A 72089-nucleotide genomic window follows, 5' to 3' on the forward strand; every position below is an offset into this window, starting at 1 on the left:
AGTTTCTAAGGCAGATGCTGTTTTGACAATAGTCAGAACTAGAGATGAGCACAACCGGGAAAAAAACGAACTGTGCGATTCGTGGTTCATCGCATTTCGCAAACCACAAACCATGAACTTTCATGAACCTGTCCCGGTCACGAACCGGTTCGTTTGGTTCGTGAAAACATCTCATTCAGATCAGCAAATTGTCACTTCTGGACCAGGAGAAGACCTCTTCTGGGTCAGCAGAAGGTCTGCAGGAAGTCCATCCCCTGTTGCCTAAGAAACGGATTGATCGGCGCCCGGCTGTCTGCAGTGATGAACATCACATTCAGATCAGCAAATTATCATTTCCAGGCCAGCAGAAGGCCACTTCTGGGTCAGCAGAAGGTCTGCAAGAAGTCCATCCCCTGTTGCCTAGGAAACTGATTGATAGGCGCCCGGCTTTCTGCAGTGAAAAACCAAAAAATGAACCAAACAAACCAGCCTAAATTTCGTGGCAGTTTATCAGAAGTGGGCTCCAATGAACTGCTGGTTCATGAACCATGAAGAAACCCGGTTCATCATGAATGTTGGTTTGTATTTTGGTTCGTGCCCATCCCTACTCAGAACCCAGTCTGAGTCCCTAATTAGTGGAGTAGGACTGTTAAATGTCCAAATGCCACTTGTTAACTGCAACAGCAGTTTGAATTTAAAATTTAAATGTGCAAATGCTACTCTTTAACTGCAACAGCACTATGAATTTAAAAGGGGCAAAGTTTTCATTTTATTTTATTTGCTCCATTTATACTTTGCCTTTCTCCCCAGTGGGAAGTCTCCTCTCCTCTGTTTTATCCTCACAACACACTTTTGAAGTAGATTAGGCAGAGTGGGTGTAGTTGGTCCAAGGTCACCGAGAAGGCTACTGTAGCAGAGCAAAGTTTTGAACCAGATATTCTAACACCCCACCACTCTGACTTTCTGGCTTGCAATTGTGTACTCTGGTTTTGTTGCATGATCTCCAAGAAAGGTAGTGTGGTGTGGTGGTTAGCTTGTTGGCATAGGGCCTGGGAGACCCAGGTTTGAATCTCCACTATGCTATGGAATCTCACTGGGCAACCTTGGGCCAGATATTCTTTCTCAGCCTAAAATTCATTCAGGTTCCAAGAATCCTGGAACCAACCCTGCTGGTGGCAACCTCCAGTATTCTTTACAAATACATTTAGCCACAGTTATCTAAATACTCCCCCTGAAAGCCTAAAACAATGAAGAGAATAATTCAACAGTTTTTACCTTTGACTTCTAAAAAGGGAATGATCCTATATAATTACACGAGTGTGACCTGTTTCAAATCTGAACAGATTCAGACCATCCCCAACAGCTCTGCCTCAGGTGCATTTGAAAGCATTATGGTCTATTTCATGGACAAAGAAATTAGCATTGTGAAAATATAAATGGAAGTAGCTGACTGAAATGGGGGGGGGGGGTCAATGGCACAGCTAACAATGAATCACAGCTGTCCCCATTCTAATGGATTTATAGACAAATTTTGCAAAAGTTTAGAGAAAGGTAAATTTACCACTCAATGCCATGGCATTTAGATGATTAGACAGATAGGTAGATAAATAGAAGGATAGATTTCACTCCCACATGAAGCATATAGATTGCCAAATGTACTTTAATTTCTTCCAATGGCTCCCAACTGAGTGGGTAACTGCTACACTAATGAAAAAGTGTCTCTCCTTTAAATCAAACCTTAAATTAAAACCTTTCTCATTTGCCTGGTGAAGCCAGGGCTTTGGGACATCTACAAAAGCTCAGCAACACAGACTCAGCCTGTATCCTTCAGTCTTATTAACTCACAAAAAGATGATGATTGAAAACTTCAGCCCAGGCTCCATTGCAGATTCTGCCATTAGAATCTCAGCAGCAGCAGTAGAAAATATGAGTTGGTCAAGATAATCTATATTGTCAATGCCAACTAGTCAAATCAAAGCCATCCTGCACAAGTGAAAAAAAATAGAAAAGTTTTAAAACCCTGAGATTCCTTTTTGTTTTTTAAAATGCATTTATTCTAACCATTTATAAACATTTCAGCCCTGTTCTATCTTCCAGAGTTATGATCAGATTAGAATAGTAAGGAGAATAAAACAGCAAACTAATCAAAATATAACCATATATCTAACTATAAACCAGAATATTTAACATCAAATCCCTCTCAAAGGATGTCTGAACAATAACATTTTATAATAAATGCAACTTGTGATGCCAACCTCCAGCTGGGGCCTGGAAATCTCCTGGAATTATAACTGATCTCCAGACTACAGAGAGTTCCCCTAGAGAAAACGGCTGCTTTGGAGGGTGGACTCTATAGCATTATATCCTGTTTAGGTCCCTTCCCTTCACTAACCCTGCCCTGTCCAAGGATCCACTCCTAAATCTCCAAGAATTTCCTGAATTATAGTTGGCAACCTATTATTGGATTGTAGCAAATGCTCATTCAAATGCTCAGTAGTCCCCGTAGAGTCACCTGTGTGCAGGCCACTGATGGCCTCCCAGTTCAACCTAGATTGCATGGAACATTGGTAGCTTCAGTCTTGGGCAACTTTCAAAGAAGGCGCCTTCAGTGGAACCTCCCACCCCAAGTGGACCTGCTGTCTGGCTGCACACACCTGCTGTCTTTCTTCTGGCCCAACCCACATTAGCCTGGTGCACATGACATCCTTCCTCCAAGGACCTAGGGTGGCTCACATGGTTTTCCTCTATTTCATTTTATTTCCACAATAATCTTGTGAAGGGGATCAGGGTAAGAATGGCTGTTTCCACATGTCCAGGCATAGCACCATACTTACAGAATGAAATCCTGGTGCGATTTCTGATGTCATCATGCCACGATTCCGTTCTTGTGACACGATGTCAGAAATCACACCAGGAAGATGCTCTCATTCTGTAAGTTTAGCACTATGCCAGGACGTGTAGAAATGGCCCATGACTTGCCCAACATTATCCATTAAGCTTCATACCTGACTGGGGCTTTGAACGACATTCTCCCTGGGTCTCCTATGACCATCTAACACTACACCACACTAGATCGTAAGTCCCCCTAAATGTCTAATCTTATTATTTCTCCACAACTAGACCTTTTTTAAACTAACCTCAGCTCTCAGTGTCTCTCAGTGCCCGCCCCACTCTATCCTACCGCTTGCTTGGGTTTCAGCCTTACTTACTACTTACTCAAGTTTGCCAAGAACCAATAGTGTTTAGAATTTAAAAAAAAACTGTTTTCCATCTGCCCAGATAACTAATCCTCTCTCTTGACTAGGAGTGTTCTTTGATATGGGTTACCACTAGTAAAATGAGGGTTTTATTATTATTATTTTGGCCCCTTTTGCAAGCTAGAAATACATGCTTTTTGAGAGTGAAAACAGATACCCAAAGATCCTGGGTATAATAACATTTTAATAACTAAATATAAATCCTAAAAAGCACAGATACTTGGGAACAATCAACAAACATATAGATTTTAGACAGAGCACTACAAGAGAACATGAAAAATACTTTGCTGTTTACAAGAGCCACTACATTCTCCTTGGGAATGAGTTGAAGATGGAGCATCTTGGCACAGACTAATGGGGTCTGTTAGTTACATCAGAGTCTTGACACAGACCTGCTGTTTGGGATAACATTTTTATGGGCTTTCTGTAGCTTGGGAGTTCCTTTCTGGAGCCAATAAGAATTTAGGGTTCAGGTTCAAAATTTAGGGTTCAGGTTTAAAATTCCTTCCAATTACTGCAAAAGTCTGGATTAAAGATGTTTAGCCCACCAAAGTTTAAATTAGTAATTATCCATCAAGGTACTTTGTCAATGGCACTTTGATAGCTTAGCCAAATGGCTAAATTGATACTGAGACTCAGTTTTGTTTCCCAACTGAAACAATAATCGTATATCTTTTTCTTCTTTCCTGGAATGTAATTTGAGATCGAATTGCCACATTCCAAGAGATAACCCTGTATTATTCTAAAAACACACCCATCCCTTCCTAACAGCTCACCTCTTTAGACAACAGGATCCAAGCAACAGCTGGATCCTAACTATTTATTCATTTATTTACATTATTTATAGTCTACCTTTTTCACTGTTACTCAAGATGGATTACACAGAGTAAATCAATAAAAATACAATAGGATATGTATGATAGAAACTGGGAATAAACCAGAAACCTGAAAACACAACTGAAGAAAAACATAAGTATTAGCATGATGCATTAAACAATGCAAAAATTAGTTGGTAAGAGCCTATTTACATCAATAGGCACCATGAGCTATATATAGTAGTATAGGCTACAGTCCCTAAACCTTTACCCAAGCAGCTTTCTAAACCATTTTATAGCCCTATCACCTTTGTAAAACCCCTCTAGAATAATTCAACTTTGCATCGTTTGCAGAAAACCAGGAGAGTGGAAGCCTTTCTGACCTCATCAGGCAGGCCATTCCATAAGGTGGGGTACACAATGAACAAAGCACATGTATGGGCAGTTGTTGATTTTGCCCATTTGCAGGTTGGCACCTTCAGAAAACCCTGCTCACATGACCAAAACTGTCATGCCAGAGCATAGGGAAGAGGCAGTCCCACAGGTCTGAGAGACCAAGGCCATGAATTGTCAGGGATTAGGTCCTGATGCCCAGAGTCTGCCTTCTTCAGTCACTACTCCAATTCTTTGCATAGCCTCAGCTCCGAAGGGAAGGGGGTTCTCAGCATCCAACTCCTTCTTTTATCATCCTTTGTTCTACAGTGCCAGGAGTAGGCGGGACGAGTCTCCACTCTCCTCCTTGGCTAGGATCTGTATCTTTTTAAAGACTGCTTGGAATGATGCACAGAACTTGTAGGGCCTCTCAGCCTCTCAAGGGAGTTGATCCACTCATGAAACGGTGGGATCTTTAACCACAGTGCCAAAAGGGCAGAGAGACTTCCTCTGCCACCTGGAACAGCTGCTAGTTGGAGACCAGTAAATCCGTATCCCCAGATAGTAATTCCAAAGGGAGAATCCAGTGTGAATGCATTCAGAGGAGTTATACTATCGCCTCTTACAGGACTTAAACAGTGTTGGGATTGATAATTCACTACAAATGTTAACTAACTTAGAAAAACTTGAGTCTGTTTACCCCTTAACAGTGTTAACTGGCATAGCAAAATTTACAATTCATCTCTATTTTTCTTCATTAGATTTGACTTTTACAAATTTGCATTTTACCGTGTACCTCCTGCATTTCACGGCCTCTTGATCCAGTTTTATTTCCTAAACCATTGACATAAAATAACTACATAGTGAGGATCCACTCATAGCACTGGGAGAAGTGGAATCTAGTCCGTGTAAGCTGATGCTGGAATAAAATGTATAAATCTTTAGGATGCCACAAGACTCCTGTTTATTATTCCCTAACTAGACATTATAATGTCTCACATGTACATTTGTCAGACTAATAGGGAATAAGGGAGGCATAAGACAGAACAAAATACTGCATCTCAAAATGTCCCTGTAACACCCCTTCTAGAAGTTGTTTCTCCCTTGCTGGACTGCCTGGAGAGCTTTGCCATTTACCAGGCAGATCTGATGGGTAGGAGAAGAGTTTAGCATCCTTCCCACCTACTGATTCTTCCCTGGAAATGTCCCAACATCAGTGTTAGAATAAGAAAGAGGATGTTGGCCCTCAAACCCAGAAATGAAGACACAAACAAAATGTCTAGGTTAAACTTATTTATTAAAATGTGAACTGTGCAAATAATTAATCTTACAACCCCCCCCCCCAATTATGTGAGACTGTCTCATTGAATTTGCAAGCACTGGGCAACCCACCTTGTTCCAAGTTCAACATGGCCACAGAGTTCTTCACTTACACTAAACATGTATCGAGAAATGTTGATCATCAACCCCCACTCACCCACAACAAATAATACAAAGTTTCAAGGGCTGATGAGTACTTAGAGATTAACTCTTTCTAGTCCTCTGGGATCCTGCCAGCATCAGAGGTTTGGGTGCCTCCCACCATCCTTGGATACCTTGTACTTGCCAATCAAATGTAAACAAAAAGCACCTAACTGATACAAATATTTCCAACTCCTGTTAGGATCCAACCAACTCCTCAGGATCAAGTTAATTTGTATAACCCAACCCTACAACAACAAATTTGAATGAGGCAAAAATATCCACTTTCCAGGCCCATCTGATCGAGACCCAAAAATTCCTGCTTAGCCCCAAATCAACTGTCTAATCCCATATTGTTGTCCCAGGGAGGGAAGGGTGGGGAGCTCCAAGGGGGGGGGGTATAAGAGCGAGCTGCTTTAAATAGCCTCCCATTCTCAATCGTATAATTGGCTGCACTGCACAAGAGGGCCCTTATTCCTCCACCCCAAGATCTCATACTTCCAATTCTCTGAAGCAGATGGGTGCAAAACCACCTCTGCCAGCAGTTGGGCAGAAATGTACTGCCTTGGGTCCTTAGTCTTTCTTAACGATGCACACACACACATATATATCCTTATATATCCTTATATAAGTATACTTATATGTCCTTATACTTATGAAACTCTCCTTATCCAGATTTCTTTCCTGAGACTTGATTTCTGAATTACCTGGTAAAGTACATGGGAGAAAGCAGTAGAAATATTTCACCTCAGCTTTTGTACATTTCCAAATAATGTACAGAGTTTTGCCTTTGTAATTTGTTGTATCTTTCAGTTGCTTCATCTTCTTAGTGCCTTTCCCCCAGTTTGCATTACTGATGTACTAATAGCTGCCAGCTTGATACAGTTGTGTGTACATGTGAGCTTCTGTAAGCACATCACACAATGAAATTTGATGCATTTGTATATCTATTCATATGAAGATTGCTTTTTTGAAGAGTATGTTCAAGTCCACATATCCATAAATATCTCACAGAGGGCAAAAATATGAGAAAGATGTGAAGAAAGTAAAAACTGTAGGAAACTGTGCACAATCTAGTTTTAAACTGAATTTTAAACATATTCCTAGGCTGCTTTCACATGCTCCAATTTTGGGGGGGGGGGGTCCCTGTCCCAAAGCTGCACTTTTCCAATCCACTTCAAGAACTCACCTTCCATATGCATCATCCTCATGCGCGTTTTGTGGGCATTTGTCGCGGGGGGGAAAAGGTCCCAAAACAGAAAACACGTTCTTTATTTATGTCTCGTCATCATGAATGATGTTGGCACATTCCCGCCCACCTTTCCTTTTTTTTTTTTTGAGCGCATGAAGGATTGTGCTATACCATTGTCCTGTCTTTCAGCTTCTGTAGAAACTGTGCATGCATAGTACACCATTCTCTACTGTAGATTTCCTGCTCAAAGTTGTAAATGCAAAAATGTTTCATAAACATGCGAACTGTAGAGTAGGGTGACCGCACAATTCCATAGCCTACTATATAAAAGGCAAACTGTTTTCCTGACCATTCACTCCTTATCCCCATGCAGCTGTATTACACACGGATAAGAAGCGAGTTGGGGGGCAAAACAGTTGGCCTCCCTGCTGCCTCCTTGGGGCTTCCAGAGACACAGAAAGGTGCAGTGCAGCAGCGAGCACCTCCCAAGTTCCCACAGTAGCTGGGGGCGGGGCTCCCCACTACCTGTAGGGCCTTGGGAGCCCACGCACAAGCTGAGCAATGACTGAGGGGCTGGAGGAACAGGGAACCCCTGATTTCTTCCCTGATCCCTCCCTCATGACTGATGCTGCCAGAGGAGGTGTTGGGGGGGGGGAGTGCTGCTAGGGCCCATTGTGATTGACAGTCCAATTGCTAAGTGATCCAATGTAGCAAGCACTGTACTATGATACCCTTTGTATACGTAAATATCGTAATAGTGCAGGGGCTGTTTAAAAAAGTAAAAAGGGGGGCATTATACAATTGTGCATGAGAGGGGTAATGGCAAGAGGAGGGGTTGGAGATTTGTGGGAGGGCTCTTCTGAAGTGAAAAAAGCCTCCACGTGCATTGTTATGGTAGATAATTGTGCAGAAAAACTGGCATAAAAAATAAAGACAGAACAAAACAAGTTTCATAAAAAATGCTTAAAAACCCCGCTCATGCATGGGAAACAATGATGTATATAATGAGTGTGATAAGATAACCCTCCAAAGTTCTGTTAGCAGGCCATCCCATTAAGGACATGTGGAAACAGCCCTAGTTAAACCAGAATTAAGAATGAGTGAAATGCAGAACAGAGAGAAATTCCAGAACAGGAGAGGAACAGAACCAGGGAAAGCAGCTCTCTCCTGTCTAGAAGCCCTGCTTAAAATGAAAACTTCCACCTGATTTTTGTTTGTTTGTGTGTTTGTTACCTACACAAGCTGTTACCTACGGGACTGTATGAAGCACCTCTGAGCAATGTATTCCCTAGTGTTAAGGCTACAAGATTTGGCATCGGTTACTATGAACTGGCCATGATTATTCTTCACTTCAGAGTACAGCTTTCAATGCTGTGTTGCCTTTGGTATATGGAAAAACTCCCTTTGGATTATTATTTGACCATTGTGCAAACATAAAGGACCTCGGCTCTTGGCTAATTGGTTCACCATAAACTTTACAATCATTTTCTGTCTGGATTGTGTGAGTAGGTTAGTATGGAAGGTGCCCTGGTCAGATTTAATAATCATCTACTTATTAACTGTAGCATGAGTTCTCGCTCCCTCGATTCGAGCGGTTAAAGCTGTTCTGCCACTTGGAGTCCTGAAGACAGCAGTAGTTTAATCACACGGCTCACTGTCTTGCACTGGACAGTCCAAGAACTTGGTCTCATGCAGCTGAAGAGTTCCACCCAGCAGAATTCCCACCAGGGATTTTTAAAGCCAATGTTTCCCATAGAGAAGGAAAAACCATCTTATTATTGGGTTAATTCGGTTGAGGAAATGGTGGGTAGGGAAAAGTGAAACGTGCTGTCCCTTCTGTCACTTCTCCAGTGCAAAGTAGCTCTACACGTGATTGTTTTGTTTTGTTTATACTCCATCTTTCTCCCCAATGGGAACCCAAAGTGGCTTTCATCATTCTCCTCTCCTGTGAGGTAGGTTAGGGTTAGTGTCACTGGCCCAGTCTCCCAGTCAGCTTCCATGGCCAAATGGGGATTTGAACCTGGGTCTCACAGATCCCAATCCAACATTCTAACCACTATACAACACTGTTTTCAATGACAATGGCATCACTGCACATATGACGTCACAGAAAGGAGTAGGAATCAGTCTTGCACTGATTCTTCCAATGCAGCAGATACATCCAAGATGCAGTTCTTTACAGTGCAATTCTAAACAGAGTTACACCCTTCTAAATCCATTGAAATAAATAATTATGAGTAGGATCATGTTATTTTCCAAGGTACATTTCAGCTTGTCTAACAGCACCACAGCGTGCTCCACAATACAGCCCATTCAGTGTAAAGCTGATATAGTGTGGCCTCAGCCCATTCACTTATTATGAACACTATTTGTGACTTCTTTAAACCTGTTATATCCTGTACTACTTTACAATTTCGGTTTTGTTTGTTGAATGTATGAAGCTGCCTTATAATGGATAGAGCACTGTGTACTCTGGGGGTGATACTGCACTTCAGAGATGCCAGCAGAGAAGATTCCTTTCCAGCATATGCAATCTAAGACACAAAGGACTGAACCAGGCACTTTCTGCATACAAAACAGATTCTTTACCCCTAATCCACAGCCCTTCCCTTGTTAAAAGTTCTCTTTTCAACGTTTGTTTCTATGCTTACAGTTAGCCCCCTTGGCATCAATGCACAGCAAAGGAATTTATAAATGAGACTATGATTAAAGTTTACGAGTCATTATTTGGTGCTGGTTTTGGTTGATTATGAACTACATTTGATCCAAGTGAAATTCTCCTTTTTTTTCCTCTGCTCCTTCCAGTTTATATCAGTAGTAGCTTGGACTAACTTCAAATGTAGCTGATTTCCATGACAACAACTATACATCATATTGAGGGATGTTGCGGAGTGTTTTTCCCTCCACCTTTCTCTTAAAAGTTTCAGCAGGGACTGTTCTTAACTTTGTATTTACACTAAAACACATGCTGTGTATGTTTAAGCTCATTTGTACTTTTTGTCACTCTATAATTTACTTTATTTCACAGAATGTTACCTATTTTCATATGTGGGGGAGATAGTAGGGGAACAAACTTTCTGTTCTTTAGAGCCAGACAATTTCTCCCGTTGGCAACATGTACACGTGTAGCTTCCTTATGATGTGAGCTACTGTAGCCATAGTATCTTGAAGGTGAGGGCAATGACAGCATGGGGGAAAGCAACATGTAATTCATGCTGCCGATGTGCATACCACAGCTTTTGGAGACCATATACGTACAAAACTGCTTTATACCAAGTCAAAACATCAGTCCACGTAGCCCAGTATTGTCTGTTCTAACTGGAAGCGGCCCTTCAGGGCATTAGGCAGAGAAGGGTCTTTTGGAACCTCTCCTACCTAAGGGCCCTTACAAAGAGATACTTGGGACTGAATTTAAGACATTCTGAATGCAAAGCAGGTTGAGCCATGCTCCCTCACCATATACACTTCAAGGAACTACTATTTGCCTCCATACTATTTGCCTCTATAAACATGTATAAAAGGGCCTTTGTGACATTTGTAGCTGTAATGTTAAGGTTGTTTTATACATGCCATTTTTTTAATGCAGGTCTAGCTGTCATAGGAAAAAGAATTATACTTACCGTGTAGAAAATCACTCATGCAACTATGTGTATGGGGAATCCACAGCTGGCAGTAGATTCTTAATACATCCATTTAGTAAAAAAGAGACATGTGTACATGTGACAACGACATCCTAGGCTTTTGTAAAGCAAGAACGTTAAGTGTGAGACAGCTTTTGGTAGTTTGAGATGTAAGACTGTATAACTTTTAACTCACAAAGATAAGCACAGCTCACCAGCTTGCTGTGGGTCCAATGTCTTTGTGTCTTCGGTAGCTCACTAGAACTGCAAAAAATAGGAGCTGTCAAGCAACTTGAGGGCCACAACGCATGGCCTGTGAGCTGAGTTCAGCTTGGTGGGTTACAAAGTACAGCATAAGCCAAACTATACATTGCACAGTGGTTGTTAGAATGAAAAGGCTAATAGATCATTAAATTTTTAATATTGCATTGTTAAAGAATACAGGCGCAAAAATCCCACTAAACACAAAGTCAAAATCCTCAAATCCTTAACTGTTTACAACAGTAAACGTGGATTTTTTCTTTGTAAAAATGCCACCTGGCCTAAATAAATGGTTAGAACAAGCAGACTGCATTGTGAGAATTCCATGCACAGTTGGCTTGAAACCTCACTGTTAAACAAATGATTCCCCTAATAATATTAGACATGGGAAACAGTAGAAGTGATATTGTTTTATTCTTTCTACTTCATTTCTCCAGGATGAAAAGGATGAATACTGTACAGCCAAGCCACAAGGTAATTAGTATTCTGACAAAAGACGTTTTCAGAGTCTTGATGCAAGGTGTAATGACATTTGGGCAATATAACCTGTCACATGATGTTTTACATCATGTCATGATGATGTCACAAAACATACTGTGGCTTTTCAAATAATGTGCAACATCACCTTACACCACAGGGTCACAATTAATTTAAATGAGCGCTGTTCATTTTGAATTAGTGTAACTGTTTGGAGACACACACAAATAAACACAACGAGGTTACTATGGATGTCTTTAGTCATAGCCATTGCTCTGCTATCCAAAAGCATTTACTGCAAATTAAGCCTGACACTTGAAAACTGACAACAGGTTAAGCGGAAGTTGCAGGTTATCATCTTAACTTCTGTCAACCTAGAAAAAAGCTATGAGGTACATTTTCTTGATGTGTCATCAAAGCCCAGTAGCTCTCTCTATATGTATCTTAGGACATACAGAAATGTACCAATTTACTCCCTCAGAGATAAAGGATCTGTCTTCTCCCATTAACCTCCCCCCTATCTTCTATAGATACTATAAGTAGCAGAAATGTCAGTTATGGGCTTGGATCCACTAGAATATTTCTATAATTGAAGAGAATGAGAGTTTCCTAAACTCTTCAGTTATTAAATCTTTATGTTGAGAGACTTTTGTTCCAGTGTTTTCTCAAATACTTTAGTACACTTTCTTTGAGTATTGTCTTACTATTTTTGGTTTCCAGTAGGCTAGTACCTTCTTAGAGGAGGCAGAATGTCAGGGTTGAAGTATATGTATGTAACCAAAGAGACTCCTTTTAAGGTCGTTTATGGTTTTCACTTCAAACCCTTCCCATTTGAAGCACTCCCCCCTCCTACTTCTACAGCCAAAGACGTTTCGGATTGGTGGGGGGAAGCTGCTCAACAATGGACTCTAATTAAACAGCATCTAGACAAAGCCAAACAGGATTCCAGTACCCAAGCCCCTTCCTTTGAAACACCAGTACTTGTCTTGAGTTTTTAACTGACCCTTAAGGTCTCCACAGTCAGTTTCTAACCACACCAGACCAGGAATCTCTTCACTCTTCAGTGCTAACTCCTTGTTTGACTGGATAGGGAAATTCTCCTCTCACCAGAACTATTGCCTTTCTATGGCCCAAATGGGAATCTGTGCCTACTTTGGAAACTGCCTTGCTAACTTTTCCCCAGCTCTTCTGTCTGTGTTAAACGGCTCTCAGTAAGGGCTGAATCTCCAAACTGTCAGTAATAATAATAACAACAACAACATTCAATTTATATACCGCCCTTCAGGACAACTTAATGCCCACTCAGAGCGGTTTACAAAGTATGTTATTATTATCCCCACAACAAAAACACCCTGTGAGGTGGGTAGGGCTGAGAAAGCTCCAGAGAGCTGTGATTAGCCCAAGGTCACCCAGCTGGTTTCAAGTGGAGGAGTGGGGAATCAAACCCAGCTCTCCAGATTAGATTCTCACTCTCTTAACCACTACACCAAACTGGCTCTCCATGTCTCTAAACTAGGGTTTAGAATCTAAGGTTTAGACTCTCCTCTCCCCAGCATCCAATTCAGAGGTCTTTCTCTGTTCAGCTCATGCTACCCAATCAGATTCCATGGAATTAACCCTTCACAGCCCTCCAGCTGTTTGTATAGTACTTCTAAGCTTTTAAATAGTGCAGTCTGTCACACCTGACTTATTAAACTGAGCTTCTGTTTGAAACTATGCTGCCTGCTAATCCTGATGCCTAGCATTAAGGACAACATCCTGCTCAGCAGCCTGTCCATGCCACAATCATCATGTCACAGTGCCACTATCCATGCTACTGACAAGAATTTTGAGAAGGTTCTTAGCTACTGCAATGAGGCTAATTATCTGGACTTTCCAGCTTCAGGAGATGAGATACAGAATAAGATATTTCCCTATCCAGACTCAAAAGAACAGAACACAGAGCAAAATATCAGCATGGCTGGTTAGAACTACTGCAATAGAAACTGGATTATGGAATCGCCATTAGTACAGTATTCATACCCGTGATGGAAAGAAATACTTATACAAGGGTAAAAATGGAAGAAAAAGCACATGCTAGGGATTGTGAAATATTATTAGATCAGAATTAGGATTCCCTCTCCCCTACCTCTAATCATCACCAGATTGAATCCCTGAGATGACTGATTAGCAGTCTATCCAAGTTTGCTTTTTTCAAAACCCATTTTTTAAAACCAGTGCTTATAGATCTCTGAACTGTGCAGTTGCAGAACTCATGATAGAGTTAAACAAACAAACAAATAAACACCACAGTTCATGTTTGACAGACATTGGGGAACACAAAAGAAACCATGAAGGCACTATTGTTGTGGTCCCTGAATTATGGGGTGTAGAAATGCATAAACAAGGTGCTTTAGAAAAAGAATATCTCATGTCAATGACTTCTGTGAGCAATGGGGGTAGGATTTTGGGAATGGTGTGAATGGGCTAAGAGGGATATATGAGGGCAGGAGGGTGGATTTGCAGGGAGACCATTCCCTCTCTAGTCTGGGGGTTTTGATCTCCAAAGTTAGCCAACTTTAGTAGATTAGATTTAGTCAATTGGGGTCATGGGACAGAAAGCCCAGGAGTAGAGAAGAAATGAATCCTAAACAGAATAGACGTATGGTAATTTGATCATCCCCAGTATGCCTCATTGAAGTCAGTTATCAGTCAATCTGCAGTCCTCAGAATGGTTTGCTTTACTTCTCCTTAACTGAAAAGGTCATTCAGATGCCATAACTGGAATAAACAAGAGTACACTTTCCTTCAGTACTTAGGAGTCCACTAACTTTCCCAGAAACCAGATTGGGAAGGAGGGAAAAATGGAAACCTGAGGGCCAAATTAGACATGATGGCATCCACAGGTCTGACCTTTGGACACCACTGTCTGTTTAAAGGGATTTTAAAATGCTGTGAAGGCCTGCAGCATGCTGGGAGGCTGAGGCATTTCTGTTTCCTCCCCCTCACTTTTTCAAGTGCCAAATAGACATAGTGGGGCACACCTTAATTAAATAGTGCCATTGCAAAATTAAAGAAAATAAATGTATTTTTCCGGCTTCTACTTTGTGACAGTTGAAGGTGATAAGTGGATTTCACAATTAAGGCTGAACTCAATGCAACATCACATTCTCATCTTAGCATAAGATTCCCTGATTTACTAATATTAATGCACCGAATGGCTCCTAGATTGACCATACATTTAATACCATTTGCTAAATTTTATTATTTGTCAAAATAATGACATAAACAAACATTTCCTCCTTTTTCATTTCTGTCATAGAGTAAGAACAGTACAATATTTATGTTACATGCTAAGAATCTCATTTCTATGGGCCTTTTTTAATATGGCTAAATTATTATTTGTGGATGACTAATTTAAAAAGTCTACACAAAACATCTGGTAAAACTTCAGTCTACATATCTAATTCTGAACTTGGCCCCAGAGAAGTGATAAAAAATTCCACACATTTTTACAAACCTCAGAGAAGCCCCATATTTGAAGAAAAAATTCAAACCTTAAGGGGTGGGAGTAAAACACCAAAAATTATAGAAGCAATTTCTATAACTTTGGGGAAATAATGCTGACTAATATCTTGTATCTACATCATGAGATCTCAGAGGCCGTTTTGGAGGTTGCTAGGCAAACCCAAACATTACTGTGTCACTCAACAGGAATGGGTAAAAACCTGAAGAGCCAGAAGAAAGGTAGCAAGAAAGAGGAAGAAAAGGAGAGATGGGTGAAGTTGGATGGTGTAGGCAGGACCAAAGGTAAGGAGAGCGGCAATTCTCTCCCCATTAATGCTGATTTCATTTTTTTTCATCTTTTCTGTATCACCCCCAAATCCACATTTCATTTTTTCGTCTCTCCTGAGGGAATCAAATCTGCAATTTTTATCATCGTGCTTATTTTTATTTTTAAACATCCCTCCTCCATTAAATCTACATGTTTCCAATGTTAATGTATCAGCTTGTATATCAATAAGCTAATATTAAATGTTATTCAAGTATTGTACAGATAAATGTTGAATGCCTAGTGTATGCATTTCACATTAAAGAAAACATGCAACATAACTTATACGACAGAAATGAATTGACAAAAATGTAAATGAAGATAAAAAGAAACAAATTGAGAACATTTGTGCATCCCTATTCCGAATCTATATGTGTCCTCCTTCCCATTTCATTTATAGTAAAACTGAACTGTAGTTTGTAAGCACTAGCTGGGAGCAGAGTTCTGTTTACTTCCCCTTTGCAGGATTAATTTGATCAGGATAGTTTGTCAGCTATATACTATATCATACAGTCGTAAAGAAACTAGAAACCTCAGCTTCGTCCTTGGCTGTACCCACAACAATTGACACCACATTAAGCTATTGTAGTGGAATGAAGAACAGATCCCCCCCTTCCATTTAAGAAATGAAATTTGTTAAGTGAGTGGCCCACAAGACAGTAATAAGGCTGCTAGCAATTTGGAAGACCAAATTAAAAATAAGCAAACAGCTGAGACGCTGAGTCTTAAAATTATCTGCCGCACATGCACAGTCAAATGTTTTCTCAAATTCTCCAAAGGATTTTTAATTATTACAGATCGTATTAATTAGGTGATTATGCAATGAATTGGTTTGGAGCCATTCCCATCTATTATGTATATAACACCACAATATGTTCCTTTTATAAAAAAAACATTGACTGGTCAGGTTTTATACACTTCCATTATAGCCTTCTAAATCTAAACATAGGTGTAATACTGGAAAACACCTTACTCAAACAGATAACTAGGGACAGTAGTTCATGCAGAGTCTGAGGCAGTAAATACGATGTGCTCTTTAGAACTGATGTGGTAAAATGGATAGTGGTGTCAGACCAGGATCTGGAACATTTGGGTCCAAATTTTCACTCTGCCATAAACCTCAGTGGGCTCTCTCAGCATAAGCTACCTCTTGAACTTTTGAGAGTCAAAGTTCCCTTCTTCAGACCTCATATCTGACTAAGGGAGCTCTGTCTCAAAAACTCATACCCTGAAATCTAGTTAATCTCTCAAGTGCTGCTGGACGCCAATCTTGTTCTCCTACTGCAGACCAACATGGCTACCCACCTGAAACTATCCTCATGGTTTTATTTCAAGAGTAAAATGATATAGGAAGGGCCCTGTGTTTCGAGTTCCTTCCAAGAAAGACTGGCTAGGGATCTACTAAATGCATAGATGTTTACTGCAAATGGATAAATCTCTTGCCATAAGGCATGGCTGGGCCCTTTGGACTTTAACAGACCTTGTTTAACATTTATAATTATAACTACTACTTTGGACCAGTTTTCATTCCTGACTTCCTGGACATTTTCCTGAGGAGAAAAATGAAATGCTTAAGGTTTCCACGTCCAGTCTTGAAGAACATATCCATATGTTTTCCTGAAGTTCCATTTTCAGTGTGATACTTGCCATTTTCACAGCTCATGCAAGAATCCACGAAAACAACCCATCTTCTACTCTTTAAGGTACTGTTTTCCTGTAGCTACTGATTTCCAAAACTGGAGCTGCTGCTTCAGCTCAGTTTTGCAATTCTGCTTGAAAATACTTCTTTGCTGTGTGGTCCCAGCCATTCAGGGATCATGCAGTGAACTTGTTGATTTGCCGATATAATAATGTCACTAAAGGCTTTGTCCTCATTCTGAAAAGAGGGGGAAACAGGAATGCATCTCTGTTGGCCAAGGAACCAGGATGACAGTGCAGTCTTCCCATAATGTACTGGCAGTTTTATTCCATGGGAAAAGACTTTCACTCCAGTCTAGTTCTAGCCATGCGCTAGAACTAGAACATATTACCAGTTGTAAAAGCATGTGGATGGGAACATATAATGGAATGCACATACAAATGCTCATTCTTATCTACATTGTGCCTTAACCAGCTGTGACTGAATCAACGCTAAAGAATGTCACTCCAATTGCTTTTATATATGCCCTATCCCTGACTTTTGTGAACAGGTTCCATCTTTTTTTTTAAAGGGATGCTACAAAGTCATGGAAAAAGAAAAAGCAATGCACAGGAAAAGAAATTCCCATGTTACTGCATTTCACGTTTCACAGACCACAACACATACCCTTGCCTACAGTACTGTAGAGGGGAATAGTCCACCAAGTACTGCTTGTTCTGTCGTTACTGTATTATTCACGGTTCGGCTCTCTGTATCTGATATTGTATTTGTGGAATATAAGATAAGTGAAACAGTTTTGTTCAAGAAGGTTAATTAAAAAAAAACTCTTGAAGCTGATTCAGCGTGTTATAGTGATTCAAGTGTTGGTCTAGGAGTGGAAAGACCCAGGTTCAAATCCCAACTCTTCTATAACGTTCACTGGGTGATCTGGACCAGTGACCACCACACACGTAATCCACCCAGTGCTCCTTAGGGGAAGGGTAGGACAAAAATTAATCAGAACATTCCCATCTTTACATTTATTCAGTCCTTGGAGCATTTTCTGTGAATTGGAATGTTATTTATGCTTATATGATTTATAGCAATGCAATATACAAAATAAAGAAAACATACTAAATTTCATAGTACATTTCAAAGGTATGTTGCATGTTAAACACATGAACGAGCAAGCAGGCAGTTTTTATATAAACACTTATACCTTCCTTTTTGAAAAACAGAACAAACCCAACAACATTTCAATGCATTACTATGTTATTGTCTGAGACACTCAAGAAAAGAATGAGCCACTATCCCATCTGAGATGTTACTGACAGATTATTGTCTAGTGACCATTTTTTTTAGTTTCTTCAACCTAGATAGTGAAACTCCCACCACACATGTCACAGAAGAGTGGAATTAACAACATATAGGGAGGGGATTTTTTCCCAGACATCTTGACACTGAGAATGAGCGACAGTCCCAGAATAGGTTTCTTTCTCTAGAACTCAAGTAAAACATATTCCCTGAAGAGTTTCAACAATCTACAACATGTACTTGTAGGTAACTAAGTCTAGAATGTTGATGACAACTTTCTGGCAGTCACAAGCTGACACACAGACTAAAGGCCCTAATGGAATACTCAGCAAACTGTCATTGGTAAAGGAAGTGTGCTTAAGATTCAGTTGGATTTTAATGCAGAAATTAGGACAAGTAACCAAATTCTCACAGCTTTTTGGGTTTTTTTGGGGGGGGGTTGTTTTTTTGTGATGATAGATTTCACAAATACTTATTTTGGGAAATCAGGGAAGCAATTCGTTAACAAACTTTTTCCTCATTGCTCAATTCCTGTAAAATAACTACGTAATTACATGTTTATAATATGATATTATGAGGTTACCATAGCAGAATCATTAGGGGTACTCAAGCCAGAAATTGCAGGTTTGGTTCATTAAAATGGCTTCCAGAACAGAGAATCAAATTCAGGAAACAAAGCTGTAATGACTTCCCCACCACCACCACTTAAAAGTTCGTGTGTTTCAGTTTGGTTCTTACAGGCAGGCAGACACTGGGTCAGCAGTAGCTGGTGGCAGCATCTGTAACTGTTTCCTTAATGACAACCAACAAATAGGATCCCAAGGGGAGATGCTGCACCCAGCTGAGGGATCTGCTGCTGCTGCTGCTGCTCTGACATGCACTTGCTTTGCTGACACGATGGCTGTCTCCATAGCAGATTCCCGGGGGGAGGCAGGCGGCCTACCAGATGCAGGGCGCCCTGGGAGAGAGCAGCAGCTACCCACCCCAAACAGTCTTTGGAGGCCCTCGCATCTGGCAGCCCTGTGCCTTGAAGAAGTATGCTGCTGCTGGCTTCCTCTGGCTCTTCAACAAGCAAAGGGAGCCTGAAGCCAGCAGGCAGCTCTCACAGAGAGGGGAAGGAGTCTCCTACACTTCCCGGGTAAACTTGTGCAGACCTGCCACATGAAACTCATCTCTTGTGGTTTGGATCTGAGTTCATGGTGTCCTGCCTGGGGTTTATGTACAATGAGGGGCATGATTGGATGCTAGGGAGGAGGCTTGTCCACCGCTGGAGGCATGAGGGAATTGGTTGCAGCTTTAGTTGGTAGCCTGTGCTCCTCTGGGCCACTTGGGTGGAGACGTGCATGGAGGGTGAAGGTAGAACAATCACTAGGCTCTGTGAGAACATGCATGGTTAAAACACCTAACTACTGCTCTGCACTATACAATTTAAATCCTTGAAAAGTAGCCCAGTGATCAGGTTCTGCCTTCAAGGCAGAAACTCTGAAAAATATATCCTTCCACTTGGGAAGGCTATGAGGCAAGAAGGAAGAATCTCTGAAAGGAGGAGGAGTCGGAAGATGTTCTTGGCTTAGACAAAGAGAAGCATCTTATTTAACGAGAGTAACAAATACAGAGAAACGTGCAGCACCCCCTGCCCCAATGTCCAAGGCATGTTGAGTCACTCTTTGCAATATTTATAACTGGCAAACAGATGTTGAGCTGAACCAGCAAGTGTTCAAGTATCCCTAGCTTGGTAAATTCCATTCCTGGAAACCTTATGATGCCATCAAGCTGCCCATTTCCAGTTCATAGTTGCAATTGGCCTAAGTCTTTCAGGGAGAGAATCTTCAGTCTCTCTCCAATTTTCCTCCATATGTGTTCAATGAACCCCCCAAAAAACCCTCCTTGTGGCTGCATTTAATTATTATCTCCATTATGCTATAAAAGTTACTTCGTGAAAGAATGATAGCAATAACTTTCTATGGCTTGTGCCATTCTATGCTATATTTTACTCACTGAAAATATCAATGTACCATATGATTTATTTGCCCCAGAGCTTGACCTCTCCTTGAATGCCTATGCTGTACAAATACAAATCGTTTACCTAAAATAAGAACAATAGAAATGTTGCAAATGTGTTTAGAATATACAGTGGGCTATTATCAGCTCAAGCTCCATGTGAGGTTGGTACCAGAGTTAGTTGGGGCTTCAGGGTAAAAGTGTGGAAGTTCAAATCTTGCCACAAATGAAATAATAATTTACTTGTGAGCTACTAATTTCAGAGAATAGCAGACATGTGAGAAAAAAATAAAATGTGCCAATAAACCTTTGGAATCTTAACAAAGGAATCTTGCTAATTAAAAGCAGTTGTTGCGGGTTTAATCAAATTTGCACAGAATTGCTACAATTTACACTTTACAAAGATACTTTGATACAGCCTTGTCTCACAATGCTAGCATTCAAATGGTCTTTAGCCACAAATTACATGTTATGCATGTGTATGTGTTGTCAAGTCACAACTGACTTATGGCAACCTCAGCAAGGGGATTTCAAGGCGAGTGAGAAGCAGAGGTGGTTTGCCATTGCCTACCTCTGCAGAGTCTTCCTTGGTGGTTGCTCATCCAAGTAGTCACCCTACTAACCTTCTGAGATCTGATGAGATTGGACTATACCATGCCACCTTCCCTTCCTACACGTCTTACATGGTACAAAATGTATATTAAAATGCAAAAAGCTGTTGAAGATAGACACACAAAATTTTGAGAAATGTTGAAGCCAAATGTTGAAATGTTGAAAAAACATACCCTATGGCTTCCCGGGAAACTTTCTTGCCCAAAATTTGGAGGAAAATTTAAATGTAAACATACTCTCTTATCAAACTTAAACTTCTTTAACCAGTCTAATAATATAAAACACATCATATATAACATAGCATATGAAATTGTACTATTTAGCATATTTATGAAATTTAGAGGTATAAATGTCTTAGTTGTCTGCATACAAAACTGTAATTATATTCAATATTACATAGAGAGAGAGAGAGAGAGATCACACTGCACAGTGCTGCACCTTAGCACGTGTATCTTAGTTTTTCCTCATCTGAGAGGCAGGGGAAAATAAAAGGAGAAAGACACAAATGTAAAGAAAACCAAGTGTATTATTTGGTCAGAAACAGTCTAAACCACACAGAATAGGACTAGCAACATATTTAGATATCAAGATGAAGTATGTAACATTAAATATACTGACCTCTTCAACCGTGTATCAATTGTGAACAAAATTAGTCACATTTAAACAATAAATATATAATTGAAAATATGTGGTATATATTTACAACGTACACAGGAATAGTCATTAGCTAATACTATAGATTGTTTCACCTAAAAATCTTCAAACCTTGTATTCACTCATTCCAAAAGAGAAAATCTTTCATACGAATGTCCAGTTTTCACATTTTTAAGTCCCTAGACAAATGGGTGGGAGGAGGTTTAAATTGCCTGAGTATTTTGAGGGGGGGGAGCTGTAGGAAAGAGGTAGTTCTGAGGTAAATGTTTCAGCTGGCCTTGAATTCCCAGTACTTGACTGGGAAAAAAATGGAAATGTTTCTGTAATATCAAATCAGGTGTGCCAGTCAACCTGGGCCATGGTCTTGTGCAGTTCAAGAATTGTATAGGAAACATTTGAACTGTCACCTCCAGACAACATGTCTATAAGCTAGATATAGACACAATCTGGAGCATATCAACTGATCATAATACAAGTATCAACTGAACATCAAAAATAAGAATAGCTGTCCTGAAGCAGTCTTTAATATGGTTGCCTGTGTGCAGAACAATTCAGAATGTATGGTTAATCAACAGAATGTACGAATATACGGTTAAGCAAAGACTACAGGCAATTCAGATGACCAGAAGAGTGAATTCTATTCACTGAACATAAGAAAAGCCTTGCTGGATCCAATCTGTGGTCCATCTAGTCCAGCATCCTGTCTCACATGTGGCCAACCAGTTACTCTCGAGGTCCAACAACAGGGCACAGAGGCTGAAGAGGATTGCCAGGTCCCCTCAGCAACCAGCAGGTATGGGAGGATTGAGGCTGGTGGGACTATGATGTGCTGCTGACATCATTCCAGAAGTGATGTCATCATGTTGCCTGCCTACCAGTGCTGCTCTGGTATTTGAGCAAAAACTCTAAGATTATTGCCCAAACACCATGGCTGTAGGCTCTGGTATATCTTAGGAATGATCTTGAGTCTGATTACAGAGTGAATTAAGAAAATGTATTCAGGAACTACAACTTTGATAGAAAGCAGAGAAACAGAATAGATACCACCTGCCTTACTAAACTGGGAAGAAGCAGGAAGTAGCCTAAGAATACCAATCTGGAGACATGCAAGAAGGACAGAACAGAGGAAGAAAGAAGTATCCCACTCTGCCATCTATCTGTCAGACCTGCTGCCCCCTGCAGGTATTCTTTGTCTTCTGCCTTCTCTGGACACAAGACAAGTATTTCCAACAAGGGCTTCATCTAGTGATGTGATGACATTACTCATGGAGATACAAGTTATGTGACAATGTTAGCAGCAAGGGCCTGCACTTCTCAATATTCCCCCTCTCCCGCATTTCATACCATTTCTTCTCCCTCCTCCTAGCCTGCTAAATGGAGGTAGGGACGCTGGCTGGGGGTAGGAGATCCTCCATTCTCAGCAGAGGGCTCGCAACCCCAAGGCCAGGGCCTTTCCCTGATGTTGCCTCCTGGCACTGATTTTCAGAGGTTTACTGCTTCTGAATGTGGAGGTTCCCTTTAGTCACAATGGCTAGTAGACACAGATAGTCCTGCCCTCCATGAATCTGTCTGATCCCCTTTTAAAGCGGTCTGTGCCTGAGACCATCGCTACATCCTCTGGATTTAGGATGTAACTCTGTTTAGGATTGCACCATTTTCTTCCATCTGTGGTTTGCAGATAATACTACTGGCCTACCTTACAAAGCCATTATAAGGCTTACTATGATAACGTCAAGCACACTGAACACTGAAAGCACTAAACAAATACTAAAACAATTATAATATTTTTATTGGTGTATTTTCAAATGTCGGTTCAAATCTATTCATTATGATTGAGATGCAAGATCAAAATACTAAACCTTTCAATATTTCAGAGCTTTACAGCAAACAAAACAAATCCAGCTTCTGAGAGACAGACACATGTCAGCAGAAATACTGGTAGCTGGTATAAATGTTTCAAGAGTGAGTACATATAAGATTTATACTAGAATCTGAATTGCTATCTATATTTAATACAAAAGAATATAATTGCAATTAGGATATTGTTTTTTCAAGGTACGATCTTTCTTTGCAACAATGAAAAACTTTTGAGGGGAGGATGAGTGAGAGAGATTGTTCTGAAACAGAGTATTTCCTGCCTCCCATGGCTACATTCTGGCTTGATGTAAGTCGGGCATGCACTCACTGTTTTTTAATCACAATACTGTTGCCTAAAAGAGAAAACAAGTCTCTGTTTATTTTCCATGTTAAGATAATATGAATGGTTCAAGGTGTCACTCCCTCAGTTTGAGAGTTCATTAAATCACAGTAACTTTCTCAGGTTTTTTTTAATGACCTTAATGGTTATGAAAGATATCTTGCTGAAATAGCACCTGACATCTCACCCTCAACTTGCTGATTCATTGACCACACTCTGGGCATTCTAGGTTTACAGCCGGCTTTTACGTTTAAAGATTTCCTGGGCTGGACGTGTAAAAGACAGATTTCAGACTGTACCATGGAAATTCCAGAAGTTGCAAGTTATTTGCTGGCAAATGATGAGCTTGTTTTTTCCACTGAGGGCAGCAGGAATTGGAGTTTTGTTTTAAGGTGGGTCAAATGGGTGTGCTTTCTGCTGTTATAGGTTTACAATGTTTTCCATTTGGTTGTTATGTGCACAGTTTGGTTCATGGTACAACTGGAATAATCAGCAGAAATCTGAGCTTTTAACACAGTTTGGGAGGAACATCCTGCAAACTGGAAATGTTATAATTGTGGGGGAGGGAAGGAGGAAAGGGCAGGAGAATTACTTTCAGCTCTAGCACTGGAGATGATCATTTGTATCTCACAAGTAGGGGTGTGCAAGCCAAAAATTTTCGGCTATAGCCGAAAGTAGAAAGCCGAAAGAAAATTCTCTATCGTTAAAGCTGAAAGCCGAAACAAGAATCTCTTTCGGGATTCGGGATTCGGGATTCTTTCGGCATTATTTCGGCATTCTTTCGGCTTTTTTCTATGGGAAAATGCCTCCGTCTTCCAGGACGCCTGGAGGAGGCATTTTCCCACCGAATAAGCCCAAAATTGGTGGGGACCTTCCTCTAACCCTTCTCTAACAACCACCCAAGTTTCAGACAGATTGGACTTTGGGGGGCCATGTTATGGCCCCCCAAAGCAGGTCCCCCCATCCTCCCATAAAGGAGCATCTTCTTCATTATTTCCTATGGGGAAAAAATGAAGAAGCAGGCTTCCTTTGCCAGGGGTGGCATTTTGCATGCAAAATGCCCCCTTACCCTCAGGGGCCCTTCTCCCACCCCTCCTCCCACCCCCCACCAAGGCTCAGCCTGCTCCCACTTGGGGGGGCCATTTCATGGCCTCCCCAAGTAGGTGCTCTAATCTCTACCACTGACAGCTGGGGGAGGCTTGTGTTGCCAGGGGTGGCATTTTGCATGCAAAATGCCCCCCAACCCTCTGGGGCCCTTCTCCCACCCCTCCTCCCACCCCCCACCAAGGCTCAGCCTGCTCCCACTTGGGGGGGCCATTTCATGGCCTCCCCAAGTAGGTGCTCTAATCTCTACCACTGACAGCTGGGGGAGGCTTGTGTTGCCAGGGGTGGCATTTTGCATGCAAAATGCCCCCCAGCCCTCTGGGGCCCTTCTCCCACCCTTCCTCCCACCCCACACCAAGGCTCAGACTGCTCCCACTTGGGGGGGCCATTTCATGGCCTCCCCAAGTAGGTCCTCTCAGCCCCTAAAGTCCACCCCTTACAGCCCCACACAAACCCAATTCCCCCCCAGCTGCCGCACACAGACCCAAATCCCCACATTAGCCCCTCACAGACCCAAATCCACCCCCACCTGCCCCACACCCATAACCCCAGGAACAGGCTGGCAAAGGCCAGCCCTCTCCCTTTGTTCCCTATGCTGGGAACTTCTAAACTCTCTTTCCCTGGGCAATTCTGCACAGCCCAGGGGTGCCACAATGGTGGGCACACTTCTGAGTGCCAGCTGGTCCCTGTGAAAGAACACCTGAACCACAGACACCCTCCCTCAAATTCCCCCACCACCTACAGAGATAGCTGGCCAGCCAGCCCCATTGTTCCCTATGATGGGAACCAACTGCACAACAAAGAATAAAACAAGAACAACACAAAATAAAGTTTTTAAAAAATTATTTTCTCCCTTCCAAAGTACAAGTAGGCAAAGCATTATGACACATAACACCAGCAGTCCCCCACACAGAAAAATAACACAACTCACTTAACATCAGAGAATCACAAAGCACGATTCCTGTCAAAAACACTTTATTTCTTGAACAGCTTTAGGCTACACAGCAGGGGGGGAACACCAAAGGGCATGGCAGCAGTATCTTACACAAAAATAACACAACTCACTTAACATCAGAGAATCACAAAAGCACAATTCCTGTCAAAAACACTTTATTTCTTGAACAGCTTTAGGCTACACAGCAGGGGGGGAACACCAAAGGGCATGGAAGCAGTATCTTACACAAAAATAACACAACTCACTTAACATCAGAGAATCACAAAAACACAATTCCTGGCAAAAACACTTTATTTCTTGAACAGCTTTAGGCTACACAGCAGGGGGGGAACACCAAAGGGCATGGAAGCAGTATCTTACACAAAAATAACACAACTCACTTAACATCAGAGAATCACAAAAACACAATTCCTGGCAAAAACACTTTATTTCTTGAACAGCTTTAGGTTACACAGTAGGAGGGCACAAAAGGGCATGATAGCAATGTACTACAAAAAATAATACAACCCACTTCACCGTTTTTGACAGCAATTGTGTTTGTGTGATTCTCTGATGTGAAGTGAGTTGTGTTATTTTTGTGTAGTACACTGCTTTCCTGCTCTGTGGTGCCTTCCTACTGTGTAACCTAAAGCAGTTACAGAAATAAAGTGCTTTTGACAGCAATTTTTGGGGTTATTCTTTAATGTGAAGTGAGTTGTGTTATTTTTGTGTAAGATACTGCTTCCATGCCCTTTGGTGTCCCCCCCCTGCTGTGTAGCCTAAAGCTGTTCAAGAAATAAAGTGTTTTTGTCAGGAATTGTGCTTTTGTGATTCTCTGATGTTAAGTGAGTTGTGTTATTTTTGTGTAAGATACTGCTGCCAAGCCCTTTGGTGTTCCCCCCTGCTGTGTAACCTAAAGCTGTTCAAGAAATAAAGTGTTTTTGACAGGAATCGTGCTTTGTGATTCTCTGATGTTAAGTGAGTTGTGTTATTTTTCTGTGTGGGGGACTGCTGGTGTAATGTGTCATAATGCTTTGCCTACTTGTACTTTGGAAGGGAGAAAATAATTTTTTAAAAACTTTATTTTGTGTTGTTCTTGTTTTATTCTTTGTTGTGCAGTTGGTTCCCATCATAGGGAACAATGGGGCTGGCTGGCCAGCTATCTCTGTAGGTGGTGGGGGAATTTGAGGGAGGGTGTCTGTGGTTCAGGTGTTCTTTCACAGGGACCAGCTGGCACTCAGAAGTGTGCCCACCATTGTGGCACCCCTGGGCTGTGCAGAATTGCCCAGGGAAAGAGAGTTTAGAAGTTCCCAGCATAGGGAACAAAGGGAGAGGGCTGGCCTTTGCCAGCCTGTTCCTGGGGTTATGGGTGTGGGGCAGGTGGGGGTGGATTTGGGTCTGTGAGGGGCTAATGTGGGGATTTGGGTCTGTGTGCGGCAGCTGGGGGGGAATTGGGTTTGTGTGGGGCTGTAAGGGGTGGACTTTAGGGGCTGAGAGGACCTACTTGGGGAGGCCATGAAATGGCCCCCCCAAGTGGGAGCAGTCTGAGCCTTGGTGTGGGGTGGGAGGAAGGGTGGGAGAAGGGCCCCAGAGGGCTGGGGGGCATTTTGCATGCAAAATGCCACCCCTGGCAACACAAGCCTCCCCCAGCTGTCAGTGGTAGAGATTAGAGCACCTACTTGGGGAGGCCATGAAATGGCCCCCCCAAGTGGGAGCAGGCTGAGCCTTGGTGGGGGGTGGGAGGAGGGGTGGGAGAAGGGCCCCAGAGGGTTGGGGGGCATTTTGCATGCAAAATGCCACCCCTGGCAACACAAGCCTCCCCCAGCTGTCAGTGGTAGAGATTAGAGCACCTACTTGGGGAGGCCATGAAATGGCCCCCCCAAGTGGGAGCAGGCTGAGCCTTGGTGGGGGGTGGGAGGAGGGGTGGGAGAAGGGCCCCTGAGGGTAAGGGGGCATTTTGCATGCAAAATGCCACCCCTGGCAAAGGAAGCCTGCTTCTTCATTTTTTCCCCATAGGAAATAATGAAGAAGATGCTCCTTTATGGGAGGATGGGGGGACCTGCTTTGGGGGGCCATAACATGGCCCCCCAAAGTCCAATCTGTCTGAAACTTGGGTGGTTGTTAGAGAAGGGTTAGAGGAAGGTCCCCACCAATTTTGGGCTTATTCGGTGGGAAGATGCCTCCCCCAGACGTCCGGGAAGACGGAGGCATTTTCCCATTGAAAAGCCGAATGAAAGACGAAAGAATCCCGAAACGTTTCGGCTTTTTTCTTTCGGCTACCCGAAACGTTTCGGGATTCCCCGAAACGTTTCGGCATTCCCTGAAAGAAGCTGAAACACTTTTGTTTCGGCATTCTTTCGGCATTCTGAATGCCGAAACGCACATCCCTACTCACAAGCTCCCCAAAAACCAATTTTGAAAATCTGATGATACATTGATAAAATAAACCAAAGTAGTCCAGGATCGATAAAAAATGTGGGAAAGTGACTCATAAATGAGTAAAAGCACTTGAGAGGACTGAAGTGCTGTAGTTGGCAGCTACAGGAGATACTACAGAAGCTGAGGAGATGATCAAGTGGGGATCTGGAAAAATAAGGCAGAAAATTGAAATATCTAAATGAGAAAAAAAGAAAGAATTTGAGATGTTAAAATTAAAACAAGAGAAGAGGAGCCTGAAGGGAAGAGAAAGAAGTTGGAAAAGAGTTGCAGTTGACCAGAATGGCACATAAGAGGGAAGAAAGAGAAGTCCAAAGACAGTGGGAAATCGAATCAAAGAAATTAAAAATGTAAGAATTACAACTACAATTATACACTTATATACTATACAGATTAATGCTCCACTCAGAGTAGTGAACAAAGTCGGTGTTATCATTATCCTTACAATACAGCTGGGAAGCTGGGGCTGAGAGGAGTGGCTAATCCAGCTGCTGCCGTTTTCTGCTTAAAAGGACCATAGACAGTAGGGTGTCAAAAGGCCTTTTCCTGAGAGAATGATCAATCAGAGAAGACCCTACAGAGCTAGATACAACAACAGTCCGGCAACTATGTGTGCTTATGTGTTCATATGCTGGCTCCTGACCTAATGGGAATTGTTTTTCATAATCTGTAGCATGCCTCTGAAGAGCTGCTTCCTAACCATATTTCCACAGACATTTACAATCAGTTCTTTGCTTGCTAGACACCCACATCAGCTGCCGACCTTTAATAAAGGAAGAAAAACAGCAATCTGCAAAATACTTCCTTCAAAATATGCCAATGTAGTTAGTAGAATGGTCCACACAGGACTGGTACATTAAAACACTAATCTAGCACTGACATTCTAAGATTACCAGACAGGGACATCTTAGACCTGTTCCTAAAGTCAGACAGCCAGAAGAAGTTGCAGCAGGAGGAGAAACAGCTGAGGTTCGCAAAGCACTTCTGTTAGATGCAATGTTAAACCTCTGCTGCCGCAAGTAGAAATGTGCCTGTTGCAGGATTCTCTTTCCCCCTCTCTTTGGCCAAGAACTTTGCACACACACCCTCCCTAGTTTCTTCTGAGGGGGAGCCTGAGTCACAGTTTGCGAACCTCTACCCTACGGTGACCTTAGAAGGGGAGTGTTTCATTCAGTAGCATATGTTAAACCATTATGCCTGGGAATACAAACTCTCTTTTCATTTGTCATATTTAACAGCATCAGATAGGAAAGATTCCCAGAATCCATTATGAGATAAAATCATTAAGTTGTGTTTCATCTCAAGCACTCTCTAGGCTTTGAAGTTTGATATTGGTGGGAAAGGACAAACACATCACATGAAAGTGTTGCAACAGCGCTATAAATTGTGGTGCCTCCACATTAGAAGGGCTGACAAATTAAAAGAAAGAGCCTTTACACAAACTTCTTAGAACTGTATACATTATTTTGGTGACTTTGGATATGTGTCAGAAAATCAAAATGTGTGATGTATTTTCCAGTTTACTTTTCAAGGTTTTTTTTCTTCTTTTTCTCCCTGTCCGTTACTCATTTTAGTAATTAGGAAAGCTCTTTCCTTTTTTGGGCTGCAGTTAAAATTGCTTCCACCCAAGCACTTAAGCCAAAAGAAATGGTATCATACTAAGTCAAGTACTGAGCAATGTAGGTTGCAAACCTAAATACACATTACATGGAAGTCCCCCTGAACTAAATAGAACTTAACTCCCGGCAACCAGGCTCAAGAGACAGATTAATGTTCAGAATGGAAAGCATAAAAGACAGGATGTCTGTGGGCCAAGCTACAAGTGACAAATGACACTTGAATGGCAAGTGTATTTCTCCCTGTTCACTTGCCCTCCACTCAATCCACTTGCCAGGCAAGTGTCTTTCGTCATGTGTAGCTTGGCCCTGTGAAACGGAACCCCCATCTGAAATGTGGTAGGAAAATAGAGAATACCAGTTATGCTAGGGAAAGTAACTACTGTGGGATAGGTTGCCTTCCAATGATTTCTGAAGACAGTCAGTATGAGAAGAAACAACAGAACTCATCCTCAAAGGCTATTTCCACATAGGGGCAGGAAAACCACCCCACAGCAGTGGAAGCAGCAGGAAGTGGGGCAGAAATGTGCAAGGGCGGTGTCTGCATTCCTTGTTCCTGCAGTCTCTGCCCCTCTGACTTGTCCTAGCTAAAAGACACTCCAACTTTCACAGCTGAGCTGTAAAAACCCATTAAAGGTGGGAAGCGGGGTGGAATAGCTCTTAGCTCCACCGTTTTGAAGGAGGAATTTAGCTCCAGCTGCCTCACTAGATTAGCTGAGGGCAGCTTTTCCAAGCACAGGATCTACCTGCAACCATCCTGCATTTCCCTTTAACTGGAAGCAAAAGAGATTTTTAGTCTGCTCTGGTTTAAAGAGGAAAGCCCGGGAGCCCCTGAAATCTACCCCCCCAAATTCCTTGAGGAGAGCTTAAGATTGCAACCCTATGCGCACTTCCCTAGGAGTAATCCCCACTGAGTGTAGGTGGACTCTCTTTCTAATGACCCCCTTTCTGTTGTGCATATTAACCAAGCCTGATGGATTTACAGTCCTATGCATCACAAAGACTGAACTCTGACTCACAAACATTTATGCTGGTGTCAGTTGAGCCTTGTTGTATTTTACTACTAAGCAGACATACATAGAATTGTGCTATAAGACCAGATTCATATGTATCACTTCTGCCTATCTGCTGCTCCTGGTAGTTTCAAATGCCCTTTTATCAAGTTTCAGAATCTGCTGATGGCCATGTGAGAAGGCTGATTTACAATCACCTTTAAGTCACGCTGCTCTTTACAGTGCATATATGATTTTAGTGTTAGACACCATTTTCTTCACCTCTGCCTGATAACCACTGCAGTTTTCAAATAAGACTTCTAAAATCATATAGTGCTGCCTAAATAAACACATACAAAGAATTATCTGCAAATAATTGGCAATTGTCAATGACAGTCTTTTGCTTCTGAAAGGATACATGGGAGGAAGTGGGCTACTGAGCCTAGAAGATATAAACCAGTACTGCAAGTGAATGGATCCAGCACTGTAAATGAATGCAGCGACAAAAAAGGCCTTTTCCCAGCTCCAACTATCCTGGAACAGGAACTCAATCTGATACAGCAGACTGAGTCTCCTGTATCCACACCACAGTAACATTGAGACTAGACTCTACACTCTACAAAGGTCTTCCCTGGAGGTCAGCTCGGAGACTCCAGTTAGTGCAGAACAACTCAGCACTGATTCAGGAGCTAGGCAAAGCATGCATATTACTCCCATTCTGCAGTCACTCCATTGGCTACCTATCAATTACAGGGCTCAATTTATTGGTATTAGCTATCACATGCAAGTGTTTCATGGCATTGGTTCCTCATATCTGCAGGACCTCCTCTCTCCCTATACCCCAGCATAGCAGCTTCCTTCATCAGAAGAAGGGCCTTCTGCAGGTGCTACCCTGCAAATGAGCAAAATCAACAGCTGCCTGTACACATGCATTCTCTGTCATGGCACCCACCTTATGAAATGGCCTGTTTGATGAGATTAGGAGAGTTCCCACTTTCCTAGCTTCCCACAACTGAATTATTCAAGAGGGCTTTTTTACACAGGTAGAAGGGCTGTAGTGGAAGGAAATGGTTCAAAAAGATCCTTTGGTTAAAAGACAGGGGCTATGGGGACTGTACTGCTATGTGCCCACTGGGTAACATCTGTGTCATTTAATATGTCATGTCTAATTTCATGTGCTTTGTTTCAGTAGTTTCAGCTCTGTGTTCAGATTTCTGTTGGTATTCAAATTTCTGCAGTCCATACCTTATTGCATTGTTATTGAATATCTGAGCCACTGATTGTATTGAATCACTTTGTGCAATCCTCCTTGAGTCTCCATGAGAAATGTAAACTATAAATAAATAAATAAAATGTCTGTTTATTCTATCAGCATTTAAAATATTTCTTTACCGTTTCAATTCCTTTTTCATATTTTTAAAAAAGAAATATGTGGAATTTCTTTTTATCCGCAGCTAAACTGAAAGTTTTGACATCTTTACAAGCTTTCTTTAGCTTCATATGCAGCAAAAGGCAGAACTTAACTTTTACAGAATAATCAAGGAAGGACCTTCCCTGTGTATCTTATGGGGTGGAAATCTGAGGACTGGCAAATATGGAATATCCAGAAATACCACATAATGTTTTTTAAAGGTCTTATTTGGTGCCCTGCCTGGTATACCCATAACATGACTTAGAGCAGAGGTGGAACTGATGCCTTGAAGTCTTGTACACTTTTGACTTTTTATGTTCTTTTGTAAACTTTATAAAACAGATGGAAACACACTACCAGTAAAAATGCTTCCTGGAACAGAGCAAGAACAAATCTAGGAACAATTGGACACCTCAGTGTGAACATAAAATGCTGGCATTTGATATTGATCCTCAGATTTAAGATACTGGATGAGGCAAAAAAAATAATCAAATGTAACGGTGAGAGATTATTTTTCTGTTCAAGATAGGAGGTCAATTCAGGCTTCATTATTTTCACCGTATCTCCTCTTTATTAAAATTGATCATACCCTTGAGAGTGACTTTCATTATTTAAATCTACCTCCCTACTAGAGGTTGTGTTTTGCCCTGAGATCCCAAACTATGTTCTTCCAGTATCTTGTGGGAAGATACCAGACTATTCCAATAATGCTTTTGGATCAGTGGAGGATAGTTCAGCAATGATCCTTTGCCTTGAGAAAAAGGTCCTCATCATGATTCTTGTTCAGATTCATATCCCTTTGAATGACAGAATGACATGAATAGGAATATATACCCCTGTCTGGAGCTCATAGTTACATGCAACATGCACAACCAGTAGTGGATTGGGGGCATTGTTACAGAAAAGGAGGCGTACTGAAAACACAGAAGATTGAATTGCCATCTTATATATCTTACAAGAGGCTTAGTCCATTTGCATTTCTGTCAGCAACATCATCGCCATAATCAATTAATTTGAGGCCATTTCCTTCTGATGTTAATATTATCATGAGCATGTTGTGTTCAAATATAAATGTCAGATAAGGTACATTTCACAGATTTTAGCCTTTCTGATTTTCTAGGTTCTTTGTTGTTCTCAGCTTTGTGGGGCTTGCCATTTTTGCACAGTGTGTTGGGGGTAAAAAATCAGAGACAGAACTAAAGGATAAAAGAAGATTTATTTATTAGGTGTTTGAAGGCAATCGCCTTTAAGGATTGGGAAAGGAATGGCACCCACTCAAAAGAGCAAAATAAGTCAACATAATTTGGAGTTAAAGGAACAAAGGTGCTTTCATAGGCAGAGCAGTGGAGCCTCAGTGAAATTAGGTATTGTGTGTTAACTTTTTGGGAGACTTCTGTGCTGGATCAAAGGCATTTGGGGATATAATGCCATAAGCTCATCAGATGTTTCAGGGTACAGAATAATATATTTATTTACTTAAGTACATTGTTACACTGCCCTTTTATTAAAACTAGTCAAAGCACTGTACAGTTTAAAAATCCCCTGAAATTTCCACAAAATGACTAGATATGTAGAAATGCTGTCAAATGTTCCCTCATCAAAACACAACCTACATATGCCCCCATTTAATATTACTTATCTATATAAAAATTAACAAGAGGAGTCAGTAATATTAGTATGGTCTGATCATTACAGGAATTCACTGAGAAAAAAATCATTATAATTTTGAATCCAGGCTTTGGAGATTGAATTTTTTCTGTGACTGCTTATTTCTGAGTAGGATATTACCAATTCGGATTAAAATCTGGTTGGGGGTGTGGGGGGGTGTTCTGGAATTTTGGGTCCATTATTTTCAATAAGGAATGTATATGAGGGTCTGAGTCACCTGCTTATAAAGATAATGGCACCAAATTTGCACAGAACACTTTTCTCCCTCTAATCTAAACTATCTTTAAATTTCAAGTAGTTTGAATAAAGTGGGGAGGGTTATAGACCCCAGAACTAGGTGCTTCTCTATGCAACTGCACTTCTCCCTACTGATATTTAAAATGTTGGTCAAGAGTCAGCCTAGCAGGAGAGCTCTAGCTGGCCAACAGCATTTTTAAAAGCCCTGAATGCATTCATTTCCTTACTTTCTGACATTTCCCTACATTTACAGTGACTGACAATATTTTTTTTACCTTTCTACTGAAAACTCTGCATTTGCCATCCTTCCTTATTGTGGTTTGTTGTTAGTTTCCTTTCAGAATGTGAGAAAGGCATCCACTGCAGACTCCCAGCCCATCCAGTTGATCTACCATTATTTCCTTTGGAGAAATGGGGGGGGGGCTGGAGCCACAGTTTTTCAACCAAATGACATCAAAATTGCATCAGAGCTGCTTCTGCCTGTCCACTAAGGAACCGCCAAGTTTCAAGCAAATTGGACAAGGGGGGAGGAGGTCTGTGCAGCTTCACTAAGTTCTCTCTCCTGATCCCTAAAACAGTCATCAAGCAGCAGCCTAGCAGAAGAGCTCCAGCTGGCCACTAGAATTAAAAAAAAAATTGTTGCGTTCATTACATTTTCCTACTTTTATAATGACTGACTATAAAAACATTTTACCTTTATGCGGAAAGTTCTGCATTTGCCATCTTTCCTTGCTGTGGTATTCCAGTTGTTTTCTTTAACAAAGTGAAGGAGGCTTCCTTTGCAGACCCGCCCCCCCAAGTCAGTCTGACATAATTCCCTATGGGGAACATGGGGGTGGGGTGCTGGAGTTGTTGTATTTTAACCAAAAGTTACTGAAATTGTAGTGGAATGTCTTCTGCCGGTCCATCAAAGAGCCTCCAGCCTCCAAGCAAATTAAACAAAGGATTTGAATTCAGGCCCTGGCTCAAACTCAGGATTTTTATTTTCAGAGGGGAAAAACTGTCTTCATCCCATAAAGGAGAATCGAAGGAGAATGGCAGTTCTCTGTAGCTTATGCTTGGCTGGGAGAGCTCTGTGCTCCTCCCTTGCAGGGATTCGATTGGAAGGGAGAAATTTCATTGTCCAGGAGATCAGTAGAATCAAGGGGAAACGCGAGCTCACAATGCATGGCTGGTAAACACTGGAACTTGGGGGGGGGCATGGATTTTTGCGGGGTTTTATGATTCCCAAACAGCTAGATTAATGTTACCATTCTGGAATATCACACAGTAAGAACCCAAAACAGTTATTTTTGTGTGTTTTTTCCAGCTCAGGAATTCACTATGCATATCCCTACTGATCATTATTCTGGCTCCACATTGCTAGCTTATTTAATAGTTCTGTGCTGCCTTCCAAGGCTCAAGGCTATATATCCCACACAAAACAATAAAATACATAAAATCCACAAAATAACAAATGTAACAGCTCAACCCAAACTAGAGCATTCAAAGGTCATCAAAAGCTTTCCTATACAAGTTTTTGCAACCCCACACCCACAGCACAATGTCACTTCCAGCTAATATGTGTGCCACCATGCCTTCACAGCACTCTAGGATTTGTCCAAAGTGTTATGGTTAAGAGTGTTTTCATTCTCCCTATTCCTGTCCTCTTCCTTCTCCCTTCTGATCAGTGACAGTAACACAAGAGAGAACAAACGTCTTAGGAGCAAGCACACAAAATGAAATGCAGAAGATCACTAATGAGTATCTGATGGTGGAGAGTAGCCCATTAGGCCAATGGGGCAGTGCCCCATCCACTCAGGCTCCTGCCCAGTCCCCTCCAGTGTTCTCACTGTTCCCACTGACTGGCAGCTAACTTTATCTCTGTCTGTTCAGTTCAACACTGCAGACGAGCAAATCTCACCCGTAGAGTCAGAGGGCTTTTCTTCCCCTTTAAGTCATGCTTACATCTGGAAAAAAAATGTTAACTAAGTCCTGGAAGCAAAGGTGCTGGGGATTGTGAAAGACTTCTGGCTCCAGCAAGCTTTAATCAAGGTTGCATGTAGTTGGTTGCTGAGTGGTAATGTGAATGCTTTCAGCTTCTACATGTGGCCAAAAACCTCTTTTCCTTATATCCCATCTTTTTCTATCTTTCAAGTGATTTTACAACATATCAAATCAAACCAATCTCAATAAATACTTTACAACACAAGATATTTACTAACTAGATTGTATAAATGCAAGCCTTTAAAATTCAGAGCATTGAACAGTGGTTAAAACTTAGGAAACAAGAGTCTTAGTGGTAAAAATATCTTTTAGGATTTTTATGGTGCAATCCTAAGAAGAGTCACTCCAGTCTAAGTGGGCTCAGAGTGGAGTAACTCTGCTTAGGATTACACTGTTAGTAGCCAATTAGAACCCAACAACTCAGTCTGAAGGAGTCTCTAGCCCATAGGTGGCACAATCACTCAAAACAGTGACTCAGGAAAAGCCACTGTGAAACAGCAAGGTCTTCCAATGGCCACCTGAATACAGCTAGCTGGGGTACCAGGAGTATAGCAAGATAATTGCAGATATATGACATTGCTACTGTGAGAAGGAACTATAAAGTATCTGTTGTGAGACATATATATGGAGTTTCTCTGGCCCAAAGTTTCTCACCCAATGTAAGAAGGTGACCTGCCTTTGTCAGAATCAGCCAAACAGTCAAATAAGAGAACATTGTGGATTGGGTGGTTTAGAATTGATTGATGTCAACCCAATGAAAAGAAAAGGATTATTTAAACAGCTCTTGTGAGGTTCTGTAAAGCAATTCCTAGAATTCCCTTCCTCTCAGTATCCTTCCTTTTATACTTAGTGTGGAGCCCTCCTATGAAATTTTGTGAGGCTTGTCAAAAACCCTTTTGGCTTCCCCTCAGAGTTCTGTGAATACTTCTCCCAAGGGGAAAACTCCAAGTTGGCTCAAATTTCATTGTAGACAACTCTGGAGTTTATTGTATTTATATTATTTATAGTCTGCCTTTCTCACTGAGACTCAAGGCAGATTACACAGTGTGCGATTAATTCAGTCAGTATCAAGGACAATTTCATAAACAATGCCATAGGGTAAATAAACACAAGTTTACAAAGACATAACATTAACAAGAATCCATACAGAATTGAAGAAATGCTGAAACAGAACATAAGCAATTCAAGGGCTGACACAGGAACACATATTTAAAGCAACAGATAATACATAAAGCAATATAGCAGTACGTAAGGCAACATAGTGTGGAATCTATGGGTGAAGTCTATGGTCCCTAACTCATCAGCAGCAGAGTAACTGTGGGCCAAGCTACAAGTGATGAATGACACTTGAGACTCCTCCCTACAGTACAAAAGCCTTTTTGAATAATTCAATTTTGCATTGTTTGTGGAAAGTTAGGAGAGCGGGGGTTCCACTTCACTAGCCTTACCAAAGCTCTTGGGCTCTCTCAAACTTCCCCTAAGGAGGAAAAGCCATGTTTGCTTTGATTTTCACTTTAGGCAAAATATTAGTGGCAACGTCACTTCCGTTTATCAGTTCCTAGCAGGGCCCAGAGGTAGGGTGGAGAGATGGGGGCATGAAAGCATTCTGCCAGGTCCCAGGGAAGAGGCGGGTCATGACTAGAAGCCTGTTACCATGGTATAGTCTATTTTATCTGTTATGACACATGAAATTGTATATCGGGAATAGATTGGAGTCCTGTGTCTATATGTATGACAAGTGAATCCCGGGGCCAGAGAAACCGTGTCTTGCTTCTGAGCCATAGGCTGTGCTCCATTCCTAACTGGTATATTGAAATCCCTCTACAGAGCAGGGACCACATCTCTTCTATGTTAGCCTAGCTTACCATTGGTGCTAAAGAAAGTAATAGCATTAGTTATGGGGGCTGGAAGTACTGTTAGTAATTGCTGCTATTCAACCTACTGTTTTGCTCACGTTGACCCTTGTTGTAGCTCATCCACTCACTGTACCCGAACCATACATTGAACCATTGAAAACATCCATTTGAACCCAAGAATCTGGCATTGGATGAATTGGGTCAAAGTAAATCAGCCATGTTTTGGGAGGAAAGGTATAATTTCTTATAGCTGTCTAATTAATAGCCTGTGATTGGTGCATCTGGAAAATACCAGACGGATGGGACTGACCTTTGTCTGGAACGTTTCGTTTTTACATGTCTCTGTCAAATGTCAGGCCTCCTCTCTCACTGATTTCAGATATGTTTCACCAGGATTTCAAGCAGTGAATCATCATCAGCGATGCCAACCATCTGTTTTGTCTGCCCCCTCAGTGTCTCAAATTAGATGATGGAGTGAAGGGCAGGGCAGGCTTTCGAGTGTGGCCATTAATGTTTGTGGAGGAGGGATACTGGCGGCAGATTTTCCATTTGAAATCATGGGCTGCTAAAGCTGGCAAAGAGAAGGATTAGAGAGGAGGGAGCTGGAGAAAAATGTCAGGAACAAGAAATAAGGGAGGGGAAGGAGAGAGACAGAAGTGCAAAAGGCAAAGGAGCTGGGGGGGGGAGAGAAAAGCATACAAAAAGAATGGAGGAAAAGAAAAAATTAAAAAGTACTGGCAAGCAATAGTGATTAATGTCATAGGAATAAAGACTGGCTATTAAAGGCTGTCCATAGCACTAAAGATTCATCCTGTTCTTGCTCAGATTGTCCATCCCATTTAACAGCTTCACCCATCCCAAACCTTTGACAAACTACTAGCTCAATGACTGAAGACATATTTTTCCTGGCTTTGCTTGTTCCAAGTCTGATCTGGCTACCACCAGCTGCCTTGGAGGATATGAGCAGGGCATATGTACAGCCGGTTGATTCATATCACTGACATCTCAGAAAGTTGGCTATAAAAGCAGTGGAAGGAAACAAACCTGCAAAAGATGAGGAAAGCAAATCCAGGGCAGTAGGATGGGAGGAGACAGGGGAAAGAGAGAGAATTACTGAAATACCCTTTAACTGCACCTGTGACAGCTGAAATGTAATTTTTCAGCATGCCTGAGTCCTTAATATATACATCAGATGCACTAGAAACTGTATATCTCTTGAGAGTATCCCAGGTGTAAGGAACCCTGGAACATGAAGCTTTCAGAGTGCTTGACGTCTGACTGAGAAGTCTGGAAGAAATGTTAATGTTTCTGTGCCCAGAGTTGCAGGGAGTGAAGAAATAAAGGGGTCCCCATTGTTGCTCGTGCTGTCACTGCCACCATTACAATTTTAAAGATTGGAAAGGGAAGCATGGTGGGGGGGGGTCTACAGTTCATTGGGGGGCATTCATTCTCATTGTATTCCTACTTTCAAGACTGTCACAAGGTCCCAAATTTGGGATTGGGGTTGGAATAAAACACACACACATGTTATTTTGAAAAAATAACTTAATGGCTGAGGCCATTCTGAACCAAGCCATCTGGAACTCATTCATATCTAGTTTTATCTAGTTCTGAACTGAAGCTTTCCTAAAAGCCTTATCATGGATTTCAAAGCCTTCTATCTGATCTCAGAATCAGTCTTAGCTACTGGTGGACTCCGAGCTGGTGGAGGGGCTTACTGCCCATGACCCTGCCCCCAAAATGGAGGAAGAAAGAAGAGCAGTTAAGCAGCCTCCCACCACCACTCACAGACACTCCTTGTCATGGGCTGGGACAACCCAAGCAGAGTTGTCCAAGTCTGGTCTGAAGTCAGAGCACAAGTCCAAAGCCAGGAGTGAGTCCAAAGTCCAGAATCCAAAAGCCAAGTCAGGAGGTCCATAGGTCAGTTACCAGTCAGAGTAAGGATGATCCAGAAACAAGGTCAAGGCACAGTTCATGGGTCATACAGCAAGGGGTGATCCAGCAGAGCAGCCGCAATCAGAGCAGGATTCTGACATGTTGCTTCCACACCTCCTGGTCGTCCGTGGCTGGGTTTTATAGACAGGCTGGGCTTGCAGCCAGCTTCTTGGAAGCTATCCTGTGCTCACTCCTCATCACTCTCAACAAGCAGCTGGCATCTGGCCACTTTGCCACCTCTCCTGCAGCTCCACATGCTGCTTTTGTCTGTGGCACTCTCTGGGTGAGGCTGGAGGTCTGGGCGCCCTTGGCTGTGCTTCACCAGTAGTGTTGGAGCTGGAGGGGATTGGTGCCTCTGACTTAGCTGCTGATTGAGGAGTTTGGGCAACTGGTGGCTGGGCTTCACCGGTGGTGTTGGGGCTGGAGGGTATCAGTGGTGTTGGAGCTGGCTCAGCTGTGGGCTGTGGACTCTGATTAGCCAGCAGCTGTTCTTCCTGATCACCGGCTTCTGCTGAGTCAGGGCTGGCTACATGGAGCTCCTCTTCTCTTGAGGAGTCAGGGCTGGCTACATGAGGTTCCTCTTCTTCTGAGAAGTCCTCACTTTCAGTGAGCCAGACTGGTCCATGACACTCCTTCTGGCTTATAAATAGCTGGCTTGACAACACTCACGTACAGCTGCCTCCATGGGGGCTAAGACAACAAGCAACCAGTGCAATAACCACTGCACAAGCCATCTATCTTCAAAGCTCAGGCAGTAGCTGGCCAGCTTGTTTGCGCTCATGTGCACTCACCCCCTCCTTCAGCTTGGCTACTGTCCTGCTGGGGTTCAGACAGCAACTGGTTTGGCAACCATCTCCATGCATGCCCATCTTCTTCCACACCACCACATTCCATATCCAATCAATGCAGTCATTTGCTCAGACCTATCTGGCAGCAGTGTGAGAAGAAGCAGTGAGTGAGTCAATGCCATTACAGGGGCTTGCCAGGTCCTTGTTCCTGGGCTGTTTAAATCCAATACACCCTGCACTTAATGCATTAACGGAACTGATTGTAGTTTAGTAAAGTTTATGCCACAATAAGTTTATTAATCTTTAAGTTGCCACAAGACTGTGTAGTGTTGGCTGCAACAGACTAACATGACTGCACCACTGGACATGGTATGGGTGAGCAGGTGGTCTCTCAACAACTGTTAGCTGTATCAAGGTAGGGAGTTTTTCTTAAAGCACACAGATATAACTGTTAACAAACTCTACCAAATACATCTTCAAAATGCAACTGGCATCGTCAGCTCCTATACCTGACTGTAAATTCTTCTGGACTTTCTGGTTTGTGGTTAGTCAGTATATTTGCCATTTATCTAATGTAGGATTACAATTTCATATTATGAAGGAAGGATTAATTGAATTATATTCTTTGTCCTAGCACATGAATCCTTGTTTTGCTGAATTTGGCTGAATACTAATGAGATATTGACTTTCCAAGAAGACTAAGACTTTTATACTGTATACAGGTCAATGCCTTTTTGGGTAACACGACAGCTGTTGTATGAATAATATTGATAGATTCATATAGCATACCTCATTTTATTTTCAGAGGATTTTTTTGTCCCCTCCCCTAAACAGATGAATATGGTTTGCATTGCAGCAAGGTCTACAGTAGCTGGCCAGCTTGTTTGCGCTCATGTGTACTCACCCCCTCCTCACCCCTACAGTATCAAGTATAATTAATGTAGTAAATACAACACTAAATATATATAAATAATGAGATAATAAAAACTGTATAAATAAGGCTGTCACAAAACTGGCCTCTTAGTCTGTTTTTTGGCTTTTCAAAACTTTGGTTCAGGTTTTTGGGCCTAGTTCAGCCGCAGAAGAGAAATCTCTGGAACTGTACTGAAGCTCTGAAGTACCAGTTCTCAGAGAGATAAGAGAATGAAACCAAGGAACACAGGTGTAGGTGAGATCAAGGGATCAGAGGGCTTCAAGCCCACGATTGGTTAAGGGGATTTGGAGGAAAAAATTGCACCAATAGAGAAGTAGGGGGAGTGCCAGAGAGCCAAGCTACAAGTGACGAATGACATTTGAATGGCAAGTGAACAGTCTCTTGTGGCCCTGAGAGAAGGGATAAGAGGCCTCTCCACAGTGGGGAGCAGTTCACTTCTAGGGAACAGAGCTGAGGAGAGGCTGCTACAGATGGAGAGATCTGTTATCCAGAAGGGGTGAGACAGTTGAGTCAATCAGCAGGAGACTGCTAGGAACAGTCTAGCTAGATGCGCTAGGGTGTTTTATTTTGTTTATTCACCAACCTTTACTGTTCTCCTTACCTTACGAAGTTTTGAACACCAGTTATTACTAAACCTTTTACAATAAAATTGTTTATTATTCTGACTGGATCCTCACAGCTCATTTGGTCACAAGCAAGATAAAACCTACTGGGAAAGAGAAAACAAAAGGGGTCAGTTGGGTGCTCTGGGCCCTTCCGAGGAAACCTGTAGCAGAGTGGTGGCAGCCTATAGATAGCTTCCCTGGTCCCTACCTGCTGTGACAGGTTGGTAGAAGAAAAAAATTGAGGAAGTGAAGAAGGAGTGCTAGCTTTATGCTAGTGCACAAGGTCACTTGTGGTGAAAACTGGCAGTGGCATCATGTCAGAGGCATTGCTCTGGGATATGACAAAAAACTATGGTTTAAACAGAGTTTTGGCAAAGCCTAGAACATCATCCTCTGACATTATGATATCACTTTCATTTTTTTACTTGAAGGGACATTGCATGTCAGTATGATGCCAGTGCATCTGGTCCCACCCCCTCAAATCCTCCCAGGGTGCAAGACTGGGGCCTGTCAGAACTGTGGCTAGATAAAATCCTTACTCCAGTCTGCCTTTTGCAATTAGACAAAAGTCCATTGTTTCCAAAAAGCATTTAATGAAGAAAAAGATTATTATAGTCCACTGGCCTGAATGCAATATCCAGGTTGGTACATGTGCATTGTTACCAATGCCAGGCAAAGCAAGAGATACATAGTAAATACCATAGCTGACCCATCCTCCCCCCATAGTTCTCAAAACATTCCCTTTGAAGCTGCGAGAGCGAAAGCTTCCCCAAGGCCGGTTCTTGGTGGAACGTCGGTAGCCAAAACAATGCAGGTCTGTGAGATAGCTGCCTGGGAACCTCTGCACCTGGGGAAGAAAGCACTGAACACTGAAAGGATTAAATATGGAGTTGGTTAAGCAAAAGTACACAAGAGAACATTCGGATCCTGACAGGGCCTATTGTCTTTAGTTAGCATGCTGGACGTGGTGGCACCCTTTAGTCACTTCTGTACCCATACTTGGGGGCAAGTTTGGATGGAGAAGAATCCTGCTTCTTTCCATGCAGTTTTATAAGCCCAAATTTTGCTATTTCTGCCTTTCCCTATGTGGACATTCAGAGAGGAGAAAAGCTTTACTTCCCAAAATTGTGCCTGTCATCCAGCTGCAAAAGACACAGCAGCCCAGTCAGGTGGAAACACGTGGCAACCAGAGCCATTGTAAGGACAATAAATATATCTTGCTTTTATACATCAAGGAATAATAAAGAAGACTTAGCCTGAGTGTTTCCCTGCCTGATGTTCTGTACAATCTAATTTATTCAGTAGTAAATGAAAGCTGGTCTTCAGGTATTACAGTTAAACTGTTCCATGTTAGCAACTGAACTGACTTTAAAAAGAAAATGAGGATAAAAAGCAAGGATTGCAAGCACAAGGCACTGAAAAGCTGATGTCTTCCTTTAATGCTTTACTAGCTTTTCACTAATAGGCCCACAGGGTGCAGTGAGTCAATAATAACCCAATAAAATCAATAACGATAAACAAGAGTCAGTGTTCTAATAAAAATAGAAAATGTAAAATTTAAACCAGCTGTTGCAATGTTACGCACAAAATACCAGCCTTGTGCTAGGATTTCCCCCGTTTCTAGGCTCAAGATTTCTAACCTCAAACACTGTGTGTTTATGTCTGAAAATATAAGTGTAGACTGCTTAGGATATAGATTTTAACAGTGGGTTTCTTTTTATCTTGGAAACATTGTACATGTACTTTCACGGAGTCACTTCTCATATCCAAGCCCATTGCTACATTGCTTTCAGCGAGTGGCTAATTTTTTGAACAAGAGGATTCAGGGATCACATTTTCCATAAAGCCATCATGTTTTCTGAATTGAATTCCTGTCTCCTTAATGAAAGCTTTTCTAATTTGTTGTAAATTAAATACACTCTGTATATGCTCTAGGGATACCAGCTCAGAGTAGGAAATTCTTGGAGATTTGGAGGAGTGGAGCCTGGGGAGGGTGGGGATTGGGGAGGGGAGGGACTTTGGTGGGCTAAAATGCCATAGAGTCCATCCTCCAACGGAGCCATTTTCTCCAGGGGAATTGATCTCTGTGAACTGGAGATAGGATATAATTCCAGGAGATCTCCCATTACCACCTGGAGGTTGTCAACCTTAACATGATCTCTAAATACTTGCCCAGGCAAGCATAATGAGAGCAGTTTTAGACCAATAATCTGAACAATTACTTCAATTTCTTAGAAGTGCTGTAAATTAAAAGAGCAGTATGTGTAGCGGTTGGGCTTGTGGACTACAACCAGCGAAAACCAAATTCATACCCCCACTCCGACATGAAGCTCAGTCACACTGGCTCCACAGGGCTGTGTGATGATGTGAAAGGAACAGTAGATGAATGGAAAGATAAAAAAGGTGTGAGGAGAGTAGAGGATTGCTAAGCCATTTCTTCACTAACCTTATCTCTCAGGTTATAAAAGACATACTAGTACAATTCTAGATAAGAAAAAGAGGGGTCTTAAAGGTGCTACTGGACTCTACTATTACGATGCTAATTACAGATGGGCACGAACTGAAATATGAACCAAAGTTCGTGACAAACCAGCCGGTTCGTGGTTGCGAACCAACGGTTCTTCAGAGCCCATGTCTGATGAACTGCCATGAACTTTAGGCTGGTTCATTTGGTTCTTTTTTTGTTTAGTCACTGCAGATAGCCTGGTGCCGATTAATCAGTTTCCTAGGTAACAGGGACTTTGCAGACCTTCTGCTGACCTGGAAGTGGCCTTCTGCTGACCCGGAAGTGATGATTTGCTGACCTGCATGTGACGTTTTCACGAACCAGTTCGCAAACCGGGGGAGGTTCGTGAAAGTTCATGGTTTGTGAAATGCCATGAACCACGAACCACATGGTTCATTTTTTCCCCCCGGTTCGTGCCCATCTCTAATGCTAATACAATCACTGCCCATATCAAAGAATCATTTTGGCTACGATTGAGTGATTTGTTGAGTAGTTTCATATAGTGAGGGCTTTGCTTTTCCCTGAGTAAGCCACATCATCTGGAAGAGTAGTAAGAGATGTGTAGCCAGGAATCTGACAACTCAATTGATCTGACCTCAAAAATGAGATGCCATTGAAGATTGCAAAACAGCAGCAACCCATATTTATGCATGCAATGTAACAACTTTTCCACTTTTGCTTTAAAACTGTGCACTAAAGGCAAGCTCTTTTGCTGGGTCCCTGTTATTCAAAACAAAACAGATCATCACAAACAGAAGCCGAGATGCCACAATGTGATGGTTTTGGTCATGGAAGACATGCATGCAGCCCTGGCCATCCTTCAAGATGTTTATATTACCACAGGGATAAAAAGCTGTTTGGGGCATATTTATAGATGCATGAGATGCAGGGCTCCAATTGGAGAGAAAGGCAGTTACGTGCTTATGAGATGAATTACATTGATGTCGGTTATAAATCCCTGACATAGCTCATGAGATCAATTAAGATGTTCAAGCAGCAACAAAAAGGATGATTGAGGCAAATGGTAACATCAGGATGACCATATGGTAAGGGGAAGCTAGAACTGTTTAGGCATAAAGCAAGAGACATCAGAATTCCACCAACAGCCATGCTCAAAACAGCAAGGAGGCAGGAAACGAGGTAGCCAAGAAAAACACAAGGACAGAACTGCAGGGGAAACAAGGTGATCAGTGCACGTACAGAGAGAGAAGCGTCATTTCTTCAAAAGCCCACATAAGTTCATGAAAAAATTTCAGTGGGTCACAATTGTAATTTTGGTACCTTGAAAATAACAGTTCTCAACCAGGATTGAAGTTTTTTCATGTACGCAAATGTGTAAGTTATCCTCTAGTTTCTGCTATATAATGTTATGCTATGTAAACGATATTTAAGTTATGTATTCTCTCTCTGTAATCTGTAATTTACAGTTTGCAACTTCTTGTAATTCATTGTATTGTGTACAAACTTAATAATTAAAAAAATTGTAATTTTGTCCTGAAGTTGTCCAAAAGAGTCACAGTCCTTTTGCTAGCACTACTCAGGTAACATGGCAATGTCAGCAAGAGCTCTTTTTAGAGTGCAGTCTGTGCCTATCGGGAGGCCAACAGCAGTGCATAGATGCTGTTGATATGCATGATCGCCATGTTCTCTGAAAGGGGCACCACATGAATTTTCAGCTTTGGTATGCATGAAAGAGAACTCTGAAAAATCAGGATTTCATGTAGCATGTACAAAGAGCATGTGCACCAGTTGTCAGTTTCCCAGTATGCACGATGATAAGGACTAATGTGCATGACAAACATTGATTCTAAAATACCTTCAATGTTCTCTGGTATAAACAGCCACAGAGACATGTTCCCACAAGTTTTAAGCTTTGAGGTAAGATTTATACCGGTGATGTAAAGGCTAAAAATATTTACATATGTCTGGCAAAGTTAATTGTTTTAAAATAAATAGATCTGAATTGATCTGTCTGTTTCAGTTTTTTAAAAATAGTCATCATAGGTTTTTGACTTTTTTATAATGTAAAGTACCATTGCAATACCCAATTAGAATTTGCATGTTGATCTCAGAAGCTTACCAGGGTCAATCCTGGTTAGTAATTTGATGGGTAATTTTAGGTGCCCCAATCAAGATGCTGGAACAGTACAAACAGATCTTGGCTGAGAATTCTTGGGTGAGAGTCGTCCTTTCTGCTCCTGAAAGAGCATGGTAGTTGATTCACTTCTACAGTCTTTAATCCACTCCCCATGCTGGCTTCCTAAATAGCAGGTAAGCAGTGAGAGGTTGGTTTAAGACTTACTCTGGGTCCTGTGCTCATGTTGATGGACCATTCAAAGAACTATGGAGGCCGGCAACCTACTAGATGCTGGTGCTGACTCTGCTCCACCCCTCACTGTATTGCCTCTCTCAGCTATACACTATTAAGATGGCTATTTTGGAATGTCCCCACATACATGCATTCTGTTGGTGAAATGTCCCCCAGAGGCCAATAATGCATGCACTAGGCAGCTCCATTAACAACCACCCCAAAATGAAGATTTTATATACATGCAGCAAAGTGGTAGATGGCGGGGTTCTCATTGGTCCTTAAGGTATACAATATCTAAATCCTGTTCTGATCTTGCATTTAGTGCTTCATCTGTTTTGATGCAGTAATTTTTTTTCCTGAGCTTCTGAGGGGACTTCTATGCATCAGATTCTTTACATTAAATGAGCAGAGTCTATTGAAGTCCAGCATAATTGTTTTGGCACCAGAGGGCATATTAAATAATATCCCCTTCTCTTCTTGTGTCATACCCAGTGTTGGTTTCCTAGGTCTGGTGCTTTTTCTTCTTCTACCCTTCCTGGTCACAGTGTTCATCTCACCTCTTTCCCACCAACAGACAATTACCGGCATTATGGGTAGTAAGCCTAGAGTTAAGATCCAATTAGATGTGCAAGTTGTTTTACAAACTTGATTTGTAAAAGTACAGATACCATGGCCGATTCCAGATGGCCAGAAATTGCAGTTTTTCTGCGGAAATAATCGCTTACCGGCCACACGTTCACTTTCATCTCCTTCTGCTTTGTCTCGCAGCATGCCATGCCGTCCCGCTTCCGGATGTTCGCACGGCCAACTGAGGTACCCGGGATTGGTTGTTTCCTCCCCGTCACAGTTGACGTCAGGGGCCTTCATTGGTTCGCATTTCGTTTTTTTTTTTTAATTTTTTTACGTGTTTTGCTCAAATGCGCAAATGTGCAAGTATGCGAATATGCAGCATTGACTTTTGTGCGCTTTTGTGCATTTGTGCATTTGGGCACATTTGCGCAGTTCGATGTGCGCAAATGTGCGACTATGCAAATGGCGCCCGTTTTTTTAGAAAAAATTAAGGGAATATTGTTGCCGGCTGGCCGGCAAAGGAAGGAGGGAAAGGGGAGGGCCTCTCCGCGGCGACAAAGCGTCCAGAAGTGTGCAAACCCGCAATACCGCGTTCACACAGTCCGCTTATAGAGTACAACTGAGCGCCATGGACCGCAGGTAAGCCGGGACGGGAAATTGCGGGTTTTTACGAGTGAGGTCGCTGAAAAAGCGAAAGCACTCACTCTATTTGTGCCCGTCTGGAATCGGCCCATGTCTTGGTCAACATGCTCAATCCATAAACCCAATCTGGTTATGGAGGGGCAGGGAGAGGCAGGGCTTCCCATTACATTTCAAAGAAGATCCATATGGGCTTCTTTTGCATCTTTAGATATGCTGCCTCCTTTGAAATCAATGACAAGACCAAAAACTTCATCTCCACATCAGAACACATGTGGGAATCAAGGAAAAAGGTAAATACTGCCACTGTGCATTAATCCCTTGCTTCCTCAGTCCCTTAAACTGGCGTCTCTAACATGAGACCATCAGTTGCAAGCAAGAGAGGTTGTATTTCCCCCTGACATGCAGTTATGGAAGAAATTAATTGCCTAGTCGATTGAAAGATTTAAGACAGTTGCACTCCAGATTACCCATTGCACTGCATTACCATAAGCCATCAGCTCTGCAGGAAATAGTGGCCTGTGGACAACTTACCTCACATGGAGTTGTGTTATCAGGTGATAACAGCGCCATTAACTCATGTCACCACTGCATTAAGTCTAAAAGGCTTTCATTTACTATGGCTTTTCCAAGCAGCTGAACAGTACCAGCTAATTTAGTCTAACCTTTCACAGCAGTCCTACATCTATACCTATGAGCACAGCCTGTATACGGTGAAAAGAACACATGTTGAAATCTCAGCTTCTTCATTAATAATGAAGCATGCTGGGCGAGTGCAGGCCTCTGTTTCTACAGCAATCTCCCTCTGTCTTTGAGAAGCAATATTCATCTTTAGCAGGTATTAAGTAGAATAAAACAAGTAGAATTCTATATACGTGGGGATGAAATGAAGACCCATGTTGGTAAATACAACAGCAAATTACTATTTAATAAAGCCGCTTGTAGGAGAGTTTCCACCTATGATTCCAAAATCATGGGCAAGATTCTAGGACAGTGATTCTCCAATGAGACACCCAGTGGATCCATGGCACCTGACAGTTTTTTTCCTGGCACCTATTTGAGTCTTAGGGTTAAATCCAAGGGATCTTGAATGAAACAGAGGGAAAAAATCACCAGTAGGGCTGTCAGGTCCCCCACTATGGTGGGGGATCCCCTATCCCCAGCCCCCACCAGCTGTTACCCCCTGCAGCTGCTTGCTTGGCTGGCAGGGGGAAGCTTGGGGAAACAGAGGAGGCAGCCATGAGGATATGCACACCAATGAAGTTGCTGGGAAACGATGTCTTTTCTGGCAACACATGTGGGGTGAGTACCTGCCATTCTCCAATGCTTCCTGTCTTCTGATTTGGTTTATGGGGGCATGGAAACCCTGATCACAGCAGTGTACCTTCAGTTTGGCTAGATGTCTTTGGGCTTGGACACCTCTTCCTTTGGCTGCACAAAAGCAAAACCTCTCCCGTCTTTCAAAACTGGAACCAAACAATAGGTCTTTCCCAACAAAAAGAGTTGATCTAGACCTTCTTCCACCTCCATAGTGTACAAGGATGTCAGAGGTTCTTTGGAAAGGCATTTCCTGTCCACCTGCAGAGAATGACAGGAAGTATTGCCTGTACATCTGCAGAGAAGGTCTATTTCCATTTCCATCCCCATGATAGCCATATCTCTGTGGCATCTGCAACCAGTCATTAAAATTCTCAAAAGGCCCAAAGGGACTCTGGTTCTAAGGGAAATCATAATTCTTAAGCAATATTACACTAATCTAAACATGAGTCTTAAATCTGGGTCACACATGCATTTGCCATCTCTTGATTTTCCTACCCTTGTGCACAGATCACACTGTGAACCACTCAGTCTAATGACATATTAGGGCCTCTATGACTCAACTGTTACCTGAATTGATCTCCTTGCTAGTAAATAGAATTTTTTGGCGGGGGAGGGAATTAGCAAGCAAGGGAGACAGCTATGAGAGAGGCCGGTAACTGCAGGAACTTATCACCAATAATTTACAGAGTCCTTTCCCAAAGATCTACACAAACAAAGCCAGTGTTCTTAATTAAAGGGAAATTTTTATTAAAGGGGAAAATGCATACACACACAACCACACAAGAGGCCTAAGAAAAGCAGTGGTGGTGGAATAGATTTGAGGGATTGCAAGGTGATAATTACCAATCTGGAGAGCAGGGGGTCCATGGAGAGAGAGCTTCAAATGCCAGCGTTCTCGGCCAAGGGAGCAAGAGGCTTGGGGCAAACCTCAAGGGAACAGTGCTTTAGATCCACTAAGCGTGTACCATTTGAATGAGGCCTTTATAGGTAAAACATGCCCTGAGGTGGGAGAACCCACTTATCCATTAGAACAAAGACTCCAATGGGCAGTTCCTGGGATTGACAAAAGGTTTGATTACCTTGATTGGTAGCTGCCGGGGCATGTGAAAGCAAATGCAAAATTTGTTCTAGCACTGCACAAAGGGATAGTTTGTTAATGAAGTTAAGTAGATGAATTTAGTTGGGGGAATGTACTTTCCCAGGAACTCTGTAAATACTTATGAATGTCATTTGGTTAGCTCCTTAATCGAGGACAGGAGATCTCATCATGGAAGGAGGGAAAGGAATGTGTTAAGTGGGCATGACTCTGTGAGACCTTTGTTGCACTGGACACCTATGGGGTTGGAGGGAGTCGGGGCTGCAAATCCAATCACCTCTAATCACTCCGTATTCCTATGCGGCATTCCACTCATGCCTGGATCTCCTGGGCAGGACTCAGCAACTGTTAGCTGGAGGCCCTCTGGTTGCAATACAAGCTTCCATTTTACATCCAGAGGCCTGGTGATTTTTAATATCACAAGTAGCCATGTTAAAATGGCTATCAAAAATGGCGGAGGCTGGGCCAACTGCTTACGCAACCCTATGCGGAAGAGCCTATTACAAAACTAAATAACACAGGATTCTACATTCTATAGTATTCTTTCTCTCCATCAATAACAGCAAAGGGATGAGGGCCACAGGCAAACAAATGACTGAGAAAGCACCCAAAAAGTCCACATCCACATATGGATCTTCTGCAGATACCACCCTGCAGTTGGGCAAAATAAACAGCTGCCCACACATGTGTTTTCTCTGCAGTGGCCTTTACCTTATGGAATGGCCTGACTGAAATCAGGAAAACTCCCACTCTCCTGGTTTTCTGCAAACTATACAAAACTGATTATTCAGGAGGGTTTTCTACCCAGACTATAGGACTGCATCATAAGAAATAGCTCAGAACGATGCTTTGATAGGGACCGGGAGTTTATTCTATGCTATTGGATACTGTGTACTGATGCAGATATGTGCCATTAGGAAGTTTCCACATTGCTTAGTTATGAATTATTTCAGAAAGATTTCATCTCTATGCTTGACTTTATGCCTATCTTCAAATTTTCTGCTACTGTGCCCTATTGTATGCATATTCACGAATAGACATGGGCATGAATCAAAAAAATTGATCGAACCAGCGGTTCGTGGTTCGGTGCAGACCACGATCCCGAATTCCCGAACAGCAATGACCATCTCCCGTCCCCGAACCGAACCCAGATCGTGGATCGTGGATCATGGAAAACGCAGCAGGGCGCGCCGCTGTTCCCAGCCCATGGCTATTTATATGCATGGGTCTCATTCAGCAACACAGGAGGTCTGTGTTTGGCCGTCAGAGCTGCCTATCAGGGTTTGCAGGGATGAGATTGGAGTGTCCATGTCTACAGAACCCCCCTTCCCCCTCCCTCCCCTGGGTGTCTTCTCCCAACTTGTGATTGCTTTGCTGCTCCGTGGTTGGAAGGAAGCCCTGCTGATAAAGAAAAGCTGGGCTTCCATTGGGGTTTCCAGGGAGACAGAAGGAGGGCAAACAGAGCTCAGGCATTCCCCTGGCTCCGTTGCCAGGGGAATAGATTGCTGGCGCCTGAGTGTCTGGATCCCCAAACCGAGCCCGAACGCCACGATCCAGGCCTCTCCTGACCGCTGGATCATTGGCCGTGGACGATCACGATCCGCCTGGTCACGATTGCGCGTTCTCCATTTTCGTGGGTTTTTTACATTCGTAATGCGGATCGTGCCCATCTCTATTCACGAATATACTAACTGTTGTCCATTATTGTACCTGCTCGGTGAAAGTCCAACTTGTTGATTGTATTGCATTTTACTTGCACTCTGTAATCCACCTTGGATCTCAGTGAGAAAGGGGGTGATTAAGTAAATAAAATAAAATAAAGAAAAATGAAGTAATCATACTCTTAACCAAGGATAATAGCGAGGGCAGAAGAAGCCTTGCCTTTTGAAACAAGGTTGATTCTTGTAAATCAGCCACAGAATCATCAGTTTTGCTTACAAGTGAAGCCAGACACCAGGACAGAAAAAGTTGGAAAATTCTTCAGGGGTATTAATGGCAGTCCAGGGTTAACTTACTGCCTTTGGAGGGTATTGAATAACTTTCTACTTGAGCCAACTTTAGGGGAGATACATATATATTTAAGATTGTCCAAAATGATAGAAAATGCATTAATCATTACCACTTCTTTTCTCTACTGCCTCTTCTTAGGGTGAAAGGAGAATGGAAGTAATGGTCTCATTCACACTTGGGGCTCACTATAAGAACGATTTTCTGGCTAAAGTCAACAAAAGTGATGGATGAGCTATGCTGTGAATGTTTCTACATGCAGCATTTCCCTACATTTCTTTCATATCCTGAGGGGGAAATCTGAATGTTGGTTGATCCTGGAAGGGCAATGACCGCAGTGGTTTGACATTGCTTAGTTATGTGCCCAACTCTACTTGTAGATATTATTATCTGTTATCTATTATCTATTATTTATTTTATCAAATTTACACCCCGCCCTCCCCTTGAACGGGCTCAAGGTGGCTATCTAAATGCTGCCAAATGAGGTTTAGTCATCAATCATCACCATCAACAACACAGTATTACACAGCAACATATAGTGTTCAAAGCACTTAATATAAACTCTTTCAGTAAGTCTTATAGCAACCACATACGGTGGAACAGAGAACATATCTCAATTGTGAGATAGTAGCTGGCTTGAGATTCTGGGGTCTGAATTGGGATCTTCCTAGTTCATAGCTTGTTGCCTTCAAAGCTTAGTCACAGTTTCTTCTCTGTCAAGTGGTGCTGGAAGGCCACAGTTTCAAGCAGAAAAGGACATAATCCATCTTTTACCTCCTACTTTCCCTCACCAGCTTCTCCTCTACAGCTTTTCCTTACTGACAGTTCCACACTCATATTTCAGTAACAAAAACTGCTCTAGAGACTGGCTGGGGAAAACACAGCTAATATAAGGAAAACTGGATGTGGAAAGTGATGGACAAGTGAAAGGTTAAGTATCTTCTCCTGCCCACCACAACTCCTGAGAAATGGTGTTTTATCAGCCCTCCTCTGTTGTTTCTGATGACCAACTCTGGTGGTGGCCCACAGTCACTATGTGAGGTGAATTCTCAGATAGCTATAGCGTGAAGCAACACAGTTTGAATCTACTTAACCCACATTCTCAGTATATCAGTTTGGTTACATAAATGAGTCCAACCCCAAATGTAAACTGTCAAGCCATTTAGAACAAAATAATTTCTAAATCCTTTGCTATTAAAGGTACTGATCAGCTTGATATCAAAATTGTTGTAGCATAGTGGTTAAGTGGTTGGGTTGCAAATCAGCCCTCTGCTGGTTTGAATCCCGCTACTGCCATGAGCTCAGCAGGTGCCCTTGGATAAGCCACTCATCTCAGCCCTGGCTTCCCAGTTGTATTGTGGGAATAACAACATTGACTTTGTTCACTGCTCTGAGTAGACCACTGATTTGTCTAGAAGAGTATTATATAAACACAGTTATGATGACAGTAAACCAAGCAGGACACAACTGGAGACATCTTTTTCCAGGGCAAATCTGTTGCGGAGCCCTTGACCTGCTCAGTCAGTAGATAGCAAATATTAGTTGAGCACCTCCAAAACCCACCACTGCCTTCATCCCCTCCTTATTTTTTCCTCTGAAACACAAGACTGTCTGCTTAAGAAGTACCAGCTGCCTTTTAATTTCTTTCATGATTAGTGCAGAATTTGTGTGAATCAACTGTTAAGGGAATTAGCACAATACATTTTCAGATCAACAATGCAGCCCCACAATCAAATCAAATATTGGCACGAGGCTGGGCAAACAATCCTTAAAGACAGAGACGAGAATCAGCATTCCACAGTGCTCAGGGCAAGGAACATATTATTAGTGCAGGTGGCGCCGTCGACACCGGGGTCTCTCACAAATTGTTTGTCTTTGGAAAACTGTGAATCGTTTTCACATTGTTGCAAATGTCAGATGTCAGCCTCTCAATGTCATCTGTGCTTCTGCCACAGTTTTCAACAAGACCTGCTGTTGCTGCAGGGGGTTTAGGCTCCATTGTCGGAGGGAAGCCACCCCAGGAAGTGCTACTAGTAAGCTTGCAGTTGGTAGAGAGAACTTAAGAAAGGAGGATTCCATCAGCATTTCTCAAACTTATTAACATCAAAGTTGTTGAATGGCTGGATTTGGGCACTTCTGTCATAAGGCAAACTATCTGCTGCCTGGACTTGATCCTACTGCTGTTTCGTCTGGTCACAATTGTGGCCAGATTAAGGGCATGTCCAGAGAAAAGCTTTCTGCACTGTTGGTACATTGCAAAACAGAAGCCCAGAAAGCTACTCCTGGGGGGAACGGAGGTGTCCACATTGTTCAAGGGCATGTAGAAATGTTCTTCATGTGCACTGTGCCACCTGTACAGAACCCCCCGCCCCCCGCCCCCCACACACCTGTTTTCACAATCAAATTGGAATTGCCATTGGTGTATAAGGCACATATTGTCACAGTTTTCACAGAGAACATAGATGCCCTGAACCAGTGCTTTCATATGCCAAGAAATAACATGTGAGGATATTCTCTGCCAGCCAGGTAGTAGCACTGGGAAGAAATTCTGCCCAAGAGTTAAAAATGCATTTTTGTTCATGGTGGACAGTTAGCGAGCCATGAGCCTGATTTAATAGAAAAGATCTCCTGATAGCCTCTAAATACATTACAGAACTCTGTAAATGTATTGTTTCAGTTTGAAAATACCAGTTTCTAGCTCTGGATGAATGGTAGTCATATTTTCCCGCAGGCATAGTAATGAAATTTGATAAATTATTGTTAAAATAGACACTAGTTTTTGTATCAGCTGCATAAATATAGAGTGTGTGGAGCTGGATCCAGCCATTTTTTCTGCTAGTGAGAAAGAGATGAGAGGTTTCTTTTGATCACCCCCAAAAGCTATGCTGGGGGTCACAGGACTTCCATGGACAAAATCAGTGCTTAATATTCTTCTGTTTAACAAACTCCTGTTGGAGCAGCCACACAGAATCAAATTGAACTTAATGTGTGAGGACAGAGTCTTAATCACATTTTGATAGTAAACCCAAGTCCTGATATACAAATGAAGCTCTCAGTCCCACAACGATTTCTCTATTCATTTCAATAGAGAAAATAGATCCAGATGCCAATTCGTTTATTGCATCTTTGTAGGGTAGGCAAGAACTCCTGATGTGCACTATAGCTCTGCCCTAGACCATTCTAAGCCCAAATTCTTTTGTATATGTATTACAACAGCATGCCTCAGTATGTCACTCAAAAAGACTCTAGTATTTGCTTGCAATCCTTCTTGGGCAAGTCGTACCACCGCTAGCATATAGACTCCAAAAAAAATAGCTGAAACCATATGAAAACTAACAAGGAATAACATTCGGTCCTTAAACAGAAATCATTTGATTTGATGCCAACTTAGACCCTGAGAGAAAAGTTTTTACCTGGGCGGGGAGGGGGAGAGAATGGGATCCAGATTCCATAAGACAAAATTGCTTCCAGTTCCCATATAGCTTCGGGCTATTCTGCAATAAAATCTAACCATTCAGAAAGCCTGCAATTTCTGGGTCTTAGGAGAGATTGCCATTTGATGGAGTGCAGAAGCCTTGATGAAGGACTGACTTCAACAGGCCTGTCATGTTAGATCTCTGAACTTTACAAGCACAGAAGAGAGAAATAATTTGACTACAAAAGCAACGTTTAAGTTATGATAAGGGTTTATTTAAAACTCTGAAGAGAATAGCTAAGTATAAAAATCTGGGCTGATACCGCAAGCTTTATCCAGATTCTTGATGGGAAAGGGGAGTAGACCAAGATGTGGGATTTTTTTAAAAAGTAGGAAATTGACAAATGTGTGTGATTTATTAGGTATTTGGCTTTAGTGTTACATTGTCATGATCCAGTAGGCTTTAAGCATGTGTCTCAAAGAGCATGGTTTCTTTGCAGATGTAGGCTGATCTTGAGCTTGCTACCATTGCAAAAGCTGGTCATAGATGCTAATTGGAAGAAGGAACCCACAGCTGAAACTTGATCTCAACAAAATAGAAGTACTACTGGCAGGTGGGGGGAGAAGTTTGACATAGGAATGGGAATATCTCCTTTTCTGAATGAGGTTGCACTCTCCCTAAAGGAGCAGGTATATAGTTTGGGATTGCTGTTTAACTTGAGACTCCTGTTGGATCAGCAGGTGGCAGTAGTGGCCAGAGGTACCTTTTACCAGCTCCAGCTGGTGAGTTATCTGTGGCCCTACCTGGGCAGTAAAGATCTTGCTACTGTGGTGCTTTCCTTGGTTACATCTAACATCTATATTAGATCAATGCAATGCACTCTCTATGGGGCTGCCCTTGAAGACTGTCTGGAAGATAGAGTTAATGCAGAATGCTGTGATCAGAATGATGACTGGAGTGGGTCACAGGGATCACATCACTCCAGTCTTGTTCTGTCTATACTGGCTCTCAATTTGTCTTTGGCTCCAATTCAAGGTGTTGGTGTTGACTTTTAAAGTCTTATATGGCTTGGGACCAGCATACCTTAAGACTTACCTTCTTCCATATGAACCTGCCTATCCACTCCAGTCATCTTTGAAGGCCTTGCTTTGGATACCTCTGTGATCTGATACTAGATGGGTGCAATCTGAGAAAGGGCCTTCTCAGTTGTGGTGCCGAAACTTTGGAACTCCTTCCCCAGGGAGACTTGTCTGTCTCCCTCCTTTCACTGTCTTCTGCCAGTGGATGAAGGCTTTATTTGGTGTACCCCAGTAAATTCTTATTGGTCCTCCTCCCTAGTTCTGTTGTATGTCTATATTTTTATTGTATTATACAATGTTTATATATACATTAAATGTTTTAAATAAATAATAAATAAACATAAGCAGCACCCATGTTTTGGGTGAAAGTGGATTGACATGAAATCATTTGCCGTTTTAGGCTATACAAAGCCCTTCTTGATGCTCCCAGATCACCTCGATTTTGATTATCTCACCCACTTTGGCCAGTTGGCCTTGGACTAGAGAAGGAGTTGGTCCACCCAGTAACCTTCTCCTTCTTTCCACGCTCTGTTAAACTCAGCAGGGAGAAAGCCCTTGAAGAGTCTTCTTAACCTAGCCCTTTTGTAGAGAAAAATTCCTCACTTGATGTGGACCTTCCCCATCCTTCCTGCCAGATCCCCAGCTTGTGCACTATTTTTGGTCTGCCTGCTGGGTCCTAAGGCTAGCTTTGTCTCTTGGCAGTTAGACATTTCTTGAGTCTTGTTGGTTTGTTGGACCATTGGTCCTTGATGGACCAATGGTCTGATTCAGTATAAGGCAGTTTCATGTGTTCATTTGTGAGTCACCTTTGCACACCAGATCTGAGCACTCAGTGTAAGGTTTAACAAAATTTAAAATAAACTGAAAAAATAAAGAAACCAATGCAACAAGAGAATTAAAAAAATACAATTCATAGAGAGACTTATGAGGCGGGTGCTTTGTGGCCTCATTGGTGGTGCAGTGACATCACTTGCACATTATTTGGATGTCAATGGGAAGGGGTGATGTTCTAGTATTTGTCCCAAATTACATGGTTTAATCATAGCGTTGGCGGCAAATACTAGAGCCCAACATGGCATCACTTCCAGGTTGTGCCAGAAGTGATGTCATGGTGTTGGCTTGACACCAGTTCCCCCCCCCTGCCATTTTCTCCCAAAATGTTCCCCACACTGCCTACCCTTGTGGTGGTGAGCAGAGCTGGGGTGGGGTGGGGGGGAGGTCTCCCACCAAAAAAGGAGACCTGACCTCTCTAATAATTCTCTAGTGTAAAAACAATTCTGAAAAGGCAAACTGCCTGTGAAAGTCTTTGGAAACAAAATAAGGATTTCAGTACAAGTTAGAAGGTGACAAAAATTTTCTTACCACAGTGATAGTGCCAATTAAACTTCCTAAGAGAGAACATTTCACTTTGTTAGTCCAGACATAACTGTATTTGAGCATAGTGAGACAGAATGCAGGGTCAGGCCTTCTTTGATGGTTTCTGTGGGTGGGAAAGAACCTTTCTGCTGGTGGTAGAGCTGTTGTTGTGGCAAAGCACCTAGAAGCAAATGCAACTCCCTAAAGAAGGCAATCATTGCTAACCTGCAAGCTCTGGAAACTGTTACTCTTTAAAGTGTGGTTACTGTCCTAACTCCATGGAAGGCAGCTGAAACTTGGCTTCCCCTTCCCTGCCATCACTCTAACCTTGCCATCTTCCTGTCATCATTTTTGACCTTTATAAAATTCCAAAATTAATAATAGTTACAGAGAGCAAACAACATCATCAATTTTTACAATAATTCACAAAACGTAAATAGCAAAATTTTATCATGTGCCTTATCATGCCAAAACGTAATAAGTAATATGCACCATTCATTAAATTTATCTAAATTTTGCAAATTGTTTCTTATAGACCTCTGATAGTATGTTAATTTCATCAACATGAAATCAACAGTGTAGGCTGCCAAATGCAATTAAGCCTGTTGTTATCAGATTTAGTAATTTAAAATATTTTAATGCAGATTTTCTACCCAAGCAGGATCCCCAAGGTGGTGAACATCAAGTTTTGAACATTTAAAACATTAAAACAATAATTAAAATGTATATATAATTTTAACAATACAATAAAAATAATAAAAACATACACATACACATACACATACACATACAACACAACCAAGGAGGAGGGCCAATAAGAGTTTATTGGGGGTACACCGAACAAAATGGAAAAGTCTTCACTCATTGTTATTGGAAGACAATGATAGAGTGAGACAGATGAATCTGGGGAGTTCCAAAGTTTCAGTTCCATGACCAAGAAGACTCTTTTTCAGGTTGTCATCCATCTAGCCTCAGATGGCAAGGCCTCCAAAGATGACTGGCATGGATAGGCAGGTTCATACGGAAGAAGGTGGCATAATCTCTAAGCATGGCCATAATGCAATTCTTGAGCCAAAAACATTCATGGAAATCATTGTTTCCAGCCATTACCTTGGTTTTCCAGAATAGTAACACAAGTCAAAGATGCTTGGATCCATGTCTCCCCCTCCTCCAAGTTCCAAGAATGTAGCACATGTTGGTGTTTTTCTTTGATGTTAATAAGTTCCTGAGAAATGGTATTTTTTCCTTCCAACCAGCTCCTTACAAGGGAGAACTCCCAGCCAATCACCTTTGCAAGTAAGGTGCAAATCGCTGCTGATTCCTTCATTCCTTTTGAAAGCCTGAGAAGACTTTCTTCAGGAGCCTGTAGAATTGGAACAGAGAGAGAACATTGTATTGACCTAGATGTTACCATGGCATGCACCACATTAGCAAGTGAAAAACGCTCCTGGCCACAGCTGCCACCTGCTTATTCAATAGGATGCCCAGGTCCAGCAATATCCCCAAAGCACTAACCTGCTCGTTTAAGGAGAGTGCATTTTCATCCAGAACAGGAAATATCCCCATTCCCATCTGAACCTTCCACCCACCTCTGCTTTTTCAGGATTAACTTTCAACTTGTTAGCCCTCATCCATTCTAAAACTACCTCTAGGCACCTGTTCATGGTTTCCACAGCCTCCGTGGGATCTGCTGGAAACAGATAACATCAAGTGTCTTCTGCATACGGGTAGCAACTTGTTGGTCCAATGGATTTAGAAGGGTGTAACTTGGCTTAGGAGGGCACTGTAAATAACCAGATTGGTTTAAAATCACAACTAACAAAAGCATTTGAAATGTGAGCTTATCTTCAAGAGAACATGTATTTGAAGGAGGACAGTTTCCCTTTGGCTGGATACAGCTATTGGCTCAATCTGCCAAAGTGGAACAAACAGCGTCTGCAGTTGTAGAGATGAATGATAGATCAGGGAGTCACAGGGTTTCCAGCTCCCTCCAGCAACTGGCAGGGGGCAGGAAACAAACACAGGGAGAAGGGGGAGACATACCACCTGCTGCACACACACCCTGGTGACATAATCCGCCCTAAGCCTGCTGGAAATGTGGGGAGGGCGTAATAAAAATCGAAAATAAATAAATAAATAAATAAATAAATAAATAATGAAGTCACTCCTGGAAGTTATGTCATCACATCACTGGCCCACCAGAACCACTCTGGTTTTGGTTGTTACCTCCAAACCATGGCTTCACCACAACCTGATGATATTATTTCTGAGTACAAAGGAAGTGACATCAATGTTTCCCCATTATTTTCCCTCAGCTGGTCAGATGAACAGTGGCGGGGGGCAGCATCTGGGGTTGGGGGATCCCCCACCCACAGCTGGAGAATGGCAACCTTCAAGAGCCGGGGTCATACATTTTGGCTTCCTTAGAACCAAGCATTTATAGCAAAAGTTACCAATTCTTGTGGCAAAAATAACCGAATTCTCATGTATGCATGCTGCCACATTGCAGCTGACTTATGGCAACCACCTAATTTTCAAAGCAAGAGATGTTCAGAGGTGGTTTAAGTGGTTCTTGATTTCTACCACCTTCTGTTTCTGCAAATGCTCAGGATTAGAGATGGGCACGAACCGCATTACGAACTTCAAAAACCCACGAAATTTGCAACCGCGTGATCACGATCCAGCGGTTCATGATTGCCCTCGTCCAACGAACCTGCGTTCAGAAGAAGCCTGGTTCGGTGCATTTGGCCGCGGCTTGGGAAGCCAGACACTCAGGTGCCAGCAATCAATTCCCTGCAAACCCTGATAGGCAGCTCTGACGGCCAAACACAGACCTCCTGCGTTGCTCAATGGGACCTGTGCTTATAAATAGCCGTGGGCTCCCATGCTGGGTTTCACTTTCAGCGAGCAGTGGAGTGGGATGGAGCTCTTGCTTGCCACTTGCTAGCCTTTGGAGAGAGAGACTGAGAGTTTCCTGGGGGCCTTGGATTGGAGAGGGTATAACTCCAAGATCCCTTTTGCAATCTTGTCCAAACGTTGGTGATGGCTGTAGGAGAGCCTGCAAAACACTCCTTGGGAATATGGGCTCTCTAAGTGCCACAGGGGCCATTCTGCACCCCGCGAACCACAAACCGCTTCGAAAATGGAAAATGTTTGTTGTGGTTCACGACCTCGGGATCGTCATCGGCACCGAACCACGAACCACAGAGTCATTAATTTTTTTTGGTTCATGCTCATGTCTACTCAGGATCAAACCCTGTAGGAGTGTTTTAATAACAGCCAAAGGTATGTGAAGAAGGGTTGCAAAAACCCATTATTTTCATTTCTCATTGCACATACTAATCCATAACACTGTCTGTGTCATAAAAGATGTAGACCAGCACAGTCCACAGTTACTCAGGTAAGCTCACTTTTAGAAATGTTTTCCCTAGTTCTGATTATAATTACACTGCTTGCTTTTCCACTTACTTTTTTTTTTTTTTTAGTAAGAGGACTTGATTGAGTTGCAGAGGGAAAGGAGCAACCCACTCTCTCCTGATAATCAACAACATGGTCCTTCCCCAATAATCAAGGGTGTTTATTATCATTACGAGACTTCTCCTGGGTGATCGCTTGGTTCAAAAGAATGGAGTAACTTTTCAAAAGGAAATAAAATGTCAGCCATTTGTTTTTCCAATATGTACGTTTCAGCAACATAATGTACTGCAGAGTTGATGCTACAGATGGTTGCAGGGAATCAGAAATGTTTCCGAGAGGCAGAGAAGTATGTACTTTTTATATCTCTTACTCAGGGCTAATGCTTTTCCAGGAGCTTTTCAGGACTGATTAAAGTGGAGTTCCATTGCCTCTTGATGACTTCTTTAAACCTGAAAGAAGCAGCCACAGGGGCCATGCTAATTGTGATAAATGCATACTAATTAAGTGCTGGAAGTTGTATTCAGAGTTCCAAAAGGGTTTTAAATACACACACACAAACACGCACATACACACTTTACAGTATTTGTTAAACTATCCTGGTAAATAAAACCTTATTCTCCTCACAAAGCAGAGGGCTTACAGGGCATCAAACATGGACTCGTACTCTTCCTTCTTTTGCTCAGGTAAGTATCTGGCATTTTTTTCCACTTCCTTAAAACATCCTAGTTAATTACGGCACACGTTTCAATTAGTTCTGCAGCCCTGTGATCAATGACCCACATGCTTTTGAAATGCAGGCAAGATGCACTGCAGGATTCCTCCAGGAACGAGTTCACAGCAAAACTGTGTTTAGGTTCCAAAGGGTTAATTCCTTCAGATGTGCAATTTAATACATCATAACTGCTGAAAATTGGAGTCCACATAATTTATTTTCTTTGGTCTGGGCACATTTGCCACATGTTTGGCTGTGGGCTGACTTCAGAGAGACACACCTAAATCTCTCAAGGGTCCCATGTGGCCCGTGTCAGTTCTACGGCAAGCCTGTGGTACTTGGACGGCACCCAAGGATTAGGTGTTCCTGTGAAGAGGTTTTTTTGGCTCTACAAAAGCACTAGGATGTCATGGGAATAAGCTGCTCTCCTTCCCCCCCTTCTCCCTTGAAGGCCACAGATCAACGGGGTATCTAACCACTCAGAGTCAGGCTTTGCACAAAGGTATACATTAAAATAAATAGAACATGTAACCAGAAAGAACAGAAAAGGGAAGGAGGCTTTTGCTCAGTGGAGACAGGAAACAATTGCTTCATTGTGAAGAGCAGAGTGTGGAATCGCAGAGTGTAGCTCCATCTACAGGAACACTTGGAAAACTTATCCTTTGACGGCAGGAAAAGTGAATTTAACAGATAACTCCAAAACTGTTTTTTTTTTGCTTTGCTCTCTCCCTCCCAAAGGAAGAGAGAGACAGAGAGAGACAGAGAGAGAGAGAGAGAGAGAGATTCTATCCTCCATGATTTCTTTTCTTTAAAGTATTGTTATTTCAATATAACAAGAAATTATTGCTAAGGAAACTTGTTTGCTTAAAAAGCTATGCAATACCTTTATTTTGAGGTTATGATATGATTACACTTTCCATACCCCCTCCCCAATTTTTAAAATGTATTTTCATTAGTTTGTTCATCAGTTTCACAGGAACTGGGAGAAATGTCATCCATGTACTACACATTGATGGAAGTGAGCAAGGTGTTTCAAGGAGCTGGAGGAAGGGTTTTTTTTTTTCATGTAAAGAAAGCTCACAACTAATCATAGATATTTTCAAATAGCCTCTATTCCACCCAGTCAAAAAACTCTAATAGCTATTCTTCTATCAGCTGCAAAAACAACTATTGCTACTTGCTGGAGAGAGAAAAAGGTCCGGCAAATCTCAACTTGGTTCCTAAAATTCTGGGATTATTTTACTATGGAGAAGATCTCTGACCAAATGATGCTGGTAGAATGTCCCAATTATACTTCTAATATCATGGAGCTCTGGATTCCAGTGTTGGAATATTTAGAAAAAAATGATCTTATACGTAGAGTCATCTTAAATCAAGATTATGAAACTCTGAGTTATATGTAATATATTGTGCTCTCTTTCTTATTTATTTATCTCTGCCTACAATCCATTTATACTTAAATATGTTCTGATTGCCTAGCTATTATGCTTAATTACCTATATTTGTCTATGGTTATTTACTATTTGCTGTCAGGCTTTGTTACAAGTTCACTTCAAATTGTATTTATATTGCAACCGAAGTTAAATATTTTTTTTCAAAAAAGAGTAATATTTGCTCACAAAGCCACCCTTTGCTGTTTTGTTTGTAACTTTTTGCATCCATTCCTAGCCAAACAGAACGTTTTTCTGCAGAAAGCCTCACATGCTTCAAGGACAACCTTGTGTCACAAGGGAATGTGGGAGGATCAGGGGCTCAGCGGTGAAATCTTATGTCTTTTTACTTCTAAGTAATTAGCCTCAAGTGCTATTTGAAGCCCACAGAGGAGAAAAGTAGCAGGGCCCCAGCCTCCCTAAATTTTGGTTCTATAAAAGCTGACTTGGTGACTTTTTTAGGTGAACACAGACAATCCCACCTGTAGCAGACTTATTGAGCCATTTTTTGCATGAAACTTTTACCAAAAGTGTAAATGAAGCTCTTAAACGTATAAGAAAATAATAGCAGACCCCTCACTCTTTCAGTTGTAAAACTTTATGTGCTTGTGATTGATTTTTGCAAACATTTAAATGTGGTCTGATTTTATATTTTTAGTAATCTGTTTAAAACTAGTAAGTTAAAAAGTAGTATGAGGTAGAGATATAGAGAAAGTATAATTTAAAAAGTTTAACAATTCAGTGAGGAGAATGATAAAAGAACATTTGGTGGATGAGCATTTAGTGTTTCTAGTGAAGGAGCTGTGAGAATATCCCGGGCCATGGACTGGAGGTACAGGATGCAACCATGTCTGAGGCTAGTCAGCACCTGGAGAGGAAATCTTCAGAGAATACTATGGATGCAACCTGGAGTTCCATGCTGGAAGAAATGTGGGATATTAATCAATCAAAATAGTCTGCCCTCCTTATGGTAAATCTGAGTACACCAATGCCTGACTTTAGTAATTCCTGTTGTGCTTGCCCAGTGTATGCTGCGAAATGCAAGGCATGGCTCCTGCTTAAAGAGTAAGTATGTGGCACAGAAAACATCATTCCTCATTGCACAGAACCAGGCATCTTTGTTGGCATCATAACCTTGTTCTGAAGTGAAAGCGAATGCATGGGTGCTGCATCAGAATGCAGATTACACAGGTCAAACAACGATCTTCTCAAAATTCTTTGAAATGCCTTGGATATTTTGCTTAAGGGGGGACTTCCAAAGTCACTTTGAGTTTTGCTTTTGATAAACTCCAGTAACACTCTGAAGTGTTATATCCCCCCCTGCTTTTTATTGATATTCTTATGCCTCTCTCCACAATTCTTTGGATATTTCACCAGAATATACACTTCCAATTTTCCTTCAATATTCATTTTAGATGGTATTTTCTAGTAGTAGCACTTTAAAAATAGAGTAATCAGTTATAAAGAGATCAGAATGAGCCCTCACTTTCTCAGGGCTGAAATAACAGAAAGGGTTCCAATGTAAGTTAACAGATAACAGGTATTTTAATATTAATTTAAATTACAATATTGACTATACTAGTGCAAATAAGATGGACCTCAGATGAGTCTGCCAAGAGATGAAATCTTGAAAAGATATTTCATTACAAGGACAGAAATGTCACCAATTAGGCTACAAGGAGACAGAACCCTGCATGTCTCCTGTTACCAAAATCAGTCCCCAAGTCAGGACTGTCACAAAAAGAGCATTCCCAACACATGAAGAACTAGAACATGAGTTCTAGTTCTTTTAAGAGATCTTTGAAGTCTGTTGTATATTGTGGTATGTCTGTTTACCACAATAACAGTGCAATCATAAACAGTATTACTCCAGTCTAAGCCCATTAGTTTCAAATGGTTTAGACTGTGTTAGCAGTCAGACCCCCCTCCTCATGATAAGAGGGCAGTTTATCGATGGAATATCATGAATGCCCTTTTCCCATATGCCATCAATCCAAGCACTGCCTGTCCCAAAGCAAAGTGAATGCCAACCGGGTGGGAGCCTGGAAAACTACCAGAACATGAGTCAGAGGCTTTTATGCCCATAAAGGGACTGACTGACTGACTGAGTCAGAGGCAGTTGACTGACTGACGCCCCGCAGAGATGCAGAGATAATGAGGTTTTCTAAGAAAATCTTTGTCTAATACCATCAATGCCCTGCTACACTTCCCCACACCCACCTATCCTAATCAAACCTATTCAGCAAAACTGGTAGCTTTCCCATCCGGTACTTATCAGGTCATTAATCAATATTTTTACCTATAATCTATCCCAGATAGGCACTTCAAGGCTCTCCCAACTGACTGTTTTACCTACAAACCAACCATTAAGTTATTGTTTTGGGAAGCAAGATGTCAGTTTGCCCCAAGGAGCATATCACGTTATAACTGGGCTCCTCAGCCATGTGTGCTCTCTGTGTGTAAGGCTTGGGACTCTCCACACACCCTCAAATCTATTTAGGCCTCTTATTCTCCTTGTGAAACAGTGGTCATTTTGCTGCTGTCTTTGTGGACTTCTATCTTCCAGACTGGTAATTATTGCCCTCCTTAAACTGCTTTCTCCTCTTTCCATCCTGATTTTCTTAGTTAGCCTTGTATGCATGCTGTGTGTGGGTTTTGTGCATTTGCCCTTTTCACTTCTCTTTTAATAAAAATCCTTTCCTGTTGAACATCTGCCTGAATTAGTTGAGAGTTCTCCAAGAAAATAATCCCTGTAAACATTGGTGAAGATGCCTAGTTATCCCCTCTCACTCATCTCCTTAAAGCTAATTCTCCCAACAAATTTGGAGACCATCCATTTGGGTAACAATTGGAGTGACTCTGTTTAGGATTGCTCTGTAAGTCTCCCAGGGGAAAAAAGGGTGAAGGGATATAGGTACTTTAAGCTAAATACTCGATTAAAGTTACTTTTATTATCCAAACTGTGTTCCTTCCCCACAGCTAGTCCATGGAAACCAACCTGAAGAGAAGAGATAGGTGAAGTTATGCCCAAATGGAACCAAAAGTCATGGTGGGGGAAATGAGGAAGAGATTTTGGAATAAAAAGGGAATCTCTAGCTGCGGTGGGGGGTGGTGTAGAGAAGGACCAGCTAGCACTAAGAAACACCAGCAACAAAGGGAGAACAAGCAAATAGGTGGTAGCAGATAGGTAGACATGGAGTTAGGGCAGGGGAAAAGGAAGATCACACTATACCTGTCTTGATAAGGACAGTCCAGTGATTTCATGCTTGTGGAGCTGGAAGAAGGTTTGGAGTGGAACCAATTACAAAAATGGAGGGCTTGAGATGCCCCTCTTTTGCACTTAGTTTACTTAAGTGGAAAGTGGAGGAGACTTGCTATTATTTAAGTGGGGGAGCCCTGCTAATGTGGTGAAGAATTAGAATCCACAAAGTCATTCGGCAAAAAGTGTAGGATCTACCTGTGCATTGGTGGAATTAGGGCTGCACTCTGAGTGGTACAACTTTCAGATTTCAGCCCTCATTGATGCAAAAGTCAAGATCCAGGCTATCCAAATTGCTGTAGTAAAAAGGGTACCTGAGAATATACTCAGGTGATGTAATATTGACAGGAGACTAGTTACAGATGATTGATTTAGGATGAGTACCAGGTGTGAATCATACCTACCAATAGAGGCTTTTCAGCTTATGATCAAACCATCCAAGAAGCTATATTGTGAGGTAGATTTTGAGAGGAATGCTTATTATCCTGCAAACTTGGGTCACTACTCATGGTCATGAGTATAAGGAGTTCTGAAGTGTCAAACAAAAGAGTAATGATTAATCTTCTGGCGCTTTTAGGCAGTCAGGCTATTTCCTCTTCAAAGTGCCTAGTGAAACTTTACTCAAAAACTCCTGCCGTAATATCAAACCGAATGGATTTCATCTTCACCTCTGTCGTTCTAAGGCCAAAGGATCTTGAGGTACAAAGCACATGTTCTCAGTGGAGGGATTTCTATGTCACACCCCCTAATTCTAGTTTTTGACAAATTGTCATGTGATTACAGAGAGTTATGAAAGACATTTGGTAACAAACAAACTGACAGCATAATTTAGTTTGAGAAACAGACTACCACTAGGAACTTTTTAACATGACCCATTTTCAGGAGGACAAAAGTCTCCCTTTACCTCACATAGTGAACCGTTACTGAAATTTTTGTGGCAAGGACAAGTTTTTATCCCTCATCAAGCTCACAAAGTGTCTTACAAAGAAATCTTGCTACATTAGAAGTAGCTAGTGATCCAGGTCTCTGAAGCCCAGAGACTGGAAGGAAGATGTCTAAATTTTACCATCATGGGCTTGGTTTCTATTCCTAGAATGATGAGCCCATCTTGCAGACTTTTGGTGATGAAGCATTCTCTTACAGTCACATGGGTCAGTCTTTTATCTGAAGATAAATGAGGTGGGGCTTTCATACAAATAAGTGTAACAGGATACATATATGGTCTAGTGTGCTACAGAGAATTGAGTTCTGCAGAGAAATTACTTTGTGAATAGAGATGGGCATGAATCAAAATACAAACCAAAGTTCATCACGAACCGGCCTGGTTTGTTTTTTGGTTCATCACTGCAGACAGCCTGGCACCAATCATTCAGTTTTCTAGGCAATGGGGGTTAGGCTTTCTGCAGACCTTCTGCTGACTCGGAAGTGACCTTCTGCTGACCAGGAAGTGGTGATTTGCTGGCCAAGAAGTGGCGTTTTCATGAACCAAAAATGAACTGGTTCGTGAACTGGGGCAGGTTCGTGAAATGTGACAAACCATGAACTACATGGTTCATATTTTTTTTCTGGTTCATGCCTATCTCTATTTGTGAGGTAAGAACTAAAAGCTTCAACAACTTTGAACAACAACCTCGTGATACTTTTGTTGTATCTTTCAGAATCATGCCTCCTGCACTTAGAGTCCAATCCTAAACAGATTAAACTGTATTTTTATTACAAGCTTTATCACTGAGGGAATTCTAATTAAAAATAGCATTACCTGATTTTAGGAGTATTTTCCTTTCACATCAGTCTATTGAGTTCTCATGTACCAGTCTGAAGACCTCCTTGCCCTGGGAATGCCTTAGTTTTATAAGATGCAACATCCTAACAGATCAGACTAGAACTCTTTTCTTTCAGTCCTTCAAAAAAATTCAGCATATCCTGCTGAGAGAAATAAGAGCTTATCTGCTTCCTTAATTTATCCCCCCCCCCATTTCTGTACACACTTACAAACTGTCCCTTGGCCCCATTACTATACACACGTACAAACTCTCCCTTTGCTAAGCTCTCATCCTAGGAGGAGGAATATGTCTAGGAAATAAAACATGTCCATCTGTTCCTGAAATATATTCTTTTGATACCGGATCACTGAAGACTTAATCCCAAAAAATTCCTATTGACTTCAATAGTCTTTGGATCAATCCCCCTAAATTGCCATATGAAGACCTTGCCTCCTATATTATGTGTAATGTACAGCTTATGGCTCATTGCAAGAGATTTTTTTTTAAAAAAAATTACTTAATGTTGAAATCCCAATTTTTTTTTGACACAGAGAAAGAAATAGCTAGAGATTAAGCTTCCATCTCCAACCCCTTGAGATGCTCTAATAAACTAATCTAGTGAGTAAAATATTGGAAAAAATGTTTTTTCCACAGCTCACATCCATAGCTGTAGTTTAACAGGAAGGGATGAGACTGGTAGGATATTTGTTTATCTTCTTAAAGCTTTGGACACAATCCCAAAAGTCCTGGATTCAATCCTTAAGTAGGTCATCATCTCATTTTTTTTCCTCTGAATGTTTGACTTCAACAACTTTTCCCCCAAGGAAAAAGAAATCTGAACAAAAGGTTGAACTTAAGTTATTTTAGCAAATATTGCCAAACTATTTAAAGGAGGCCCTGCATTGCATGATGAGGTAAACAACGCACCGGATTCTAGAAATGTCTAAATTGTAGAACTCTGGGAATGACTTTACAGCTTATGTTTCCCCACAAATCTGGTTAGTACCAGGGATAGTCTTGAAATTGGCTGGCTGTAATCAAATTTCATCACCGAGTTAGGCATTTCCAGCTTTGGGACTTCTTGTTAAGAGATATGCATTCAGATATCCCCAATCTGAAATTAAAACAGGTCCGCTCAAGGATATCCAAAATGACTCAAAGCACTCCCAAAATCCAAGGAGCAATTAAAATGTATCTCCCAGAATTTCAGGAGTATTTCAGTTGCAGAGAGGCAAAGGAGCAGGAAGGGGGAGAGAGGAAGTTGGCCCAACCACCAAGCTGTTAGTCAGTGTCTTTCCTCACTTTCAGAGGAGTTAGCTGTGTCAGTCTGTAGTAACAAAATAGTAAATAGTCCAGGAGCACCTATAAGACTAACCAACTTTATTGTAGCATAAGCTTTTGAGAGTCACAGCTGTCTTTGTCAGATGCATGGGCCATGCATCTGATGAAGAGTGCTGTGGCTCTCAAAAGCTTATACTACAATAAAGTTGGTTAGTCTTAAAATTGCTACTGGACTATTTACTATTTTCCTCACTTTAAATATTAAAGGGCCATTATTTTCTGTTGGAGTACACTTGGCCTTCAGAGAGCAAAGGCCAGGTCTTCCCATAAAAAAAAATGACCATTTAAATTTTAAAGGGAGGCGAGATGTAAGCCAGGTGTTCAGAGGCTGGGTACACTGGTCATTATTTTCTATGACTTCCAGTGTCCATGCCCCCCCCCTCAATAGCCCTTTTAAGTTTAAAAGCAAAAGGATGGGCTGAACCAGTCTCTTACTTCCATGCCTGGCATTGGCCCTGCTGGTGGCTCCAGGGTCATAGTCCAGTCCTTTCTGGACTTCTTGTTAAGTCCAGTTAAAATCCCCACTGCCAGCATCAGATGCAGCAGAGTCTTCCTTCCCAGCCGGAAAACGGGGTGGTGGTGGCAGATGAGCTCCTGGACTCCTGCAAGGCTTGGCTTTCCCAGGAGATTCCTGTGGGGCAGCCAAACTTCTCCAGAGTCCAGGGGACCTTCTCCTGGTCCTCCATTTTCTGGTTGTGGCAGTGAGCTCTCTGGCATCCAGTGCTGGTGGAAGGGATCTCAATGGGGAGAAAGGACTGCAATGTAGTCCCAGAGCCACCAGCAGGTCTGATGTCAGCCATAGAGGTCTGGGCCCCCTCTGATTCTTCCTTTTGCTTTTAAATTGTAAATGGCTATGGAGGGGCAGCTCTAACTTTCACAGGAAAAATGGCCCACAGACCTTGCCTCCAAAAGCTTGGTCTACCAGACTGTCAGCCATTAGTTAGCATTAACTGTTAGTCAGCATCACTTGTCTTTTTAAATTTTAAAGGGCTATTATTTTTATAGCAGTAGAGCAGGGACGAGAGACACTGCGTAACAGCTGATCATTTAGGACCAGCTTCCCCTCTCTTCCTCTTACTGCCTGGGCAGCAGGATTTAGCTGCCTTCATCTGTACATCCCACTTTTATAAGCCACTCCTACTTGGAGTGAGTATTCCAGGAAAGAAGGGGAAGGCTCATTTGTATGCCAATTGAGACATTCCTGTACTCCCTTTACAAATGAAATGTTTTATTGCCTACAGAACAGGCACACTTTGTCCTATCTACCTGAAATTTTGGAGGGAAGAGCTGTTGGCTGAGAAGTGCCATCCCAGAAAATTCCTTCCAAATTAGATTGGAGAGGCAGAAGTTACACTTAGAATGTGTTTCCATTTAACTAAACGGATACCACTATGGGGTTGCTTTCCTAGTACAAGTAGCTTTGATACTAAAGAACCAGACTTTAAGGCGTTTCCCTGATATTGTCGAAGGCTTTCACGGCTGGAGAACAATGGTTGTTGTGGATTTTCCGGGACAACCATCCTTGACAACAACCATCCATGATATTGCTTCACTGGTATTTTTATTACTGCTAGTCACACGCTAGTCACCATGGCCATCAGATACTGATAGATCTATCCTCCATGAATCTGTATAATTCCCCTTTGAAGGCATCTATGATTGAGATAGCAGAAATTTCATACTTTATTCATTGAGGAAAGGATTTCCTTTTGTTCTTCTGGAAT

This window comes from Eublepharis macularius, chromosome 2 (assembly GCF_028583425.1).
Source record: "Eublepharis macularius isolate TG4126 chromosome 2, MPM_Emac_v1.0, whole genome shotgun sequence".
Lineage (NCBI taxonomy): Eukaryota > Metazoa > Chordata > Lepidosauria > Squamata > Eublepharidae > Eublepharis > Eublepharis macularius.